General features: G+C 38.6%; 4 protein-coding genes across 6 annotated transcripts in view; all 4 read right to left on the reverse strand.

Moving 5' to 3' along the window:
• Window positions 1–13,560: 13,560 nt before the first annotated feature.
• LOC107679970 (E3 ubiquitin-protein ligase AMFR-like) lies at window positions 13,561–26,570 on the reverse strand. The gene is made up of 14 exons (XM_016475704.1): window positions 26,531–26,570; window positions 25,716–26,055; window positions 25,538–25,630; window positions 24,278–24,442; window positions 21,814–21,966; window positions 21,635–21,675; window positions 21,414–21,546; window positions 20,243–20,376; window positions 18,430–18,540; window positions 18,158–18,348; window positions 16,517–16,620; window positions 16,292–16,426; window positions 16,004–16,194; window positions 13,561–15,360 (listed from the first exon to the last, which is right to left on the reverse strand). The coding sequence occupies exons 2-14, from the start codon at window positions 25,950–25,952 to the stop codon at window positions 15,183–15,185; spliced, it is 1,866 nt and encodes a 621-aa protein (XP_016331190.1). The 5' UTR covers window positions 25,953–26,055; window positions 26,531–26,570; the 3' UTR covers window positions 13,561–15,182.
• Window positions 26,571–27,841: 1,271 nt separating this feature from the next.
• Window positions 27,842–47,306, reverse strand: LOC107679977 (nuclear factor of activated T-cells, cytoplasmic 3-like). The gene is made up of 10 exons (XM_016475711.1): window positions 46,891–47,306; window positions 39,055–40,195; window positions 38,524–38,686; window positions 37,375–37,574; window positions 35,704–35,876; window positions 35,388–35,528; window positions 35,174–35,229; window positions 34,900–35,026; window positions 31,316–32,137; window positions 27,842–28,385 (listed from the first exon to the last, which is right to left on the reverse strand). The coding sequence occupies exons 1-10, from the start codon at window positions 46,970–46,972 to the stop codon at window positions 28,318–28,320; spliced, it is 2,973 nt and encodes a 990-aa protein (XP_016331197.1). The 5' UTR covers window positions 46,973–47,306; the 3' UTR covers window positions 27,842–28,317.
• Window positions 47,307–51,041: 3,735 nt separating this feature from the next.
• Window positions 51,042–53,830, reverse strand: LOC107679963 (tRNA-dihydrouridine(20) synthase [NAD(P)+]-like). The gene is made up of 4 exons (XM_016475695.1): window positions 53,531–53,830; window positions 53,370–53,415; window positions 52,636–52,724; window positions 51,042–51,159 (listed from the first exon to the last, which is right to left on the reverse strand). Exons 1-4 carry the CDS (start codon window positions 53,660–53,662, stop codon window positions 51,112–51,114), a joined length of 315 nt encoding a protein of 104 aa, XP_016331181.1. The 5' UTR covers window positions 53,663–53,830; the 3' UTR covers window positions 51,042–51,111.
• Window positions 53,831–59,710: 5,880 nt separating this feature from the next.
• Window positions 59,711–72,089, reverse strand: part of LOC107679961 (asc-type amino acid transporter 1-like) — a 12,543-nt gene continuing 164 nt past the window's right edge. The window contains exons 2-12 of one of the 3 annotated variants that reach the window (XM_016475691.1): window positions 69,720–69,924; window positions 69,480–69,631; window positions 67,626–67,751; window positions 66,890–67,043; window positions 66,306–66,429; window positions 65,834–65,937; window positions 63,181–63,277; window positions 62,913–63,062; window positions 62,563–62,740; window positions 62,018–62,047; window positions 60,163–60,217 (exon numbers count right to left, since the gene is read on the reverse strand). In XM_016475691.1, the coding sequence (XP_016331177.1) occupies window positions 62,025–62,047; window positions 62,563–62,740; window positions 62,913–63,062; window positions 63,181–63,277; window positions 65,834–65,937; window positions 66,306–66,429; window positions 66,890–67,043; window positions 67,626–67,751; window positions 69,480–69,631; window positions 69,720–69,924 (1,313 nt within the window). In that variant the 3' untranslated portion in view covers window positions 60,163–60,217; window positions 62,018–62,024. Of the gene's footprint in view, window positions 60,218–62,017; window positions 62,048–62,562; window positions 62,741–62,912; window positions 63,063–63,180; window positions 63,278–65,833; window positions 65,938–66,305; window positions 66,430–66,889; window positions 67,044–67,625; window positions 67,752–69,479; window positions 69,632–69,719; window positions 69,925–72,089 lie in introns of all 3 variants that reach the window. The other 2 variants (XM_016475690.1, XM_016475692.1) reach the window with 2 other exon arrangements.

Below are 72,089 nucleotides of genomic sequence, written 5' to 3' on the forward strand. Positions count from 1 at the left end.
ATCTCACTCACTCACAAAAAAAAAACAACACAGATTCAGTATTCCTCAAAATTAATAAAAATTATGCAACTCAGAATATGATGCAAACCTGCAATAATTAAATGTTAAACAACACAAATATCCTTTATGTATTTCAGCAGGGTGGATGCACTCTACCGTGGACAAAACCTATGCTATAGAGTAGCAATATGGACATTTTGTTCAGCTAAAATATATAGAGAGGCGGCTCATTGCCAAAGAACTTTACTATGGCTGGTTTATCACCTTTGAGCATGACACCCTGAATTTAAGTTCAATTACCCAAATTGGCCCAAATTTATTTTTGATTTTGGGCCAAATGAACACTTTCGTTTTTTGGTGTTTCGGTTAAAAAAAAAAAAAACTTTGGTGCATCACTGTTCATCTCTATTTTGTAACTGCTCCACACAGAACTTTAAAACATTATGAAGTAATATTTTTTCCTGTCTGTTTGTGTGTAGGATAATATTTCCGCCTGTTGGCTGTTGTTGCGGTAGGCGTCTGTGGTCATGTCTGCGAGTATCTCCTGCTGAGAGAAGCTCGAGGACCAACAGCTGTCAGGATCTGTTCTTTGCCAGCCAGCCCTCCCATAATTCCATCTCGGAGTCATTTTTCACCCCAATAATCCATCTCCACTGCCCCTAATCTGTACCAACTGCATCCTAGTGATCTGATGTGTCACCTCCAGCAATCCACATACTAAACGCGGATTCAACCTGCAGTGAACATTTTCGGTGTTGGTTGGTGACATCACATCACAAACATACACTATTATCACAAACATACCCCCTATGATGCCCCTCCATCCAACGCTCTCCAGGATCTGGCAGTGACATATGTTATCACACCACTGTTTTTCCAGTAACCCGCTACTCGCTCATACACCAGAGATCTTGCCCTGCAGTCGCCTGAGCCACTGAGAAGATGCCAACATGCACTATAAATCACACATTATATACAGGTGCATCTCAATAAATTAGAATGTCGTGGAAAAGTTCATTTATTTCAGTAATTCAACTCAAATTGTGAAACTTGTGTATTAAATAAATTCAATGCACACAGACTGAAGTAGTTTAAGTCTTTGGTTCTTTGTTTCACAATTTGAGTTGAATTACTGAAATAAATGAACTTTTCCACGACATTCTAATTTATTGAGATGCACCTATAGATGGAACATCAAATATACACATAAAACATCTCGAAGAGATGACAATTCTTAGTGAAACACAAATAACGATAATAAATTTCTTTGCGTTCCCCAGAAGACACAAAGTCATGCAGGTTTGGAAAGACATAAAGATGAGTAAATGTGACAGGACTTTTTTTTTTTTTTTTTGCTGAATTATCCATTAATGGTTTTTTAAACCATCATCTTGGGAGAGACTACAAGGAAACAAAGGCTGCTGATAAAAGCAAACCAAATACCTGGCTAACTAGCAAGGACAATGAAATGTGTCAGAAGCAATGTTGGGCTCATTACTCAAACTTTTATTACTCGTTACTCCTTTCAAAAGTAATATTATTACTTTACTTATTACTTTCTGGCAACAATAATTAGTTACACTACTAGTTACATTACTTTTCCTTCAAGCCCCACAGTTGTAATTGCGTAAAATCCACATTGGATCGCAGTCAGAAGTTATTACAAACACTCGATGATGAGGTAACACTTTATTTTAAGGTGTCCCTGTTACACATGTTACATACAGTGGGTACGGAAAGTATTCAGACCCCCTTCAATTTTTCACTCTTTACCTTAAAATAAAGTGTAACCAATGATAATAGTGACTTTTAAGTGTTGTATTAACCTCATTAATTGTCATGTGTAGCTTGAAGCTAACTGTAGCTATAATTTCTGTTACCCGTATACGATTATATTTCATGATGCAGTTTATCAAAAGAAACAGCATAAGTTCATAAGAAAATGTTTCGCTTTCTAAATAGATTTTTTATTATAGTAACACAATGTATATCGGGATCAGAGGGATGAAGGCAAGCCATGTAATACCAGAGTAAAGTAATGCCACAACTTACAAATCGGCGTTCAGATCATCTTTTCTTCTCACAAAATCAATGTAATGGCAATATTTCCATCCTCTGAATGTAAGCTTTTCCATATTCCAAGCTTGCCTGCTGCTGTTCATGAGTCGTGACTGAGTTAGTTACACTACCAGTTGCTGCACAAAGTACTGTAATATTATTACTTGTAACTAGTTACTGCATAACACTGGTCAGGAGATGTATTTGAAAGCTGCTACCTGCATTGTTATCTAAGAGCGTGAATAAATGCAGACTTTGGCAGTTTACCATCTTCTTGAGTGGCGACTGATCACAATCTATTATACATTTGGCTTCCAACTGATTCCATCTGCATTGCTATACTGCCACGGGACGGACAGTTCGCAGCTCTTCCCCTTTTATTCCGCTTTTCACATCTGTCTGTTTTAAAAAATTTAAAGTGACAGCAAGAGCGTGTGGGTTTTACCTAGTAACAGCTCCCTCGACTCCTGGTATTTACATCTAAAAAGTGAATCCTTGATGAGATGAGGAATATCAAAGACAACCAAAGAAGTGTGGAGTTTTTAATAATGTACCACCTGTTCTAAGCAGAGGCGTCAGTATGTCATGGGAGTTTTTAAAGCTTATAAATTCAGAATGAGGCGAGGCAGACATCTATCATCATGAATATGCGGCTGCACTGTTCAAACCATCATGGTTTTAGGGCAAGGCAATTTGAAGGGTGCAAATATAACCAGAGAGACATTTCTTGAGACCGTCTGAAAGGCAGGCCTTTGAGAAATAATGACAGGTCACCGTTTATGTATGCCTCTGCGTCTTTTCAATTTGAGGCCCTCTTTTGAGTATTGTGTGTTGTATCTTCTAACCCTTGGCATTTTGAGCGTCTAGCTGTGCCGTGTTGCTAGTCTGTCAGTGCCATGGGCGGCAATGAGGGGGTCCACTATAAGGTACATGGCATTTGTGGTTTTTGCTACTCGCTGATGCTGGCTTCCCTGCTGATAGCTGCACCTTCTGCTGAACAGTACACCATTATCTAAAGGATGCTCAAAGAGTTTAAAATATAAGATAAAGAGAGAAATGGAAATAAGCATCTACTGCACATAAAACAAAGAACTGTACGTATGTGGTTCAAGTCTGAAAACTACGACACATATCCCCATATTTGAGATGTCCTAGATAAGAAACAATGACCAACGCTATGCCTCTCTGGGCTCAATTAATTTTGTCTGATGGGTTGATCTGTCCGGCAGTTCAGATGCAAATAGACTAGAGCAGACAAGCCCAGACCCGGCACAGGTGTTACTTAGCATGGGGTCTGTCATCTACATCAAAAGGACACCTTTGACACTCCACATAACTTACAGATCCTTCTGCTGCCACCAGAAAGGAAGAACAAAAGAATAGACTTGAAAGAGGAATCAATAGGCATATGGCAATTAATAAAACATTTTCCCACTGAATTCACTACAGAGGGGATTTCTTTGTTCTATTTTCACAAAAGAAGGAGACTAGACAGAGCTGATCACTAAATGTTGTTTAAAATATCGCTCTTCAGTCAAATTCTTGTCGGTGCCAAAAGGAGGGCTCACATGGACTTTCTTGTGCATTGAGCGTAGATTGTAACAATAATTCTCAGGAAGATTCTATGTAAATAGAACATCACTTAATTGATCAGTGAATGCAGGTGCTTTGGAGACCATAATGAGCATCGTATTACACTAAAGAATGGTGTAATTGTGTAAAGGGTATAAATCAAGTGCAATGTTTTTTCTACTGCAGTAGAATTAAGAGTCATATTCAGAGACATTGACTCACAAGAATCCAAGGCACAAAGCAGGGTCACAGTTATAGGAATGGCCAGAGCAAGTGTATGTATGACCATTAATGGTGATACACCTCTGGCATTAGGGAGGATTACAAACCTCACCATGTACAAGTGCCCTAACGTCCACCTCCTTGCTCTTAATGGTGGTTCAGCAGAAAGGCAATGCCGTGATTATAGTGGAAATCCAGTATTGTGAATGGATCTGTAATACCTAAACCTCTCAGGAACATTCCTGAGGACTGTAGCCCTTCAAGTCTACTAGGTAGAACATTTGACAATGTCTAGAATCCAGGATATCCTTGAGTAAATAAGGTTACTAGACATGGGCTAGTCTCTATGTCTAGAGGTTTATGAAATAAGTTCCATTTGGAGCCAGAGCTTCAGAAGATATTCTACAAAGAGATGTAACTGATATGAAACAATTACTTTTTCCAATGAAGATAAAAGGACCTACATATCTGGGACTGAATTTGTGGTTCCAGGGCAACCTCAGTTGTAGAGAGCTCTTGTATACAGCCAGATTTGTTGAACTGGGTGGAATGAGGGTGCTGGTCTGTGTCTACAATGTGCCTGGATTTACTGTTGATATATAAATCAACAAAGTCTTAAATGGTCTACTTTCCAAATAATTTAGCTTCATTGTCTCCGGTCATCTATTGCTGGGATATCCAATGGTTCAACCAACCAAAGAAAGGGATCATGTTTATGAACTAGAAAATATTGGAAAGACTCCAATCTTGGTTACTGAGATCTGGCATTTTTGGTTGAGTGAAAAAATCTTCTCCATTACCACTGAAACTGACAACAGTAAGAGAATAGAAATCTACCTCCTGGTTTAGTATACTCCTATAGACTAGGAAAGAACCAGGATATAGGACTAAGAAATAATGGTCACACTTTGTTTTAAGGTCCAGTTCTCGCTATTAACAAGCCTTTAACTATGACTTTTGCCTCAATAAACTCCTAATTTGCTGCTTATTAATAGTTAGTAAGTTTAGGTACTGGGTAGGATTAGATATGTAGAATATGGTCATGCAGAATATGTGCTTTATAAGTACTAATAAACAGCCAATATATTAATAATAGGCATGCTAATAAGCAACTAGTTAATAGTGAGAATTGGTCCCTATACTAAAGTGTTACCGAAATAATATTTATGAAATGATATCCACCATCAAGATATACACTATTTCTCTTAAACCCACCTCTGAACAGCACATACAAGTGGTTTGTTTACTTTACATGTTGGTCAGAAGTGACTGGTTCTAGGCTATAATAACATTTAAGGTAAACTACACTGTATTCAGTCTGGCTCTGCATCTCTAAATGTGTTCACATCAGAGTCAAACTGGAATGGAGTAGTGTTTCTGGATACTTGTGGAAATTCTGATATACTACCATCATATAACTTTCTCAGACCTGTCAAAACCAAATTAACATTCAAGAGCAATTAAACAAGCTTTAAACTACTTGTAATTCATATGCCACTCAACCCTTCTACAAGTACACAGACACATACACACATCGCTGCCCTGTCCTCTTATCCAGTGAGAGTCTTGACTGTGGGGAAACAGCTTAGGATAAAGTTAATCATGCATATAATTGGGTTTTGACTCTTGTGTCTGCAGGGGCCTGACCTGCCGGTATCAGGATGAGCAGCCCATCACCTAAATGATTAACACATGTAAATGAACACAGCCCATAATTATAAGCCACGTTTACCTCCTCTCGAGATGATGAGTTTGGACTCTCTGCAGATAGACATAACTCATGGATACATATCGAACCAGAGTTTGAAGAAGAAGAGGGATTAATTTAGGGTTGCCAGGGCATGCCCTCAGTGGGAGAGAGAGCCCACGCTAGCGGAACAAATAAAACTTGCAAAACAATGTGGGAAACGGCTGGAAAATGTCAAGGCCAAGTATCTCAGAGAAAGAGAAATCAATATAGCATGTGCTTTCTGGACAAGGCCACTCTGTCGCAGCTTTCATATTCGAACACAGGCCCCACAAACAGTTTAATTATGAATCACAAGCTTGAGCCATACAGGACCATGACAGGTTCAGGCGCCCAACACAATGCCTACTGCATAATTTAAGACCCCAACGATAGATGGGGAGAGCCTCCAATACATGGATTCAGGGCATCAGGTGTAGTATGGGATTGCTGTGTGGTGGCCCTCTTGTGTTTATTTGCCATTAAAATAATGTCCTCTTCTTTCCCAAGGAATGACGACTAGGATTAAGGATCATTTAATAATTTACTAAAAATGGTATCATTCTTTGAGTTTGATATTTTGATGCTTTAAAGGTGATGACTCAAAGAAGCTTTGAGGGTACTTGAAACATGCTGTGCATAACTGACAGTCTACATGGTGTACAACTCCCTCTGATATCCCTTTTACTGCTGATACAGCCAAAGCAACATCTTTGTAACAAACAGGTCTATGATTTTTGTGAGGACTAACAGTTTTCCACCATTTTACGCCACGAGCAAGATGTGTGCCAAGTTTAAAAATGGTTTAAATAACACATTTTAGTATGTGTCTACAAGCCATTTTAGAATGCAAAACGTGTCTGATCAATGTCTGGTGGACATGACCATGAACCAGTTCAATTACCATAAGAAGACTGACTCAAGAATTGGCATGACACAACAGAGCTGTTTACAGGTCTGGACACTTTTGAACTAAACAAGCGTCAGGCTATAAACTTGATTTGATCATATTGCAAACAAAAACCTATCAAAAACTTTTGCCACAAAAAAAGAAGAAGATCGTAATGCGGTTACAAACCGAGACAGAATTCTCGAATACACACATTAAGAGCCTTCATCTTGTAGTAATTGCCAACAGCATTGCCACAGCCTTTATGAGATGCTAATCCAGCCACCCTCTTGTCAGGGACAGAGCATGAAGAGCGGCAAAAGCAGTTTGTTGTCCTGTTCCCTTCTGGCAAGCTTGACATTTTCCCCTTCTGCTTTTGTCCCCTATGCTCTCGGAGGGCCTGGCTCCCCTGGCCCTCCTCGAGGCGTGTATTAAGTATGAGTCTTTCTCGGCACTCTCGGATAATCTCATCAGAGTGGGATGCTGGGGGTGTATGTAAATCCACATCTGTTATGTCCTCTGCAGGGAGAGAAAGCCGCTGGAATGCTCATTGAACCTGGTCTCCCAACCCTCTTCCATACAGCGAGTGGAGACCATGACCTCAGTTTAGATGCAAACACAAGAGTGCATGCTGCACCTGTCTCTTAAGACAGTACATATTACAGAGTGTCTGATGGGTAACATATTGAAAATCTCTAGCTAAGATCGCCTTGTGTACGTGGATGTGCGTAAAGGGATAGTGCACTCAAAAATGAAAAAAATAAATACATCTGTTATCATTTACTCACCCACATGTCAACACAAAAACGTATGATTATATTTATTCTGTGGAATGCAAAATAAGGTATTTGAAGAACCTCTGAGCTGTTTTTGTTAATGGATTCCAAAGGGTCCAAGCTCCAAAAAGGATATAACGGTAGCATATAAATTATCTATACTCCAGTGGTTTAATCTAGTCAATCTCATGAATAATCATGCTAAAATCCAGTATGGTGACACATCAGTAACATCAATCTTCACTGGTTCTTCCGTTAAGTCAATTATCATGGGAACCAGTAAGGTTTAATGTTATTGATATGTAACCATATTGGATGTTGAGGTGAAAATTCCTCTGCATCTCAAAGAACTTTCAATTTCAGTTGATCTCACAAAGCTCTCTCATTTAATAAGGTCCCAACAAACCAAACCAACATCAAAAAACTAGCTGATGAAAGTCGCACTCTGTGGTGTTGCCTCAAGTCGCTTGTGTATGGACCAAAATTTGTGCTTGAATACAGCACAAAGACTTCCACCAATGGCCAACTAGCAAAAATTTTCTGCACCTGCCTGTGGAAAAAAGCCCCAAAACTCATCCGACGGAAGCTCAACAATGGCTTGACACTGGCGACGACCAGCCATTGGCTTGGTGTGTCACAGCCTTCTCTCCTGGCTCTTACTGTGTTATGTAAATACAGAGTTCTGGCATGAAACTCTAGATGCCGCAGTCCAATAGGTCTTGCTCAATCTGACCTAGCAACATCATTGTCACATGGCAGCTGATTGGTTCTCTCCTGTATCGGTAGCCAATGAGCTTACTGCTCAATATTCAAATACCTGGCTTTTGTTTGCTGTAGCAGTTTGCAGCGCACTTCAGAAACCCTCCACCTTCCCCAGCTCCACCTGTATAGATCTGCTACGGGGTGATTCATGTATGCTATATAGGGGTTATTCATATGTGTTATATGTGCAGCAGCAGTATTTCTTACATGCTTACAGCAGCATGTTGTGGATGTATTGGCAGTGGCAAGTTTTGGTACTTGATCTGACGCAGCAGCAGCGTAGCAGATCTATTCCGCCAAAACCAAATACATTAAGATTGTCATGTACATTACCATGCTAATCCCTCCAAGAGTTGTCATGACAGAACACAATTTTTACAGTAAATTCTCAATTAACTTTTTCTTTCTTGCTGAATATCCTGTTGTGGGTTGCAAAAAAGGTTTCATTTAAAAAATAAAAAAAAAGTACAGTCTAACTTGCATTTTTATATTTCACATTTTTACATTTGCTTATATTGTTTCATCCAAAGGACTTTATCTGGGCCTAAACTGTACATTTTAGTTACAATATTAAGCAGACACGCACTAGTGTGACTAGAATTTCTCCATTTCTGACTTAAAAGAAGACTCTCTTTCACATTCACATCACTTTGATTTAAAGAATTCCACTGTTAGTATATGCCTATCATTCTACAGTGTTCGGCAAACACTCAACACTCTAGATTAAAACATTAAACCGCAATTAACATTTCAGAAAGGAGCAGCACAAAGACTACCTCTCCTTTGACTTCATTCTTTCCTCAAACATGAAATAATGATTTTCTGCCAGTCTAATTACAGAGGCAACATCTGATCTGTGCTGCATCCGAGGGGGATTAACTCCAGCACAGGCATTAGAGCTCATTACCAGCTTGAGTGCAGAAATATTACATCTTGTAATTGGATGGAGAGATTTATATACTGATCAGATGGGGTTTCTCTAATAATATTGTGATTAGAGGCTTAGTTTGGACTGGGGGGGTTATCAGTCAGAGCAGGGATGGGAAAAGGAGGATTTTATTAACCTTTGACCCATAGTGAAGATGCTCACCTCTAGTCAGTATAAGAAAAAAAAGATAATCGACCAAGTTAACCCAAATTGAATTGAATTGAATTGAACAAGTTAGCTCATGTCTAGCTTGATGATAACGTTATTCCCATTAATTGATTTCGTTGCTTTCTCAAAAAAAAAAAAAAAATCAAGTTCAAGTCAAAAGTTCAAAAAAATTTAAATAAAAACGGCTCAATTAAAAAAAAAAAAAAAAAAAGTTTTGTAAGTGTTTTCTGCCATTTTGCTAACTTCCACTATTTCAATATAGGCTCAACAACAAGTCCTCTATCCAAAACTTTGTCCTGCAAAGATGCACAAAATGACTGACAGCCAGAAGCATTTGTAACTGGCTAGTCCTCTGATTGGCTAAAAATGCTTGGGCTCCTCCCCTGACTCTTTTCCTATAGCTGTTTAAAGAGCTTGAAGTGATATCTCAAAGACACTGCTGTCAGTGATATTTGTCAGTTAGTAACAATATTTCACATCTGATATTCTAAAAAGAAAACAACTAGGCCTACATCACTTTGAAATGAATAGTTCTAATAATTTACTCACCCATGTGTTGCTCCAGTCTTATTTTCTTTCTTCGGAGGAATCACAAAATGAGCACTTTAAAAGTATCTTAACAGGAGTCAATACATTTTGTGTGCTATATATATATGTAGGTTTGGTAAACTCATAACTTCCCCTGAGCTGTAGTGACTCCTCATTTATTACATTTTCTGTTCTCCAGCCCTTTGTCCCAATAGTTGATCAAACATAGCAAAAATAAAGGACACATCTGCAAGGCGGTGAGAGCAAGAACTGAGAAGCCCTTGTTGTCTTTCAAATTCACACCCCTTTATAGGCATGAACATGATTAATACCAACAGGAATACTGACATGAGTCATCATGACCTTATGGGCCTTCCATCCACTTTTGTTTTATGAAAGAGATGCTTGGACATCATGTTTTACATTAGAAAGAAAATAATACTAGGTTTGAACAACATGAATAAATTATGACATTTTAATTTAGGGTGAACAAGCCAGTTTTTTTTTTTTTTTCATTTGACAAAACGAAGTCTTATAACGTCAATTATTTCTGAACTCTGATGTGTGGCTTGCTCTACAAAATGATGTTAACTGACTTCTTAAAACTTTAAAAACCCATAGAGAAAAAAGCTGCCTCTCAAAGTTATGCTTTCAGCTCAAAAAAGGTTAAATTGAGGTAATGGAAGCATTCAAAGTTGCGCGCTGGTACCTCAGATGGCGCGAAATCAAAGTTCCTATTGATTCACTCCCATCCGCGCTGCGCGGGAAAAGCGACAGAACAGCCGCGAAAATCAGAGAGAGAAACCTGACGTGATTTAGTGACGGCTCTCGCTAGTCCCCGTGAGAAGCGCTGAAGAGACACATCAAACCTGCTTGAAGAGCAGTCGCCGAGCTGAGAGGGTGACAGCAGAGCCGCTATTGATTTCTGCCGGTGTAAAAGCACTCAGGGGAAACATTTCAACCCGCCAGCGAGCTCAAACATCTCCCTGCGTTATGACAGAGGCGTCTGACGTCACACACACATGAATCTTTCAGTAGAGCTGCCTGATCTAAAAATCACGACAGTATTAAATGGACTTAAATGCAGATTTTTTCCTTTCCTTTTCTTTTTTAATATTCACTGTGTTTTAAATATGAACACATATCCCCCCTCCCCAATTAAAAATAGGCATTTGGAGAGAGCAAGATGACACGTTCTACTTCAGCGAGTAGCCTACTTTTAAGGGTAGGTTTATTTGTGAAAGTGAATCTATGTAAAGGAAAAGGATGTACAGTATTTTGATTTTTTCCTGACAGCATGCCACAAAGTTGTTAGAAGGAACCTGACATTAAACATTATTTTCAGCAAAATTTAAACAGTACAAACGAAAGTACAACAAAAAATAAAACCCATTGTTTCGGCCTGGGCAAACTGACTTCTCTATTATGTCTGATTTTTGAACTCTCACCTATGTTTTAAAGGGGTCATATGATGTTGCTAAAAAGAACATTATTTTGTGTATTTGGTGTAATGAAATGTGTTTATGCGGTTTAAGGTTCAAAACACATTATTTTCCACATACTGTACATTATTGTTTCTCCTCTATGCCCCGCCTTTCTGAAACGCGGCGATTTTTACAAAGCTCATCGTTCTGAATAATGTGCTGTGATTGGCCAGCTATCCAGTGTGTTGTGATTGGCTGAATACCTCAAGCGTGAGACGGAAATGTTACACCACTTACCATACTGTTGATGCCCTGTCCGGCTGGAGCGACGAGACAAAAACATTAAAACCCATTACAAACGAGGCATTTGTTGCATCCAGTGGGGACATAATTACGGATTATAATGATTTATGCTGTCTTTTTACGCGTTGCGTTGCATCGCGCCGCGTAAACATAAAACCATGTCTGCATTTGTGATCGGAGAAATGACAAACAACAAGCGCTATTCCACACTGCTCAAAACTCACGTTTGAATCGTCAGTGGCAAATCCTTTAAATATGAAAACGTACTTACAGTCTGTGTTTGCAACTTCACAGATCTTCTTTATGCACCAAGAGCTTGTAAAACTACAAAGAGAAAGGAACAATTGAAATCGCATCATATGACCCCTTTAATTAGCTATTCAGATACAGTTAATTTGAATAACCTCAATGTGAAAATGTGCATTTCAAAACATCTACATATTAACAAAAAATTTAACTGCAACTTCACAGAAGTGCAGTAAGCACTAAAAATGATTGAACTGACTATTTATTGATTAACTAAATTAAAATCCTCTTGAGATCTTCGCCGGAAATGAACAAACCCATTAATTACCACCACAATGTATGCAGACAAGAGCAAAAGCACTTAACCCATAAATGTATGCATTTGTTTGTCCTTGACTAGTCCTAGAAAGTGAACAATTACGAAATAGCACTCAAGGGACTGTACATGATATTCACTCAAGCTCATTAGGCCTATAAAGTGTAAATATAGATTTATCTGTGATAGAGTAATGCTAGTGTGTTTATACGGAAATAAAAGGTATGCACATGTGTATGAAAGATGTTGGTTGCTGCCTTAAACCTCTCAGCTTGTATAATAACCATTTAAGGCAGTTGATCCCAAAGTGAACTATTCCTTATGAAAGCAAATCGTTATTTACTCCCTCTCGTGTTGTTCCAAACTCATATGACTGTCTATTTCAAATGCACCACTGTATTTTGAGTTAGTGCTTAACTGATGTCAGTAACAAATATCAATGACCTCAAGCTAAAGCTCTTCTTTTATGAGCAGAGCTGATGGCTGCTAAAGCGTTAATCAATGAACTCTTCATTAGAGACTGAGCTCAGTCAATACATGAATACAGCTGAACACTTAATCAAATGAATTGATCATTGCAATTAGGTGTGCTCTTAGCTTTAGATTTGTAAATTGCATTTAATCGTATTTACTTTCAGAATATAAAATAACGCAATTAAGTCTAATTAAGTGTCTTTTTATTTTAAGTATAGGCCTATATTCTGGTGATTTGGTGCCCATCTGAAGTTTCCAGCAAACATTCGGTTCAGATTAAATGTCAGATTTTGTTCGCAGATGGATCTGTGGCGCCCTCTAGTGCCAATCAACACACATGGCACAGCTTCACACTGTTTACATGCCCTTAACTTTGAATGAATGATTGAATGAATGAAAGCAAAACAAAAATTGCATAATTTATTCACCTGGCATTGTTCTAAACCTGTATGAGTTTCTTTCTTCTATTTTCGGAAACCAAACATTTAAATTTTGCAACCAAAACAGATGTTAACTATTTTATGGTCACCAAGGTTAAAGCTATACAAGTAAAACGTATAAAGCTAATGTTTTGAAACGTTATTGCATTGCAAAGTTATTGTAATATATTAAATTGACATGTTTTCTATTTTCCTACAAATTAAAAAAAGACATTAAAAATAATATAATTTTTTGACTGCTAGTATATAAATTCACCTCAAAATGTAATTTATTCTGAAGTAAATCTGTTTTGTAGTGTTATGAATTTGAAACAGTCAAGCTGAATTAAAATTGAATTTTTTTTTCTAGACTTGACTCGTGAAAAATTGGAATATTGTATCTCAGGGTTGCCACCTGTAATGTTTTTACATGTTCCTTGTGTTTTTGTATATATTCAACAGAAAACACACCGGGACACTGGGGAATGTGGGTAAAAGCTTCTAAAGCAGCTGTGACTTTTATTTTGTACAGGGTAATTTCACATGTATTTTACAGTCTTTATTACAAAATTATTTACACAAATCAAACTATTATTGATTCACTGTAGATTTGAGGCACGGACGTATGAATTGTGTACATAAAGCAATCCAATGCTTCCCTCTGGTTTCCAGCAAACAGCTTGACCGGCCATCAAATTATGTATTATTATCTGAATCACTCCAGTGGACATTTCATTAATACGTGTTTTAAGAAATACTGCTGAAAGGTGCATCTGTGCAACCAAAACAAACATATTCTACATCCACCAGCGGTCATTACAATCACAACAACCAGCTTCATAAGAATCACTAGGATAGTCTATGGGAAAGTTGATCAGGACACAAATATGAACACAAAGAGTCAGTGATTTCATGCATAGAAAAAGACGGCCACATGAAAGATTAAAACAAAAAAGAGAGATCAAAACATCCATGTGACACTAAAAATATTTGATAGAATAGATTCACAGTGTAAAACATCAGACGATTCTGAAGATGTACTTCTTTTTCAAGGTCGACAAACAGGCTATCAAGCCAATAAGTTCTTGTATACGTGGCCATAGTTATGATGGTTGAACTTGAGATTACGGTTATTTAACAGAAGGCAAATGCAAATTAAAAGTCACGTTCTGTTACATGAAAAACTTGTTCACTTCAAACTCAACATGCAAGATTCTGAATTGTTTGCAGAGTCCAAATAATCCTGTGAAAATGCATTATGAATGCTATGGGCCAGTAAAAAACAAGCATTTATAGGCATTAGTACATTAGTACACTGAGTAATAAATGTCTTTAAAACCATTCAAATACAAACAGAATAAAACGCTGACGAAAAAGCTACAAAACTGACCTAATGACCATAACCGTGTGTTATGTGTGAATAAATCAAAAGGACATTAGTCAGCGTAGATGCTCCATTTAATTTGAACTTAATGAAAAAGTTTTGTGAAAATTACAATAGGACAACATTGAACAGACTTTCACTAAATTAAACGCAACATCTACCCTGACCGTAAGCTTCTCCTTTACTGCAGGACAAAACAGAGAGGAAATGAACAGTTCCTCACTATATAACCACCAGTACAAGCTCAGAATAAGAGATGAATTAAATATGTCTGTTTGGAATGACAACACTAGAGAAACAAGATCATGTCACTAAATGAACAACTTTTATGATGCACAGAGCAATTTGTTGTCGCAACAATGCGAGAACAGACAGGATCTATGCCACTTTCCTTTTAAACGGTAAAAAAGCGTAAGAGATGGCTCCAACTTGCAAGATTGTCTCTTTTCGAACGCATGAGCCAACCGACTTAAAGGCAGATTCTAATGTTAAACAGCAGCAAAATCGTGTGGATATTCGCTGGCAAAAGAAAGAAACTCAAAGTTCACCACACAGATCAACCCCAGCATGTTGTTTGTTGCTTAAGCAGCAGCTTAAGTCAAACTGTTAGTACGCAACATAATATTATTAAAATTGTCTGATTCGTACAAAGACGTTTAAGAAATGCAAACTCTTAACTTTTTTTTTTTTTACTTATATGAACAGCTGTCCAAACCATGCTCTTGTTTAGGTACTAACATTTAAAAAAATTTATCATATGGAAGACACATGAATGAAAGATGCATGTGTCTTTTTCTTTTATTTGATGCTTGCCAAAACTGTACTATAATTCACTGGTGCGGCAATGACACCATATATTATTTCAATGGACAATGAACTGAAATGTTTGATGGGTACATATATCTAGCACAAATGTGCATTGATCAGCCCAAAATTGAATGACGGCATGGCTGTACCATAGGCGCATCATGCATGTTTTTGCTCGATTTAAAATGGGGGAGGCTCCTGCCTCTGCATGCGTCTCTCGGCTGCGGCCGCCAGTCGTCTACGCCTCAAGGTCACTGAATCGGAGTCTTCATCCTCCATGGAGGGCATGGCATCATCAGTATCAATGGCAGGAGCATAGAACACATCTCCTTCATCAGACTTTTTGTGTAGATAACGTCTAACAAAGAGAGAACAGAGTGTTATATTAAAACTTAACTGGACCTAAAACAAAGCCTTGGGGCACTCCCACTGATCATTGAAGATACTGTAAAGCTTTTCACCATCTCTGACATATGACAGACCGGAAGTCATTTATTTTCAACAGAGCAGTACCAGTGCTGCGTGGATCAGAATTTTCTGACCCGATGTGAGCTTTGTTTGTGTTAAAATATTTGAACTTTTGCTGCTAGACCACCCAGCTGAATGTTACATAATCTAATCAGATAAAGATTTATTGGTGTTTTCCCACTAAAATGTTATTCTTCAAACACTATTTCTTTAAAAATGGGTGGTTATAAATAACTTTTTCCGAAACAATAATTAAATAATTTGTGACCTTTATTAGCACTAGAAAACCTGCTACTTCAAACGTATTGGTGGACATTTGTTTTGTGTGGATATACTGATAATTCATTCAACCACAGTGAATAAACAATGAAATTGAAATTTCTGTGCAAAGGCCACTAGGGGGTGAAATGCAGCAAAAAATGCGAATGACGATGGCAATTGTGAAAAGACGGCTTAACTGTTTCATGCAAAACAGAGCAAAGCAGTACAAGCTGTTCAGCTTACACTTGTTAAGAAGTTATAGTGAGACGCACCTGCGAGCTCTCTGGAGTAGCTCCTCCTTCCTCTGCATTAGCATCCTCTGTCTCTCATCTGCGGACTTGGAAAAGCGGCTCCCCCGCACCTCAAAGTCTTCCATCTCAGGGGCAGCGACCTCTGAACTGCTGCTGGCACCCGCTGAATCTTCAGGAGCAGTGTTTACCTGTATGGGTGTGCGCTCCACAGGCTAGAGGAGAGAAACATGCTTTTAAATTAGTTTCTATGCAAGCAATATATTATTTCAGCAGCTAATAAACACCTTTTGGTAGAGGTGTTAACCTCACCTGTGTTGGGAAAGGCACCTGAATCCGGCCCTCCAGGATGTTATCAGTGGTGACCTCAACAGAGCGAGTGAGCTGCAGATCCTGCAGGATCAGATGGTAAGGGACCTGTGGAAACATTTCCTGGATCTGATGGGCCTGTGAAATTCAAAGAAAGTCAGGTTTATAACATGTGGAGAACAGATGAGGCTGTTTGTAAACATGCTGGACGCCAGCAGAAGGACTCACCATGGCATTGAGCTGCGAGTTGTTGGCCTGTGCGATACTAAGGATGTTGGTGGTGTGCATGACCTCCACAGAGAAACTTGGTAGCCAACTGGCAATGCGCGACCCTGAGGGTGAACGAGTGGAGATTAATATGTCATATGATGCTTTAATCACCATAAGCCTATTTGTTTTAGAGGTTATTAAAAATAAGAATAATATATTTGGTGTATCCAATAATCGATGTTGTTATAATTTCTTTGATTTTCATATCCATGTATTAATTTATGATTTATTGATTTATTTACTCATTACTGTTACTCATTTGTGTTTATCTTTTATTTTTGTTTGATTTATGTTCATACTTAATATTTGTGGTATTCTCCAAAAATATGTGTGTTATACTGTACATATATATCTTCTTTACTGGTGTTTGTTAGATATTGGACATCATTCAACTACTGCCTGAGTAATAATGTTTCTCAGAATTAGTCATTAACACTTTTAGATGTTCTTTTCCAGAAACAGTGTTTTTGTAATATGTAAGATACGATATTTGAAAGTGCTAGTTTTGCTGTATTTGTTGTAAAGGTGTGAAATCCTTGTCTTGCCACACATCTATTTTTATCTGACTAGTCACGATGACTTAGCCTGACCTGACCTATGGTTGATACAACAACATATGACACAATAGATGAGTGACATAATGGATAAGTCTATTTGACCTTTTCTTATTAGATGTAAACACCACTTAAGGGGGAAGTAAGTTTCCTTCATATATTCCTTGTGCCCACTGTGATGGCTTACTTCTACTCTTTTTTTCTCCTTTCTTATGATTCTTTTGCTTTTCCCCTTTCCTTGCATTCTGCTTCCATCTTACTTCTTTTGGGCTTTTCTTCTGATATTCACTACTTCATCCCTTAAATATAACAATTTGGAATACTCTGCACTTTAGTATAAATTATTGAATAAAATTAGAATTAAACTTAAAACTTAAACTTACATCTTATTATAATTTTCATATTTACTTTATTATTTTATTATATTCATAAAATTGTATTTAATAAATTAGTTTGTCCTTATTTGAAAATTGATCTCTAACATAGCCAGATAGCCAGATAGCCGGATAGATGGATAGATGGATAGATAGATGGATAGATGGATAGATGGACGGATGGACGGATGGATAGATGGACGGATGGATGGATGGACGGATGGATGGATAGATAGATGGATAGACAGACGGATAGATAGACGGATGGATGGATGGACGGACGGATGAGATGGATGGATAGATAGATAGATGATAGATAGATAGACAGACGGATAGATAGATAGGTACTTTGTGCAGTCATGTAGTTTTGTATTTACTTTTTATTTTTTACCATCCATTTAAACAGGCTTTTTGCTACTGTACCAATAAGACTTCAGTAAGTAAATGTATGCTGCTATGATTGGCTAAACTTTGTTCAATGTTGTTTATCAGGGTGGATCAACTTGCTCAGCACTGAATGGGCATTATGTAAGTTAATGATAAGCATATGATAGTTGATAAGATTTTGGCAGTGACGTCTTAAACATGAAGATTTCTAAAGGAGCCACTGCTATAGCTAACTTTCAGTAAATGGTCTGGATTTTGTGTGAATATGTAAAGAAACGCCTCACCATCAAAGTGGAAGAAGTGGTTATGCTGGTTAAGGTGCGGTCGGGCCTCTGTTCCTGGTCCAGCAGCCAAGTTATCATCCAGCGGCTCCCTCTGGCCCTCCTCTCTCTCCCTCCCGCCTTCATTAATGTCCAGTGACATACGGCACGTGGGACAGGAGGTGTCCTGCTCCAGCCAAGAGCGCAGACAGGAACTGGACATAAACCATTAATGGTCAGATTAGCATTCAAATATTCCAGAACCAAAGTGCTGACAATAGCTGGTTATTGCTCACTTATGGAAAAGATGGCCACAGGGCAGCTTGCGTGCTGTAGTCATTGAATCCCAGCAGATGGCACAATCATCGTTATTAGCCAGCAGTTCATCAGGCGTTGCCACAGCAAACCTGCGCACAAGGAGAGGTGTTTATGTCAAGACACAAGGTCTGGTTTTTATCAGCCAATGGAGCAGTCTGCTCACTTCTGATTCATAATCTACATTAAATAACGCATTCAAACATATGATACACGTGAAGAATATGTTTAGAACTTTTTTGGCACTGTGGAAATTAAATATTTTCATGATAATTAAGTATATTTTAATAAATCAATAAGCCCCAAGAAGCCGTGGTTTACAGTGAATTTATAACAGCTAAGGGGGTTTACTCCGCTTCGCGTCGTACCTAACAACGCCTCTTAGCTTTTAAAAATTCACTGTAAACCACGGCTTCACGGGGCTTATTGCTTTTATTAAACGGTTATTCCATATACGTAGTAAGGTTTCACAAAATAAAACAGAGCAAATAAAGTGTAATGATATTAATAAAAACTGTATTCTTCCACCAAACAATGTAGTTCCTCAGAAACAGTTGTGGTTGCAACAAAGTGGTTGCCGAGCAACACAAAGTAAACAAAGGTGTGTGTTTGTAGAGTAATTTACAACAGCTTTGAACGCGGCTCAGCCAATCAGAATCAAGGACCGGAACTATCCGTTTTATAAACAATTATCTAATTTCAATATTAAAAAAAAAAAGTTCTCTAATATAGTAATGAAAATAATCCTGTCTGAACAATTTTTTTAAAATTAAAATCAGCATGAATTAAATATATTAAACAAATAGTAACATGATGTACAAGGGAACACACAAACAAACAAATACATTGTTCATCTGTTTTGGGAGTTGGTAAGATTTTTTTATATAAATTTCTTATGCTCACCAATGCTGTATTTATTTGATCAAAAATACAGGGAAAAACATGTGACTGAAATAAATTATATTCCAGTTTTAAATGTGCATCTGATTACAGATAGCCTGGGATTACACAAGGTTTGTATTTTAAAGAGAACCAGTTCGAAGGAAGAATAATTTTCTTTTAGGGTTAAAATAATTTCTCAATATGAAATTCGAATGGCATGACAATTAGAGATTAGACTGTACAGAAATTGAAATCTACATACACACTATATACACATAGTCATGCAATGCTGATGTTAACATTAACCATTTGAGAACAAAGTATAACAATAATAATAATGTACACGGTTTGATGTGATATGAGCTAACCGATCATTAGATTTAATCACCGTTGGAGCGTGATTTATTGTAATGCTTTTTTTCCTCAGTTGGTCAGAACAAACATGGCAGACTTGTTACTTGTTCAGATGACAATAACGCAATAGTACAAATTGCGCAAATAACTGCAATTGAAGGTTTTCAAACAGAGATGCAGCTTTAAAATTGAGTGTAATTAATTAATTCTAGTATGCTGATTTCAATATTTCTGTAGCAACCATGATACATTTGATTAAAAGAAAGAAAAAACAAATTCAGGAAAATACAACCTGGAGAATTAATCTCATTAAAACCAGTTAAACTCTGCGGACCCGGATACGGGTCCAAAATGACGTGTAGTCACACACATACAAAGCAGCTTATCAAAGGTAAAATCTCTTTTCAAAGTCCAGAGGTGATATCCTGTGCAAACTTCTGGTTTCTAGCCACAAGTTATCTACTTCAGCGACTTTACTTACCAGTTGTGCAATATAATTCACTGCCTGCAGGAATGCAGTTGTTTTATTAGTAAGTCTGAAAACATCAGGCTCCTCACCTGGACTCCATATTGTCAATAACACGCAAGTAGTTTTTATGGCGGCGAATTCTTCTCTGCACCTCGTGAAAGAGAAAGCGCAGCTGCATAAAGATCACAAGACTAGCCATGGACAACCAGATGTTCCCAAAGAGCTGCAAGGGAGTGAGAAACAACAATACATGATCATACAGATACTCTGAATTAGGGTTGTGCTGACAGACTTAAGTATCAGCGATATCACCTGCAGCTGATGCCTTTGACGATAGCAAGACGATTATTATTATTATCAGGCTAGTAATACTGTCTAATTTATATTATTAGGGCTTATTTGTTCCATTGTATTTCTTTTTCCGCGTTTTTACAGTGTCGTGCATTATAAGCAATCACACACGGTTCCGTTGAGTTTATGAATGCAGTGGCCAATCAGAGGCGTTCAGATGAGTCATCGATGAAACAGCAGAGTTTTGTTGTTTAGCTGTCGCGAATTCTCTCATCATAAACAACAAAGTGCAGATGCATGTGTGAGGCAAGTAGACAAGCCTTATTCATCATACAATGTAGACAGCTTCACTGATTATACGGGAGTGTTTTTTTAAATGCATAAACTCGCGCTAGACTGAAGTCAGCGATGTTCTTTGGTAATGTAAATGTTCTTTGCTCGCTTTCTGTTCGCTGCTGTTTGAATAACTGAGGACATGTAAGCTTTATAATTATAATAACTTACAGTGTTTCTATTACATTGCTATCATGTTAAATATAAATTAAGTCATTTTAAAAACATTAGGCTGATTTTAGCCTTACGCTGGAGTTGGTTCACTTTCCGGCAATGAGACTAAGCAGATCAATAATTAAACAAATCAGCACGATAATATCGTGTAACGCGATCTCATAGGCTGACGATTGAGCATATCGCCCAGCGCTACTCTGAATTATTCAAAAGCTCATCTAAAGGTCAAACACAGACGTGAGAAGAGAAAGAAATCACGGGTGACACTTGTATTTACTTGAGGATGTTTGAGACTGCCAAATCAAGGTCATAACTGTAAACAGCTGATCAGTGAATATTACGTCAGACTCAGGACTCTAATAAAAGTCGAATGAGTCCAATCAGGCCAGATTCATACATCGCTATGGGCCAGTCACACAGCCATGATAACCCTGTTTGTCCATTCTTGAGTATTTCTCTCACCAGCATATGGATGTGATGCATCAGGTCTAGGCAGAGGATGGCTAACTCCATGATGAAGTCTGTGTAGTAGATATGTGAGCTCTTGTTCTCCCAGGTTCCCTCATGGTTCAGGTCCCACAAGTGAATGGAATACCTGCAAATAACAGAACGAAACCTTCAGATTCATGCTTCTGCTCCCTCACGATGAAGAAATCTGACGGCGTTCTCAACAGAGCACGCACCGTATGATGACGTATCCTGTGCGCACTGTCACCAGCAAACACTGCAGGACAGGAGACAAGGTTTGGGGTTCATTCAGGATGCATTTGTCAAAAAGAGACGACCAAAATGCGGAAAAACAAATGAGAGAAACTATTCTTCTCTTTACGGTCACTTAAAAAGGTTTGCAAAGTGCTCTTACCTCGGCTGCCATGAAAGCGACAATGTGCATGCCGTGAAGATGCCCGACTAGAGCGCAGAGCACTGCTAGACCGCCACAGCACGCCAAAACAGACGCCAGCAGAGCCAACACTCGCACATGACTGCTCATCGGAGTAGTGGGAGAAAACGAGAGCTGCCACAGAGAATAACACAATATATACATACATGAATAAAGCACCAGGGAAAGGTGGAGGAAGGAGAGAAGGACGGAGGGAGCGAAGGTAAATAAGGTAGGGAGTAAATAAAAAAGTAGGGAAGCAAGGAAGTGAATAAGAAGGAAAGGGAAGGAAGAGTAGAGGAAGGAGAAAACGAAGGAAGAAGAGAAGGAAGCAAAAAAGAAAAGAAGAAGAGAAATGAGCAAGTAAGTAGAGAAGGTAGGAGCAAATGCAACATAAAGGAGGGAAGGAAGTAAGGAAGGAAACATGACAGAAGCAAGCAAGGAAGGAAGTAAATAAAAGCGAACAAAGGAGAGAAAGGAATGAAGAAAGGAAATAAGAGGGGAGGAAGGAGAGGAAGCAGGAAATAAAAACAGAAAATGCTGGGAGTAAATAAGAACGTAAAGGGAAGGAAGTAAAGAAGGAAACATGAAGGAAGTCAATAAAAAGGCAAGGAAAGGGGGAAGGAAGTTAGGGAAATTAAATAGGGAAAGTAAATAAGGATGTAAGATAGGAAGCATGAATGGAAAAGGGAAAGAAGAAATCTAGCAAGAAAGGCAGTAAATAAGAACGTAAGATAAAAGAGGGCAGGAAGTAAAGAAGGAAACATGAATGAAGCAAGGGGGAATAAATGAAAAAAGTAAAGGAGGAAAGAAAGGAAGGAAGGAAGGAAGAAGAAAAGGAAGTAGGAAGGAAGAAATGAAGGAAAGATCGAAAGGAAAGAGACAGCAAATAAGGGAAAAACATTAAGGAAGTAAACAAGGAAGCAAGAAAGGAAGCGTGAATGAGAGAAAGAGAGAGGGAAAAGATGCCAGTAAGATGTACCAGATGGAAATGAGGAAGTAAATAAGAAAGGAAGAAGACTAGCATGAACGGAGGAGAGAAAGAAGGAAATCAGGATGGAAGAGAGCAGATAAGGAAGTGAAGGACGGAAACATGAAGGAAGTAAGAAAGGAAGCCGGCAAGGAAAGAAGGAAGGTAGGTAATTAAATCAACTAATATTTTGAGCCATGAAAAACAAACATAAATGTCTTAAAGTCCCCCTGTAGTTAAAAATGTTATCCTTTAAAACTCATCTTTGATCATCAAAATTACATATTTAAATGTTTTTTCTTGTGAAAATAATTTTCTCATGCCTTAAAATAGCTTGAATGCAACTCTACACCCTTGCCTCATTTCCTATACATGGATCTATGAATATGCAAATTAGCCCCGCCTCCACTCGGTCACACACCAGCCAGCGCCTCCTGATCCACTGACTGAACTGTAGTAAACGCGATACAATGGCAAGAGTAAATATTGGTTTAATTAAGCCATATGAACCAGAAAGAAGCTGGTATGCTCAATGTAAGCAAGGAGACTGATGACTAGCTTCGTGAGGTAACATTATCTGTTTGCGCTGGTTCGTACACGGATAATGACTGATAAAACTGTTTTTACTAGCGGACAACTACAGTGGATACTGTAACATTCGTTAAAGTTACTTACTTGACAATGTTGTGTCCTCAAAATGCCTTGAAGACTCAAATGCAGCCAAGTTTGTGATTCCAAATGGCGCCGGCGATCATACGTGCGTGACGTGCGGAGGTGCGTCTGACTCCGGGCTACTTTTACACTGCTGCCGCGGGTTATTATTTAAGTCAGCGGTTCTAAATACAAATAAATAAGCGCTAACAGCACATGACATCGTGAAAATAGGCGGAAATATTAACAGTTAGCGAAATATCTACAGAAAAAATATAACTGTTACCAGATTAACCTGGCTGCCTTCTCACTAGACCCTCTGCTTTGCAGAACAGTTAATGATATGCTAAGGATAGGATCCCTTGACGCGATTGGTTATTGAGTTTTGTGACGTAGCAAAACAAAAAAGGCTGTTTCAAACCGCGTTTCTGTGACTGCCTTTGGGAAACTACAGTTTTAAGGAGAAAATACACAGCAATGGTGTTGATTAATAGATTGGCACATGGTTTGTCTAAAAGCATATTAAAAACACCACATAGACAAATTAACAACATAAAAAACTTGATTTTCACCACAGGGGGACTTTAACCGTACTCAGATTCTCCAAAAGATATCTTGCAATTTCAGAGTGAATTTTTTTTGTACTAATTTGGCAGTTAAAGCAAATGGTGATGTTTGTCAAAACAGGAAATTCTGAAAGTATGCCATGTAAAGCAGGCTAAACGGTTTCCTGAATTAATTTGTCTAATAGTACTGCTATAAATGAAAGCTTCCACTCGTCATGAACATTAGTGTTTATTGATGTGGTAAAGACGTTTTGCTCACATATTCAAAGCGGTCTTTGCAGAGCTGCACCATCAGATGAAGGAAGATGAGCACGGAGAACCACAGACACCACAGCACCACCTCCTCCACCCGCTGCACGTTCAGCACGCCGAAGATGAAGATGAACTTGTAGAAGACGAAGTTCCAGAACTTATCTTTCAGATGCTGTCAGACAGAGAAGAGTGCAAGAGCAGATTGACATCAACACATCAGTACAGTGGAAATCTTTAGTGCATGCAATATACCCTTTACATGTTGAACACTTGACATTTACAGGAACTTACAAAAGTTTTAATGTTTTTGAAAGAAGTCTCCTCTGCTCACCAAGGCTGCATTTATTTGATCAAAAATACAGTAAAAACATTAAAATTGTGAAATATTATTACAATTTAAAATAGCTGTGATCTATTTTAATATATTGTTAAAATGTAATGTATTCCTGTGATGCGCAGCTGTATTTTCAGCATCATTACTCCAGTCATCAGTGTCACATGATCTTCAGAAATCAGTTTAATATGCTGATTTGCTGCTCAAAAAACATTTATTATTTTTGTCAGTGTTGAAAAGTGATGATATTTTTGTGGAAACCATTATATATACTGTATATATATATTTACTTTATTTTTTTTTCTAGGAGTCCATGAAGAATGAAGATTGTCACAAAATTTATTTTATATTCAGTAAAAATTAATAAATATAAAGACATTTCAAAGGACTAAGCAACGGTAAAATACATATAGGAATTTTGTACTATCACTTTTGACCAACTTAATGCAACCTTGCCCAATAAAAGTATTAATTTCTTTAAAAAAATATTTTGATTATTTTTTGTCAGTATTTATTTATTTATTTTTAGATTATAGTCTTCTGTCAGTAACTACATCATTGATTTGAACGGTTATCTTCCCCCTTTCAATTTCTAAATCTAGCAAGACAATATATGAATAATAAACGTCTGTTTTAATATGTAAATCCTGGCATTATATTTGTTCAAATTGGCATTTCCATCGGCCACTAAAAACATATCCAACCATTAAAAACAACAAATTCAATTAAAAAAAACACCAACAGACTGACTATATGTCTCTATATGGAACTGACAAAGTAATTGAGGATGCTGTGATGTTATTATTATTATATATATATATTTTTTTTTATTATTTAAACCTGTTGCAGTAGAGAGACTGCACATTATTGCCTAATACAGTTGGATGCTTTATTGTCATTTGCAACAGTGTTGTCCTCATACACGACTCCTACCTGCTTCTCGCTGACTCTCAGCGGTCCAAACACGATGCACTGGATCACTTTAGCTATCAGCATGAGGATGCAGCACGCCGTGTTCACCATCACCTGCGGGAACATGACAGCTTCTTTAAAGAAGGTCACAGACCAAGCCTTGTGGGCTAGAAATCTACACCACAGGAGTCTCACGCACCCAGACGAAGAGACTGTCCGTGATGAGGTAGAGCAGCACATTAGTGGCCACACTCCCGGAGATGTCCAGCTTGATCTCCTCCTCAGATGTGCTGTGGGCGTCCTCTGGCAGTGCAGAGGAGTAGTCTCTGACTGTGCTGTAGGCACTTGACATGCTCCCGGCCAGCAGAACTGTGCTCAGGGCTGTGTATGTCTGCAAACTGGGCCAGGGGAAGCGCTCCAGAAACAGCAGAGGCATCCTGACAGCTTCTCAGCTTCGACTTTATCGGGGTAACTGGATCTTCTGGATGTTGAATCTGCTCTACCAGTCCCAGTGCAGAAGAAACCAGGTCACAGGTGTCCTTTTATAGATGACAACAAGTCCTTGGCAATCAAAGTTAAACTCAAATAAACCCTAGGATCTAAGAGCCCAACCAGAAAGGCTGGTTATATAAATACAGGCACTGCTCTGGAGTATCAACTCTTGTTGTAGCTACGTGTCCTTTTCTGTTTACATGCACGAGACTCTATAAACAAACTCAAAATACAATATATCGTTATGTATTACGTTTAAACCCTATTACGGCGAGTACAGTTTGATTCATAAAACCAATGTTTATATTTAAAGAGCATATGATTATTTTACATTAGCATGGACGCTAATCTGCTTTAGCTACGTAATGGTTAAAACACGACAAACAGTGTCATAGACTGATCAGACGGTCTTTAAATCCGTCCCGTGTTGCTCGACGATCAGTCTGATGTCTGCTTGGTTTAAATAAAACGGTGAAATATCATGTTTAGATCTGTTTCTCTGGCTGTTTCTGTCACTCATACCCGTTTCCGCTGCCTCTGACGTCACTCTGTGAACTTCCGGTGATCATGTGACAAAAGGCGGGCCTTCTCGTGTAAACAAATATGAAGCATTTAAATAGCACAAGCCATATTAGCCTTACAACACACAACCTCTATAACCAGTCAAGGTCTGTCAAAATAGCCTAGCTGTTATGTATTATTGTGTAGCTGTTTACACAACAGGTATTGAGACTAAAATAGCACTATGGTACTTCTCACACAAATAATGGACAATATTTGAACTAGAAGCTCATTGTAAGCTCACTATAGGGTTGAATTAAAATTTATAATTTTATGTATATATAAAAAAATGTGAAAGTATTTTATTTTTAAATACATTTTAAAACCATTGAAACTAATTTGTGTAGGCCTATATTCAAAAAATAAATAAATAAAATCATATACATATATATATTTTTTTTTCTTTCTTTTTTTTCTAGGAGTCCTTGAAGAATGAAGATGGTCACAAAATGTATTTAATGTTCAGAAAAAAAAATCATAAATACAAAGACATTTCAAAGGACTAAGCAAGAGTAAAAGTTTGAGAAACATATCTACTGAAATGCCAAACAGGTAACAGTTCTTTACAGTGAACACTCAGCAGATTCAAACATGGGACTGTGCTTTATATGCACAATGCTGTGTATTTCCGTCTTAATAATCCGTCTTAATAATCGTCTTATGATTATCATACATTTCAAGAATAGATTTTACATTTACAATCAAATTATTTCACAAGGATAATAAAAGGCATGTCTGGTTAAGGCACATATTGAATCAAAAACTATGACTGGTAAATATTTTACATTCACATTTGATTTGTTCAGTCAAAATAAAAAAAAATAAAAAATACAAATAATAATGATTGAATGCATCCTCTATTAGGCTGAAAATGTTATGTACATGGCATTGCTCATAGAAAATATTTTCTACATGTACAGTAATGCAAGATGCTGAGACCAAAACAGTTACAATGAGATGTCCAGTTCTCTGATCATCAGTTCTGTAGCAGTACTGACGTCCTATGCAAGATACACCATTTCCATCGATCTTCTAATCGGTGGGTCATTTTGTCCAGGAGTGAAGCTACGGCATACTGTTGGCATTCCCTGAATCTGGAGTCTCAAACAAGTCTCTTACAATGATTTCACTTACTGCAAAGGAAATAAAGCAAACAATTTAATACGAGATGCTTAGTGGCAAATCTCTCTTTCTCTCTCTCTCTCACACACACACACACACACACACACACACACACACACACTCACACACAAACGTATATAAAACACACTTATAACATCTAACTGTGCTTTATATGCACAATGCTGTGTATTTCCGTCTTAATAATCCATTCTATGCTTCTTATGATTATCATACATTTCAAGAATAGATTTTACATTTACAATCAAATTATTTCACAAGGATAATAAAAGGCATGTCTGGTTAAGGCACATATTGAATCAAAAACTATGACTGGTAAATATTTTACATTCACATTTGATTTGTTCAGTCAAAATAAAAAAAAATAAAAAATACAAATAATAATGATTGAATGCATCCTCTATTAGGCTGAAAATGTTATGTACATGGCATTGCTCATAGAAAATATTTTCTACATGTACAGTAATGCAAGATGCTGAGACCAAAACAGTTACAATGAGATGTCCAGTTCTCTGATCATCAGTTCTGTAGCAGTACTGACGTCCTATGCAAGATACACCATTTCCATCGATCTTCTAATCGGTGGGTCATTTTGTCCAGGAGTGAAGCTACGGCATACTGTTGGCATTCCCTGAATCTGGAGTCTCAAACAAGTCTCTTACAATGATTTCACTTACTGCAAAGGAAATAAAGCAAACAATTTAATACGAGATGCTTAGTGGCAAATCTCTCTTTCTCTCTCTCTCTCACACACACACACACACACACACACACACACTCACACACAAACGTATATAAAACACACTTATAACATCTAACTAATTTTAATAATGCATAATTCATTTTTGCCCATCAGCAGTATATTAAATCTATCTGAGGGCAGTGTTGTATATTGGGGTTTTCCTGCAGGTCTTATTCTAATTCAAAACACACTTAAGCATTCGCACAGAGGCGTTAAACCACAAAGACTGAAACTGAGTTTTAATTACCGGTAATACAGTCTGTTGTGCTGTTTTTAAGGTTTCTACTTAATAGCTCAAACCTAGCTTCAACTAGTTCCTGGAATCCCATTCGTTTCTTTGACTTTCCAATAACCAAGCAAATCTATTAATACACTTTAAACACACAAGAAAGCATATGAAATGGGAAACAGAGTATACAGTGTGGGCTATAAATATATCTAAGCCAGAAAAGGTAGCTGTGCATTTGGACAAGAATCAGTTTGAGCGAAGATGAAAGACAACACACACACACACGCACGCACGCACGCACGCACACACACACACACACTCTCTCTCACACACACTTGCACACGCACACACACACACACACACACACACTCTCTCTCACACACACTTGCACACGCACACACACACACACACACACACACTCTCTCTCACACACACTTGCACACGCACACACACACACACACACACACACTCTCTCTCACACACACTTGCACACGCACACACACACACACACACACACACTCTCTCTCACACACACACACTCACACACGCACACACACACACACCCTGGCAGTGAAGGGAGCATGTTACCGGACAACAGCACTCACTCAACAGGTGTTTTCCAGTCCACTGCACCTGTCCTCTCTAACACGAATAAGTGCTGAGTAAAAAAAATGAGTGCCGCAAACAAAAATAATACAGTAATAATACATAATAACACAAATTAACATAAATAGTTATGATTTAAATGTGCAATATATAATTTAATATTTAATCTAAACCCTGTTTCTATATTTAATTAAAAAAAAAACATTTAAAAAATGTATTAAAAACACTAAATGCAATTAATTTGATTGTATGTTATATATTTTTATTCATAAAATCTAAATTTAGCTATCTCAATCTGGTAAAAATTAATAACTTTTTAATAACTTTTTTTTTTTTAACTAAATTTATTCTATCCATAGAAAAATAAACACAAGGAATGGACAGCTTCATTAACAAAGATCAAGTTCAGTCAAGCCAATGTGCTTCTTCTACGTGTCTTCTTCCAGGTTAATGGCAGCAATATCTTATGTGAAGTATGTGAGACTGTCACAATACAGCTGTGTAAAACTAGCGGTGGATTAGCCTTTGAGGTATATTTAGCGCTTTCAGTGACTCCATGCAATGCCAGTATCCTCTTTCCCGCTGCACTGTGGGGACAGTGGACTATAATTAGGCCCAAACTAAACGGGCTTCCAGACACTAGGGGTGGCAGCTGCTAGTTTTTCTTGAGAGTAAACAAAAAGCTTGGTTAGCATATGCCACAAAGCTAGCGTATATTTTGGTATTGAAGCCTGGGGTGAGTTATTGACCCAGCATGAGACACAGTAAGTGTGTCTTACATGTAAACAGATAACATGGTCTGGAATAAACAGATACAATCACAGTAATATTTGGTGTTAAAGTGAAACTGTTAATGGTTTCCTTTATTTCTGGATCACTAAAGGAGGACTCAACATCTTTGGCATAATCTGGATTACCAAATTTAAAAGCAGAAATGTGAAGTTTGTATGTGTTGCTTGCTTCGGCAGTAAAATTGTCTAAATCTTGTTTTTAGCATTGGGATTACGGTTTCGGGTGGTTTAGAAGAAGACTTAAGGTCTCTGCACACTGAGTCCGAAATTTTTGTATGCGTTTTTTCGTATTCTAAATCCTAAAAATTCATCATGCACAGAAACCTTGCACACTGAGTCCAATGCGTATTAATTAATCCGTTGCGAAAAAATTCGCAAAACAGCACTAAATGGAGTCTTCAAGCAGTGAGGATGATTTTGTTGTCTTCTCGCTTCTTAAAAAGAGAAAAAAGAAAGGAAATATTGGGTCCATCCAATCCTGAGCTATAGAGAGGAAGGAGAGTTCCCCCTCAGGAGCAGCGGAATTATCCCGTGCGATTCAAAGTTTACTTCAGGATGTCAGTGGCTCAGTTTGATTCTTTGCTAGCGATACTAGAGCAACATATTAAAAAGAAGACCATCAATTTCCGTGAACTCAGTGTGCAAGGATCTTTACGGTACTTTGTGCTGCGAGACGAAGTGGATGAACTTGACAATCGCCATTCTGGATTTTAGCGTTCGCTTGTACGGTGGCTCTGAACTGTCAAAACACCTCTCAAAATGCTTGCAACGGATGCGAAAAACGGAAAAAATCAAACCTGATCCCAATTTTTTTGACGTACGAAAATGTCGGAGGCAGTGTCTAAACGTGATTGACATAACGTGAGGTCGTATTTATTTTTTAACATTGCACATTTTTCAGTGTGCAATGACCTTTACTGTTAGTTCTTATGGCTAGACCTTTGAAACAGTGTCATTTTATTTATTTTGGAGAATCCCTTGCCTCAAGATCCACTTTCCTGCAGAGGTTAGCTCCAACCTGCCTGCAAATTTGTAGTAATCCTGAAGATCTTGATTAGCTTGTTCAGGTGTGTTTGATTAGGGTTGGAGCTAAACTCTGCAGGACAGTGGATCTCGAGGTCCAGAGTTGAGGACCCCTGTTCTATAGACTAGTTTTGCTTGTCAAAGCACATTTCTGTGGTAATCAACATTGTCCAGTTATCTTCATTGCTTTAAAATGGTTCTCCTTGGAGTCTTACCATCATCAAGAGTGATATCCTGTAGGCCTATGGACCGAAAGGCTAGCTCTTTCTCTTCCTTTGGTTTCTGTTTAATGTTGACGCGTTCTCCACCTTGTGACATATTGTAACTTTTGATGGACTCCTGAAGAGATGCACCTAAAGGTTGAGGGTCCATCAAATTCTTTCTGACAGACGGTGAGTTAAAAGGCACTTTGGCAAGAGTAGGCTGATGGGAAAGAGGAAGCACCTGGGAAGACGAGGAGTGTGGGAATTGCACTGGATCCACTGCATACAGACCAGATGTATTCACATTTGGGCTAGTTATCATGGGTGTATTGGACACTGAGGCAGGCCCAAGGTTGTGGAGATTATGATTGTGCTTTGAAGGAATGCCTTGGTATCCTTTGCCTAGTTGAGACCTTGGTTGCTCTGCTAAGATTTGGAGTGACTTGCAGCCTTGCAGTGAACCACCAGCCACTGGAAGACTAGGTTGTCCTTTGTAAGACAGATCTTGTTTAGGTTTTTGGTACAAAGACTTGCTGAAATCCACCAATAAGGGGTGGAACATAGGGTAGAGGTCTGCTTCAGCATTGAGGCTTCTGTCTGCTGGATGAGAGTGGCTCAGATACAGAGGATCCTGAGGTGAGTAACTGAAATGGCTTGAAGATGGAGCACAGACTGTGCCTTCAGACAGCAGCCACTGCTCAAGAGGCTGGACTTCGTCCGAAGCAACTGGGTCTCCAATAGTGGTGAGACCTGCTGGGGAGGTGGTAGGATGCTGCCCTGCAAGGTCATTGGTGTTAAGGTCCGTCCTTATGCCAAACTCCTGCTTGACCTGCGCTGCTTGGAAGAAGGGCGTTCAGCACATTACAGATTAGCTTTATGAACATTTCTTCATTTCTGAAAACATTTGAAAACTGATATACTATCTTGACCAACTGAGACCTAAATCAGTCCAGTTCTACAGTATTCTCAGACCAGATGGTGTATTATACACATAAACAAATCCAAACTACTAGATAACAGATTGGTTAGCCCAGGAGTGTCCAATCCTGCTCCTGGAGAGCCAACGTCCTGCAGTGTTTAGCTACAACCAGCTTAAACACACTTGACTAAAAGTTTCTAGTGAGTCTGAAGACCTTGATTAGCTGCTTCAGGTGTGTTAAAGGGATAGCTCACCCAAAAATGAAAATTAATTACTTACCCTTATGTCGTTCCAAACCTGAAAGACCTTCGTTCATCTTCGGAACACAAATTACGATATTTTTGATGCAATCCGAGAGCTTTCCGACTCTGCATAGACCGCAACACAACTGAAATGTTCCCAGGCCCATAAACGTAGCAATGACATCAGTAAAATAGTCCAGGGGTTCAACCATAATTTTACGAAGCTATGAGAATACTTTTTGTGCTCAAAGAAAACAAAAATAATGACTATGAGTATCACGACGCATGTGCTTGCTTCCTCCATGTAAACAAGGAATGTGCGTGCCGACGATTACATTGGACACGCTCATGCGTCGTTTACATAAAGCGGAAGCAAGCGCATGCGTCGTGATACTCTCTCCACAATGGCTGCGCGCCACAGCAGATGGGATGAGGAGGAGAAGAATTGTTGAATAAAGTCATTATTTTAGTTTTCTTTGTGCACTGTGGAGGATCAGAGAACTCTCAAATTTCATCAAACATATCTTAATTTGTGTTCTGAACATGAACAAAGGTCTTATGGGTTTGGAACGACATGAGGGTGAGTAATTAATTACAGAATTTAAATTTTTGGGTGAACTATCCCTTTAAATTAGGGTTGGAGCTAAACTCTGCAGGACAGTGGGTCCCCAGGAACAAGTTTGGACAGCCCTGGGTTTGCCTCTACACTGGTAGCCACTAACTTACTGCAGATCTTCAGTTTCAACCCTGGTCCAACACATCTGCCCATTATTTATAAATCCTGAACACCTTGATTAGCTGCTTCAGGTGTGTTTGATTAGAGCTAAACCCTGCAGGGTGGCAGCCTTCCAGAAGCAGAGTTGGCTACTTCTGCTCTACGCAAATTCTGAAAGACACTTAACAGCTTGCCAAGTACTGGCCATTTCTACCAGTCACCTGGCTGATACAATAAATGCTTCAGAACATCTGCATATCCCTTAGATATTCAGTTTTGTCCAAAACACTTAGGCCTCTTGAACTCTTTACTATTTCCAACTGGTATTACCATGCATTTCAAATCTCCTGTGATCATTTGTTGTTAGATTATTTTTGAGACACTCATCTCTTACTTCATGACACTCTACATCACTTTCACATGAGTGTCGGGTACAGTGCACAAATACTACAGAATGAACAAAAGCATATTATGTGGCTTACAACTAAATGGGAAAGAAGGCAAATGAAAAGGGCCGAGTCCACCTCGTTGAGTCCAAGTCGAGTCCTAGTTTTTAACCAATTGAGTTGAAGTGGGAAACATTTATCTTTGTATCTTAATTTCATGATGATACTTGTTTTTTTTAATCTTTCTAAGTAACACATGACATGCATTTCTGTGCCCAAAATGTCCAAGTCCAAGTCCATTCACAATTGCAGTCCGAGTCCAAGTCCCAAGTCAAAGTACCCCAACTCTAGTGATTCCCAGTGTGTTTTGGTACAATGCAGCTAACTTTGAATTGCTTGCTTTGGTGTGCTTTCTCGCAACACGTCCCAGGATGAACACATTTTAGGTACTTCACTGTGGTCTGGGACGCATTAAGGACAGACAGCGTTTCTACTACAAATGCAATGTGATCATGTGCGTTTTTGACTCCCTCCATGTGTGGTTTCAGTGATCAGATAAAATGTTTTACACCTTTCTTTTACACCTTTTTGAGTACACCAGTTATGATTGGATCACCAAAGATGCATCTTAATACCAGGTGGAAACAGGATATCCTTCTTTACTTTGAGCTGTGTCAGTAACCATTATCAGTGCTTATTTCTTTAGGATATACACTCTACATATATTCTGCATCTACATACATTTTCGGTCCCACTTTATATTAAGTGGCTTTAACTGCCACTAATTTACTTACATTTAAATTAATAATGTGGTACAATGCACTTATTGTGTACATACATGGTTTTACATTGCACATACTTAAAAAAAATACCTGCATGTAATTACATCTTTAATTTCTGTAATTACATTTATAGTTACACTGTTGACCAATCCCTTACACCTTAACCCACTCTTAAACCTACCCATACCACTAAACCTGTCCCTAACCTTACCCATATCCCACCTCAATAGCAACAGAAGTGTTTTGCAACACAATATGAACACAATAAGTGCATTGTACTTATTTGTGGATGTAAGTACATAGTAGTTAACGCCACTTAAATATATAGTGGGACCAGATTTTCTATTAATTGCTTCTGGGCAGACTGTACAAACCTTCATAGAGACTGAATGAGCTACTGCCTTGATGAACCAGTTGGATATTGTTGCATCTTCAAAATGCATGTTTTTAACTGTAGTTGGTCTTTGATACATTATTGGACTTCCTCTTGCTGTCTAACTGGCAGTTCTTGCCACCAAAGTGGACCAGACATGCTGAAAGTGTGGCAATTACCTGAAAGATAGGTGAAGAACTGTGAGGCACTTCTCTTCTTCTTGCCATTGCTAACATAGAACTGCACCTGGGTGGAGGAAGCCGTGGTTTTCTTGTAGTACGGAGGAATCTTTACCACTATGCTTGTCTAAACAGGAATGGGAACACAAGAGAACTTCAGAGACACCTGTAATTACAGATCTCAATGGGAAGTGTATTTAACATAAGTTATGATGTTAAATAAATTGAGGAATTTCAGGGTTTCATTACAAAATCAATAACATACTGTGCTTACATTTTGACTCTTTTCTTGTAAAGCCCTCACATCGAACTCCCATTGTGTTTTACCATCTGGAATGAAAAAGAAGACAACAAAGGCTTTTTTGTTATTACATAACATAAACTGTCATCCAAAATGTATTGCAAGACTACTGATCTAAAAACTGTCCTTAATTACAGCAGAGGAACTAGCTGTGAGAACAGTTATTGTAATAGATGATTTCACTTACCAGAGCCCTTTTCTAGGAAGACAACTGTTGACTCTGGATTGATGTTTTGGCCTGTTATAAGCATCTCTTCTCCTCCAGTCACAGAACCACAGGCGGGACTAAAGCTCTCGATTTGGGGAAGTTCCTGAGCTAATCGTTGAGCTAGTCAACAGAGAAAGAAAATGGCTGTAAATTGCTGAGGAAATGTTCATCAATGTGGCTTGGTAACATTTTCAAAATCATGGCGACATATGCACTTTGTATCCAAAAAATGCTCCACCAAAATTGTTTACATCTTTTTTGATGTATTGATACATCACCACAGAAAACAACTCACAGCATTCTATAGGCATGGACGCCACCTGCAGTGACAGCACTTTTCCATTGTGTTGAGGGATATGAACACGGAACACAGCACGCACACGTGTGTTTTTACGCCCGATATCCGTCTCTCCTTTCCGCAGCTCGATGTCTGAATTCCGTAGCTTCAGGATCCCAGCACAGTCAATGCTTTCAAGGAAAGATGATAAAAGTCAGTTAAATGGTGTTTATTTAATAAAATTGCAGTAATCTATGGAAATGAAGCCAGAGTGACATAATTGGTGCTGTTTGCTGCCAGTGGCCCAGAGCAACTTTTAACTATAAGCTATAAATCCCATTTCAAATGAATTTCACTTTGTATATTCATTCATGAGACATGCATATACTGAATATCATCGAAATCTGGAAAAGTTTCTATTAAAAGCCTGGCCAGTATGGGTGTGGGTGAATGCATAATCATGCAAAAGCAGCCGTTTTTTTTATTACCAAAGCCATTGAAGTAATGTTCTGTTCTCAGCCATGTTTTTTTTTCTGTTAAATGGGTCATCAGAAGCAAAATTCACTTTTACAAGTTGTTTGAACTGAAATGTGTGTTGGCAGTGTGTGTACACAACCACCCTATAATGATAAAAATCCACCCAGTGATTTTTTTTTTTTTTATCCAGATAAATAATATCCCCTTTTTCAAATCAAGCTGTTCTCAGGTTCTTGGCTGTGTGATGTCACACGGACCCAGGCCCCTCCCACGATTGTTGATTGACACTAGCATTTTACCTTAGCTCCGCCCTGAGTGTGCTGTCATCAGTCCGCCACTGTTTCGACGCCAGAGCAGATGTAAATAAGAATGTCTCCTAAGTGATTGAGGTGTTCTGTTCGACATCTGAGCCACTGAAGACACAGTGGATTACATTTGTTTCTGAAGGGAATGCGCCCTCTGATCTACCTAAATGTGTCCAGTGTGATCCAGCTTCACCTCCAGAAGAAGTGAGTATAAGTTTTTTTTTATGAATTTTGGAAATCACCTTTCCTAATAATGTGCTAGTTAGCAAGTTTCACGGTGAATGCGGCTAAAGTTTACAGTCTCACAGAGAGCATCTCGGAAGAGAGGGGCGGTGTGAGCAGAGCTCATTAGCATTTAAAGGGACATGCACCGAAATGGCTTGCTGTTTTTGACAGGGTAAAAAGGGCGTTTTTTTACACTACCATTGAGAAATTTTAACCAAATTATGTTATAGACTGTTCATTAAGACCCTAAAGAATCATGGAAAATGGGCATCTGATGACCCCTTTAATGAAAATGCCAGATAATAAGGTGGGTACCAAGATAAAAAAAAAAGATTTATTCTATGTGATCTCAATATGTCAGCTTCCATGATGTAATCCACTCCATGTAAAATAAATCAACTTTAATTAGGGTACTGATATAACTAGATTTATAACATTGAGTGTAAATCAATATACAGTAACCATATTTATTAAAAGTAGTATTTGTTTCTTGAAAAGTAAAAACGGTAAAAGATTGCACCTTTAAAACTGTTCTGAATTTCACAATTTCCATTCAGCGCTGACATCTTGATATAAAGACAGAACTGTCAGCCATGTCAATACATAATTTATGCAAAAAAGCTCTGTCTACAATGCATGCAGGGCAGGGTGCATGTAAATCAGAGGTTTGTTCGACAGGTACCTGGCACACATATTGTTTTCAGGCAGGAGAGGAATTTCGAGAACTTTGGTGCAGGATATCACTGTCTCTTGACTCGGCGTCGCGACGGTTTTCCCAGTAATCCTGTGCACTTGATAGAATAGGTGTGGCCTGATGTAACGCTCATCCGCTGTCCCGATGAACATCTGCAGGCTGACCGGTTTTTCATTATACCCTGTTAGCTGCAGACGCAAGAAGAAACAATATGAGTAAACATGTAACCGGTAATTCCAAATGAATAGTTCCTAGATGTATCTGCCTAGCCATCATCCATCAAAACCTTAATGCTCTATAGCTCTTAAAGTATTCAAAGTAACCCATATCAGACTGAAATTTCAAACCAACATTCAAAGTTAGTTGACGATCTTGACGATCATGTGATTATCCCTGAAAAGCTCTCAACATCTGTTCCTTTAATGTCAGGAATGGTTGTGTCGTAGGTAACTAGGGTAAACAAACAGTCCAACACATGTAACATTAGCTTGTACCCTGTTAAAAATACCACAAGCTGACTGGATCAAAAGTTCTGTCCATAAGACTGGCTGATATTTATCACATGAATCACATATCTCTCCTTCTCTCATAGGTAAATTCTAGTATCATTAATCCAATAATATCTAAACTATCTAATACAGCTTTAAAAATATAATGTATAATAATGCTAATTAATATTATAATATTAATATAAATAATTAAATACACCCAAACAATAATCTGCTACTTTTGTCTTGTACTAGAGCAGATGTCAGATGAGCAACAAACCTTTAGGTATGGAACCCTTTCTCAATTTATCAGAACAATGAAAACCGCTGTGCAAGTTCAGTGAACTGTTCAAAATGCTCACAATAAAGTCTGTACGCTGTGTGACGAACAAAAACAACATAGAAAAGTAGGTAATGATGGATGAAATACTCCATCAATAATTAACCATAATCAATTAATCACATGTAAGAAATTCCATGTATAATTCACTAGTGACTGCAAATGGAATAGTAAAAACTGACTGTATTTCCAAACAGGTTTCCACTCCCATTTTTCAGAAAAACAGGTGGCCAGGGTCCAAACGTAAACCATTGTCAACTGTGGGGGAAATCATAAAAGGCTAATCTGAGATCTGGTGTAAAGTCTGACCTTTACAATGGGGTGCCTTCCACAGTCTGATTTAATGGCCCCTCGACTGCCCTCCGTCTCATAATGGGCTCTGTGGTGAGGCTTAGGTTGGATCTCAATTTTTAACTCACACTGGCCACACTGATTGGGCAGAGGCGAGTCCAGTGGAGGTAAAGATGTGGACCTGAGTAAGAAAAAGAAACAGCAGCGGCTGTAACAAGTGTGGCTGTTGTTTTTGAGCATTGGCCAATGAAACAGAACACCCGTTGTTATAGCCCCAACAGGTTCATAAATGATGGAACAACAAGGCCAAAATCTATTATGTAACTCAGGGGTCTTCAAACTCCTGCACATTTTAGCCCTGCCTGGAAGTTTCTAGCATGCCTAGTAAGACCTTGTTCAGCTGGTTCAGTTGTGTTTAATTAGGGTTGGAGCTAAACTCTGCAAGACATCGGCCCTCAAGGACAGAGTTTGGAGACCCCTGATGTAACCCTGGCACTTGTTCAAAACCAAAAGGTGAACAATTGAGTCCAATATGTACATGCAGTTTACCTGTATAAAGGAGTGCTGACTTGTTTGGATCTAACCCAAGAGTGTGTTGGGACGGCTAAGAAATGTTCCACTATATCCTCTTTCTTTAAACTGGGGAGGGACACGGCTATGCCTGAGTTTAGCGATGGATTTGCAAGACCTGGGTCTTGAAGACTTGAGTCCTCTGGTAACAGAGCCACTTGATGCCAGTTGTGGTTGGTCTGATACGTTCTTCTTGTTTTGGATGGGATGTCTACCTCCAGTGGAGGGGTCTGGTAGGGGGCAAATGTGGCACCTCCCATCCATGTCTCCTCAGTGACACTCCCCCGAGGAGAGTGAGACGGTGTTACGTTGGGGGAAAGGTGCGGCGATGCCAAACTGGGAATGACCTCTGCACTGGAATGTCGCCTTTTTCCACATGGCGAGGTTGGCCGAGAAGAAGGCCGCGAGGATGAGGATTGTGGACGGGGACTGAGCCACGTTTCCTCAGTGATGCTGGTGCGGGGTGACTGATATGGCGACAGCGATTGGGCGTAATGATATTGTAGAGGTTGCTGATGATGTTGTTGATAACGGTACCAAGGGTCATCTCCATATGCAGCCAGAGGAGAACCAAAGGGGGACACAAGAGGAGACACTTGAGGAGACGCCTGGGGAGAAGTTAGTGGGGACGGCAGAGGAGACGCCAGCGGCGACACTAGAGGAGAAGACAGCTGAACTTGAGCGGCTGCCTCATTCAGTTCTGCCTCCACATCATCGTAGATGTGCGAGAAGGATTCGCAGGACGAGGCGTCAGACAACCAGCTGCGGGAGGACAAACTACTGCAGGGGCTGGGACACAGTGAGGACGTGTCCCTGTAGGATGCATCCAATGGCAGAAAGAGCTGGTCCCTTGATAGAGACCCAGCACCGGCTTCCCCACATGCACCTGCCAACTCGTCCAACTGGTGTGCGCCCAGGTCCTGGTGGCAGTTGGCTGGGATTGAGGTGATTTGGATGCTAGGACAGTCAAATACCCTGCTGGGAGACTCCATAGGTTGGAGGGAACCAGGGTGAGGGGTGCCATAAGACTGGTTTGCATAGCTGTCCTGCTGTTCTGGGGGATGGTGAGGCCCAGGAGGAAAGAGAGGGTAGCAGTTGGCATCATCATCCGATCTGGATTCTAGAGTAACAGAGAAAAAGTTATTTTTAACACATGACCACCTAATATGCCTATCCTGGTTTATGCCATATGACATTTTACTTAAGGTGGGAATACACTACAGACTTTTACACAGATTTTTGCCTCGATTTACAGCTGGCGAAAGTCAGAACCAGTCTGCAGATTTTTTATGTAGCGTATGATGGGCATAGACTCTGATTACATAAAGTGATTTATATCCCCTCATTTTTGTAATGAAGTCGGGCTTTGTTTTGTTCATTGGGAATTGATCCTTCACAAAGAGCTTGACTGACAGGTGATCTGACCAATCATAACGTCAAATCCATCATTTTGTCCGACAAACATATCATACAGGAGAGTAGATAAACTTTGGTGGGCTTAAACGTGAAAAATTATGTATATTGAAATAACATACATTCTGATGTTCATTCATGTTTATTTCGCACTTTAAGTAAATATGAAAAGGTCGGTTCACGTGTGCTGCTTGAACTGAGGCAATACAGTGTTCTGTCACGACACATTAAAGAGCCACAAAACGGTATTTATTATTTTAATTTCTTACAAAATTACAAAATTTGAAAGCTGAGGCTATGCTTTATACCAGAAGTAACTGCTCTGTCTTGTCTGTCGGTGTGTTGTCAGTTTCCTCTGTGCTCCGTGATGTATTTTTCACTGCATGAGAACATGATGTGTAGTGTGAGAGCCACATTGCTTGTCGGACATAGCAACAGTAAAAAAGGAGGTCTGGTTTTTGTGAAGGGTCAATTACTTGTATTTATCAGATGGCTTATTATATTAGGACATGAGCCATAGTGATCTGTAGAGGAGATAAGACTAACTTATCCAAATACTCAGTGAAGTTTGTTTTTCTGTGCCAAATGATTGCCCCTCAAGCCGTGTCTACTTTGGTTAACATTATCCTGAAGCCTACTCTGACGTTGTGACTACTTATGAGATGAAGAGGTGGACTAAATTCTTATATTTTTATTGAAAGATTATGAAACAAACTTTATTACAATGTGCACTGATGAATTGTGTAAAATTTTTAAGGTCAGTACTGTTGATTGATTTCTGAAGGAAGGACAAAAAAACAATACAGTTACTTTATTAAGCTGTTAAGTCATTGATGTCCTGCTGCAAAATGTACTATGTATTTTTAAGTTGTTTTTTTTTTTTTTTTCCTAAATAATCCCTCAGACAAACGAAAACCAAAGAAATGATGTTCCCAAGAGCATGAAGAAATCTTCACCGTACCCCAACAAATCAAGGCCGCATAGGTTACGTACTCAGGGCTCTCAAGTCTCACGCATTCACCGTGAGACACACGCATTTTAACCTGTTCACACGGTCTCACGCCACACCTTGTATTTCTCACGTTGAGAAATAAGGGATAACTTGTCCTGCTATAATTAGTGGACGAATACGGAGGGAAGCTCTCTGCTGAGTTCACCTACCAGCCAATCAGAAATTAGAATGTTGTTGTTTCCGCATAAATTACGTGATCCCGCTGCAAGCGTGTTCGTTACTAAGCAACATGGATGCGCGCACACACGAAGTCTAATGCCGAGTTCACACTGCACGATTTTATCCCGATTTTTCACTCGTCGACAGGTTTTGCGAAATCACCGACAAATGCCCGAAATCGGAGGCAAATCAGTGCTCGTTCACGCGAGTGACAATCACGCAATGTGAATTATCAAAGACACGATCTGAGGGAATTCACAATCACACTGTGTGAAATGAGTTCTGACTGAAAAACACATCAGCGATGACCTACAGCCAATGAGAGACCAAAATACAGGGCAGCGGGAAGTTCGGGGAGGAGTTATATGAAACGTCTTTGAAAATCGCGCAGTGTGAACTCGGCATAAGTTCGGAGAGCAAGACCCAATGAATGCTGTAGCAGGTAACCTTTTTTTTTAGCATTTTGATTTTACGATTCCTGGACTAAATCACTTGCCTGTGATCAAAGATAGTGAGATCTGATGTTGGGGAATATAGTCAAATTCGTGCTAAATTATTATTGATGCAGTGAAAAACTCTCCAGCTGCTTTGCCACCAGAAGCTTTAACTTAGCTTTGGCTACCAGAAACTAAGGAAAGTACTAGAGATGTTATAACAATGGGTAAATATGATAAAAAACAGACAAATTCATCCAAATAAAATAAATTGTTTTATATATATATGTTTTTTTTTAAAGTGTCAACTGAACCTCAGTGCTCAATGTACATATTGTACACATACTGTAGGATTGCAGAACTTGCCCTGAGCATGTATGTCAAACTGTGTGTGTGTGTGTGTGAGAGAGAGAGATTATACACATTTCATCTTATGAATGTTTTCTGTTGTAAGTGTTTGTTGCACATTCTGATGCCTTGATGACAGGGGTAGGGGGCTCCCATTTAAAGCACTGTGGCTTCCCCACTCGAATGCAGATGACCATCTCAGGACGAAGCTGAAGGAGCTTATGAGCTGAGGGGAGTTGGTCTGCGTGTGTTGTGTGACACAATAGAGAGAACAAGGAGAGGAGGCTCACATTGTGAATGAGGTAGTGGAAGTGTGTGTGAGCATGAATCCGATCTCAAATGCCTGTTGCAACACAATAGCCCCACCATCAAGCTTTTAAAAGGTTAACTAAAGGACAGGATGGACAATGTCACAAACTTACACAAAGTTTTACAAGTACACAATGATCTGATTAAATGTAATGTTCTGCACAAAAGCGATGTTTTGAGAACTTGGCATACATTTACACTTTTGCACTTAGTAGCTTCTAACTTTTGCAGAAATTAAACTCTGTTGACATGCACAAACTTCCTCACATTCCCCTTCTCATGTCAGTATGTGTTCGATGTGTGTTATCTCTCTGAATCCCCTCACCCCACCCCTCACATGTTTGTGTAGCGACTCAGTGCTCATTCTCATACTTAAGTCAATCTGTTAAGTAGCTGTGGAGACAAACAGCTCAAGTTGAGCAACACAAGAGAGAGAGAGAAGTGAAGGAATACTGTTTTGAGAAAAGCCGAAGACTGTGATTAGACCTCATTAGGTCTAAAAGGCCCTGAGCCTCACGGATGAATGCGAGACTCTGTGTGCATTGATATGTGAATGTTTGTGTGAGCACTCACTTCCCTTCCCCCCATAAACTCAGCTCTGTACTGTGTTTTCTAAGCCTACCTGTAAGTAGACATGTTTAGACATGTTTGGATCACAGCTGTTTTTTGGGTTCTTACATATTTTTGTTATTTTTCTCCGTGTTTGATCTATTTTTAGCAGTGACATCCAAAATACACTACCATTTAAAGTTTGGGGTCGGTAGGATTTGTTTATTGTTATTAAAGTCATTTATGCTCCCCAAGGCTGCATTTATTTGATCAATAATATAGTAGAATAGTAATATTGTGAAATATTACAATTTAATATAAATTTGTTCAATTTTTATATATTTTAAAATGTAAGTTTTTCATTCTGAAATCATGCTCATGTGCTAATTTCTTATTATTATCAGTGTTGAAAACATAACTGCTTATTGTTTTTGGGGAAACTGATTTGTCAGGATTCTTTGATGAATAGAAAGAATATAATTTATTTGAAATAAATGTTTAACTGTAACTTTTGATGAATTTAATGGATCCTTGCTGAGTATTAATTTCTTTCAAAAAAGAAGAAACAATGGCCATATTAATTATGAATAAAGGCTATGATGATGTCAGACATTTTATAATCTATAAAGCATAATTTGTGTACTTTATTTATAAATATATTTATATTTTTAAATATAATATTTTTTTATCTTTGGTTTCTTATCAATAATAACTCTATTCTCTAAAACTCTAAAACTTTTTATTTATTTATATTTATGTGTGTGATTTTATTTTATTTTATTTTACTTTTAATATTTGTGGCTATACCCAGTAGGCTTCAAAAAAATTCAATGGGTACAACAATCAATGGTACTGATTTTGATGCAAGTTAAGACTCTTATAAAAACTTTTACATTTAACGAGGTAATACTTCAGATGTATACAAGATGCCCATGCTGTATTAAATGACAATAATTTTACTAGAATGCAAGCTTTACAGTCAAAGGAGCTGATCTATGAAGACAACGAGCTAATTGTTAAACAACGAATACTTTGGATAAAACATAAAATATTCACACTATATTAAAACATTTCTTTGTCAGTTAGTAATATTGTGAAATTTGAAGTTTGACCGCAAGACCTCTCACAACTACATGCAGAGATTTAAAGTCTAGCAAAGACTATAGAAATACAAATACGGTTCACTCCTATAGGCTACTTATGAATGGGAGAAACTGCAACTCGCAATATGGCATAATAGTCCCGCCTTCTAAATGAAAGAGCCAATCGCTGATTGGTAAAGTCATTGCGTTACTGCAGCGACCGTTAGAAGCTCTGGTTCCCATAGAAACCTGAGCGCGTTATGACTACGCATGCGCATTGGCTGGTCAAGCCTGAAAAATAAGCTTTTTTAATGTTATTTGAGCATAAGAAACAACATTCATGGGGCAGTTTATTTCAGATTTTATTGCTGATTTGAAATATGTAATTTATTTGTGAGTTCATAGGGCAGTTTTTGAGATTTCAGGATTCCCCCATTCATTTAGACTCTTGGATGAGCTGCCTGGAGGCGTTGCAAATATGGCCACTGAGTGAACAGACTTTCCATGAAAGGGACTTTGGTGTAAGTTGGAAGAGCAAGATTCGATAAATGCTGTAGGTAACCCCTTAATTGGATGAAATCACTTGCCTGTGATCAAAGATAGTGAGATCTGATGTTGGGGAATATAGCCAAATTCGTGCTAAATTATTATTGATGCAGTCAAAAACTCTCCAGCTGCTTTGCCACCAGAAGCTTTAACTTAGCTTTGGCTACCAGAAACTAAGGAAAGTACTAGAGATGTTATAACAATGGGTAAATATGATAAAAAACAGACAAATTCATCCAAATAAAATAAATTGTTTTATATATATATGTTTTTTTTTAAAGTGTCAACTGAACCTCAGTGCTCAATGTACATATTGTACACATACTGTAGGATTGCAGAACTTGCCCTGAGCATGTATGTCAAACTGTGTGTGTGTGTGTGTGAGAGAGAGAGAGAGAGAGAGAGAGAGAGAGAGAGAGAGAGAGTTGTTGTAAGACTGTTGTAAGTGTTTGATTCACATTTTGATGCCTGGATGACAGGGGTAGGGGGCTCCCACTTTAAGCACTGTGGCTTCCCCACTCAAATGCAGTTGCAGAGAGAGTGTTCTCCATGATGGGTCTGAACAAAACCAAAACTAGGAACAGTTTGGCTCTGGACAGAATGCTATCATCTATCATGACGGTGAAAATGGCTGGCCTTGAGCCACAGTGCTTTAAGTGGGAGCCCCCTACCCCTGTCATCCAGGCATCAAAATGTGAAACACTTACAACAGAAAAAAAAAAAAAAACATTCATAAGCTGAAATGTGCTCTCTCTCTCTCTCTCTCTCTCTCTCTCTCTCTCTCTCTCACACACACACACACACACGCACGCACGCACACACACAGCTTGACATACATGCCAAGTGCGCAGGGCTCTCAAGTTGTAGCAAAAGTTTTTAGTGAGATTAGGGGAGGGGCCACTTAAAGGGGAGGAGTCACAAAAGGGGAGGGGCCATTCAAATATTTGCAGCACCCAATTCTCTCTCAAGTTTTCACTAGCAGTTCAATTTTACCTATTGTTCATAATTGACCTGAACAAAATAGAAATGATAACAACTGGTAAATCTGATAAAAAGCAGACAAATTCATCCAAATAAAATAAATAGGTTTATGTACTTCAGGATTGCAGAACTTGCCCTGTGTACTTGGCATACTGTAGGTACTTGAGCAAATGCATTTCGAGAGATGCTCTTATGGCTCATTCAGACACATGAGCAAGCTGCCAGCTGCCAGAAGTGCAACAGTAGCTAACAATAAATATCACACACACACACACACACACACAGAGATCCACGAGCTAGGGATGCTGTCACACTGATAAGACTATCTGTCTAACATAATGTTATAGACCCTCTTTGCACTCAAGCTTCAACAGTCCAGCAATAAAACAAAAACTCGAAAGGTGATTTACTGTGAGTTTAACCATATCAGTTGAGTTTACCTACAGATAGAGGAAGATGGATTACAGTGGACAGAGTAACTTGCATTAATTATAACAGCAGCCTACAGTAGGGAAGTACAGTAACAAAGTTACAAAGTACAGTAAGTACAGCTTACAGTGCCAATAACAATAACAAATATAGGCCTATACAAAGCCAATCGTAGCAGTTTTAGTTCTACGTACTGTATACACGAAATTTGACACGAAAACAGCGAAATTATTCTCACACGTACAGTAAATGCACGCACGCATGTGTTTGTGAGAGATGTTTCGCGTGATTAGATTTTGACCTTCCTCTTTATGCGCGTCAACTACACGAACTTCTACATTTGATGCGGAAAGATAAGGAAGTGACTTTTAGTATTTAGAAACACACGGTTTCATGTATTCATAACACACAGATCCAAACATGGCCACTTCTGTAAGACATTCTTGACGCAAAGAGACACGCTCCCATGTTAACCGCGCACGCTTGCACACGCTTCATTGATTATGATCGTCGCATCGCGTCGCGTCGCGTACAGTGAAAGTATCGTACAAACCTGCGTGGCCCGGCGAAGACGGATAACTGCTCTCCCCAAACATCAGTCTGAAGTCCAGCTCCTCTCTGTAGTTAGTGGTCATTGCATTAGAGACCTGAAGCTCTACTTTCTTCTATTAAATGACAAAAAACAAACAAGTCCATGCGTGCGCAAACGCAACTATGACACTACAACTGTCTGCGAGCGTCACTTTGGTTGACAAAACAGAGATGGTGTCAAAACCCGGAACACACGGTCCAAAATGTCTTTTTTCCCCTCAGAAGTTGGTTAGATCGAGTCGTTGATGGCGTTTCTTCTCGGACTTTGTTGACTTCCCGCCGTGTTTAATAACCCCATGCTGGGTTTGCTGTTGATCTGGAGTCTCGCGCACATGTAGATGGCTAATAGTAAAGTTACATGTTACACTGCGACTGCAGACGTGACGTCACGACATCTGACAGACCGCAAACACTCGCAGAGCGCGCGCGCAAACACCAGCAATGTGTGCGAGACGACGTTATAAACAATCCATATGAATGCGCGCAGATTATATCGGTTAATACACACTTATTAGTTTGCAAGGTCAGAATATGGTTGTGGCTCAAAACATATGAAGTGCCTTTACACACCCACACACAAACCATGGTAACCACAGTTTCCGCTTAAATAATTGCCATTACAGTTCATGTTAATACTGCAAAATAAACAGCTAATAATGGTATCTCATTCACAACGGTGTAAGTCTCATCAAAACAACAAAGCATACTTTGTTAGAGTAGACGACATTTTCTGTTTGTCCCGTTTTAGACGGGGGACTAACTAGACGGAAACGTCTAGAACGTATTCGGTAACACTTTATTTTAAGGTGTCCTTGTTACACGTTACATGTACTTACTATTGTAATAACAATAAATTATGCATAATTGCATGCAAGTAACCCTAAACCAAACCCTAATCCTAACTCTAACCATATAGTAGGTAATTAATTATTATGACTCGGTACTTAAATGTATAATTACATGTAACAAGGGCACCTAAAATAAAGTGTAACCATTGTCATTATTATTATTATCATCACTGTAGTTACAATACAGTTATTATAGAACGCGGTTACCATTTGTTTTTGTTTTTTTTAAACAAAGGGCTACCTACACACACACACACACACACACACACACACATATATATATATATATATATATTTGTTTTTGTTTTTTTTAAACAAAGGGCTACCTACACACACACACACACACACACACACACACACACACACACATATATATATATATATATATTATTATTATTATTATATATTTTTTGACACATCATATGTGTATTATAATGCCCAAAATGCAGTCTAGTTATGCAGCTTACAAGGTTTCGACATTTGTGAGTCACTGTACAGTACATTGGGGGACAAAAATAAATAAAACGCATAGTTAAATGGTTTATTTCACAATAATGCTGAAAACAAAACAAAACAAATACTTCAAATAAATAAAGTTTTATGACATGTTATGGTACTTCTGGTACTGTAAGTACTTGCAGATACACTGCACCCTTCTGGTGAAGGGTGGAAATCTGTCGAAATAACTTTAAAAGTGTGTTTAATAAAAATCTCATTATTCCTCCAGGCAAAAATTGTGGCAGAACGCAAATAACAAACCAGCACTAGTATGCAATAAGACAGAGATGGCACTTGGAAGACTGAATTTAACAAAACTTAAAAGCAAATACAAAGTGCACCGTTATTTGTCAGATACAACTGCACTCTGCACTTTAATGAAAGGGAATGAATGTGTTTAAGAGTGAGTTCAGATGGTGTTTGGCCAATGTTAACGTGTGGTCTGACCACAGACACCATTCACAACTTTCGTCCTGCATATCATTTCCTCTTCCTCTTCCTGTGGGACTTCACTTATATGTCTCTTTCGCGCTGCTGACTCATTGGCATCTAATGCTGCACACTTTCTGTCGTCCCTCTAGCGTTTACGCTGTGCTCCTCTCCGATTCGGCCCCCTGGAAGCCCGAGAGTGTGCAAACACACTGTAGCCGCGGCCTGCTCTGCCAACTTCTTTGGTTTCTCCCTGAGGAGAGCAAAGCAGAGACAGAAGAGTGGTACAGTTGTCCCCTCTGCATTACTGCAGTGTGTACGTGTATCACAAACCAAACTCACCACAGAGTAGAGCGGTACTTCTTATCGTCCATGATAACCGCAGACTGGAAAGCTCGATCTTGAGTCCGCTGTTCCTGAGAAGTGAACAAACTGAGTTTAAAGAACCGCAGAAATTGATTAACAGATTCGAGAAGGTTGCCGATTCAGTTTCTATTTCACAAATACGTCAAGGGACTGTGGCATGAATGTAATGAAGACTGACTTGGCGATGACAGGTATGGACACACTCGCAGCCACGGCCTGGATATAATCACAGTGGACTGGATGCCGCGGACGCTCTTCTTTCATCCTCACAATGAAAACAACACAATATAAAGATGTTCTAAAATAGCAAGTCATTGCATTCAAGTCTCCAGTCAAGACAAGTCGAGTTGCAAGCTTCAAATCCTAAACAAGTCATTAGCGCTGTCTGCCCAAATTATTGTCTCTGTATGAATTACTACAATACACTTAAAGTCAATATTTGTCTATAGTAAGTATAATTATAAAGATGTAATAATTAGTGGCGTTTCATTGAGGAATGGATCATTGTTTGTGAACAAATATAGACCTAAGTGAATGAATGTTTCAGTTGTTAATGATTCAGTGATTTTAATGAATCAACTGAGTCAAATATTTAATAACTTGCTAATACGTCATACAGGTGCTCATTTATCGCCACCTACTGACGCACGTCTACAGAAATAGACATAGCTTTATTGACATGATGTTTTTTTTCCAAGTCACAGGCCTCAAGTCCAAGTCAAGTCTCGAGTCATTGTTGTCACAGTCTAAGTCTTCTTTGATTATGTCGAGTCGAGTCACAAGTCCTCAAATTTGGGACGAGTCCAAGTCAAGTCTTGAGTCATGTGACTCGAGTCCACAACTCCATCTATAACCAGACTTTTGAAGAAAGCGTCTCACCTGCCGTGCACTGCTATGGCCGCCACGGTCAGCAGATATACACGGGACACTGAGATAACGTGAAATATAAACAGTAGGTTTATTGAACACAGAGCAAGGAGCATCCAGGTAAGTGAGCGGGGAGTGGGATAAGTCTCTTGGGTCCTATCTGAGTGTTAATGTCCAATTCCTTTCCAGGGAATCCGAGGTGCTGAAGGAGTGGAGAGACGGTGGAGTTCTGGAATGGTGGCGATCGAGGAGCAGAGAGATCATGTAACTAGCAGGTGACTAAACACATGTTAGAGCAAGGTAAGTCCCACATACTATGTATGAGACCAGACAGTGAGTGTGCGGGAGGAGTGCGAGGATATAGTGCTGCTGATTAGTGCTGACAGGTGGCGGTGCTCAGTAATCAGGTGATTGTGATCTGGTTACCTGTGTCTTGATCCTTGCCTGTTATCTCGTTTTGTCTGATCGCTGCCTGCCCTGAAGTTTATAGCCTGTTTCGGAATTACCCTTTGCCTTGCTGTTTCGGACTGTGTTTGCACCTTGCCTGGACTCTAGCTCGTCTTGTGAATTCCCCATTTGCCTCGCCCTCAGGATTATGTTCGCAGGAGATCGACCACGCCCGTTTACTGGACTACTCTTGTGTCTTGCCCACGATGTAAAGCGTAAGGTGAATGCTGGAATGTCTTTATAGTGCATCTCCACTGTGTTGATGGATGGTACCCAGCATCTTACTCTTTTTCAAATTCAAAAAGCTTTTGTTTATTTCTAGTTTAAAATATGATTTTAAATGCCAGATTGTCCGCGTGGTCTCTTGTGTATGTTTGGCACAGACCCAAACCTGTACCTTTGTAGAGTATTCTTCGAGACAGCCCATATTCACATCCACAGCTGCCACATCATTTTCCCTGTTCAAGTTTCAATGTGCATTCATTTAGAGCTTATTTTTGATATCTAATACTTGGTCTAATTTCAAGTCAAGTCACATAGCAATTTATGCCATACAAGTTGCTTCAATGCAGTATGACAGTAAAACAAAACAATAATCTATAACTCTCTATAATGTCAGTGCAGTTAAATCCATACTATTACTGAATATTATTTGTCTTTTAAACCCCAACTAAAAGTAAGCCAGGTCACATGAATATATGATACTAACACAAATAAGAACATCCAACTCACACAAGTTTAGCCACAGCCAGCGCTCTCTCTGGATCGGCCGTTCCCTGAAACACAAGCACAAAATCGGGTTGTATTTTAAAACTAGATATGTACATTTTCTGAAGAAAATGTGAGTGGTGCTTGCCGTGGCAAAACTCGGCACTCGGTTGCTAGGGTGTGTTCTAGGTGGCTGCTAAGGAGTTGCTAGGGTCTTCTGGGTGGTTGCTTGGGCGTTGCTAGGCAGTTGCTGAGGTAATCTGAGTGGTTGCTAGGGCATTGCTAGGCGGTTGTTAGGGTATTCTGGGTGGTTGCTAAGGTGTTCCTTTATTTGACCCTCTAACTCTAGCACGTTCTATTCTATTTTAATTATACTTTATATTCTTCTTTGTTTTTATAAAAAAAAAAACACTAGCTTTCTATTTTTTCTATTCTATCTACTTGTTTTTCTTTGTGTGTGTGTGTGTATATGTGTGTAGTTTTGACTGCTTTTATTGTCCTCATTTGTAAGTCGCTTTGGATAAAAGCGTCTGCTAAATGACTAAATGTAAATGTAAATGTGTTCTAAGTGGCTGCTATGCGGTAGCTATGGTAACATGGGTGGTTGCTAGGGTGTTGCTATGAGGTTGATAGGGTACTGGTTGCTAGGGTACCTAGGATGGTTGGTAGGGCCGTTGCTAGGGTACCCAGGGTGTTTGCTAGGGTAATCGGGGTGGTTGCTAGGGTGTTGCAATGTGGTTGCTAGGGTACTTGGGGTGGTTGCTAGGGTGTTGCTATGCGGTTGCTAGGGTACTTGGGGTGGTTGCTAGGGCATTGCTAGGGTACTCAGGGTGATTGCTAGGGTAATCGGGGTGGTTGCTAGGATGTTACTATGCGGTTGCTAGGGCACTTGGGTGGTTGCTAGGGTGTTGCTATGCAGTTGCTAGGGTACTCGGGGTGGTTGCAAAGGTACTTGGGGTGGTTGCTAGGTTGTTCCTATGCAGTTGCTAGAGTACTAGGGGTGGTTGCTAGGGCGGTTGCTAAGGTACCTAGCATGGTTGCTTAGGGCCGTTGCTAGGGTACCCAGGGTGGTTGCTAGTGTAATTGGGGTGGTTGCTAGGGTGTTGCTATGTGGTTGCTAGGGTTACAATTAATAACACATTAATAACACAACTCAAACTATTTTTTTTTTATATATATTATATAAATTCAGCTGATAACATAGTATACACTCAATCTGAAATGCTCAAATGCATTCAACTTTAGCACATAACTCATCACACAGATATAAGTTTGTTAATAGTGTTCATCGTATGTTTTATTACGTCTTAAATTGATTTTTCTGTATATTTCTGCCATATGTACATTAACTGACAGTCACCACTGATAAGCTACCACTAAATATTGTAGAAACTTAATTTGCTGTAAAGTTGCTTTGCAATGATTTGTATCGTGAAAAGCTCTGTACAAATAAACTTGACTTGACTTGACTTGATATAAACCATAACATGCCCAATCTGAGACATGCTTTGAATAAATAAAAGTGAAGAAGTTCACATACTGACCATCTGAAAGACCACATGGCCCTTCTCTTTACTGCAGGTATGAAACATCACACACTCATCTGCAACAAAATCAGCCGTCTCCAAAACATCTGAAGACACATAAGAAGGTTTAGTAACCTCGTAAAGCCTGAGTTTTTTTTTTTTTTTTTGCTGTCATTCATATGGTAAAATGAACTTCTGGTGGCTTGTGATCAGTGAGAAATCAATGGGATCTTTATAACAGCACAGCAGATACTATACAATGATGATTGAGAGATGAACAAATAAACACTGCTCAAAAGCCTGATGATCATATTTGATACTCATATTTGAACAGAAAAAAAAAATTAAAGGATACTCAAGTAAAGCTGAGCTGCTTCAGTGCAATAAGCGTTTATTTTGAGATATTATTAACAATTAAACATTTATTTGTATGTTTACTTTTTTTTAAATCACAGCAAAAAGACATGTGAAGCACAAGCTGAAGGTGGACATTGGTACATTCACACTAAAAGAGTATAAACTATATCAACCAGATGACAGAAGGCATGTAGTAGGTTGTGTACAAAAGGTTTTTCACCAATATTTCATCATGTTGATCATTTAGAGGCCTTAGAAATGAAACAAAAATCAAAAATGATACAGTGGGCTTTATAGGGTTAATACATAAGTTGGTCTGATTTCTCACCACTTAGAGCAGCTAAAACATGTTAAATGTGCCTGAGTGACATACTGTATAATACAAAATAATGTACCGTTTACCACTCTCTCACACTGGGCCATTTTGATGTCAATCAGCTCCTGAAATACACAAGGGCTATGAGACCATGTGCACATTTAGCAGATTTCAAAGCAAGTGCATTAGCTTCAGATGGTGTGAAACGTGCCATGCTCTGGTGTAAATGTTCATCCTCACCTCACAGTACACAATATCTGCACCGTAGTCCAGAGCCAGCAGCCTCATGGGCAGAGAGCCCACCCGCACCATAGGGGCCAGAACAGTCTTTTGAGCAAAACACAACCTGCCCACACCGCTCGCCATGATCATCTTCACCACCCATCCACCAACAGCTGTTTATGAGGGCCAATGCAAATACTGAGATACGTCATGATCTTATAAAAACGGAAATTATCTGTGAAAGTTAAGTCTGTGAATCATTACTATCATACACAACAAGCATTTAAATGACACCCTCACATTTGTTACCCACTTATTTTCAGAAATATATTGCTAATAATACTAACCTTATGAAAATTTACTATGGTTGTACTACAAATAAAACAAAAACAAAAAAACATGGCTACTGTAGTTAAACCAAGGTAACCACAAATTAACCATGGTTCCCTTTCGATACTACACTCGTACTGCGTCTTGTCTTAAGGCCCCCTGGAAGAACTCCCGCTGGATGGAACAGGGCGTGGCCATGGGGATGGTTTTGCAGAAGGACAGTTGTCACGACAGATGCCTCCAACTCAGATTGGGGGGCGCTGTACGAGGGCATACCGACTTTCGGCCACTGGTCGAAAGCGGAAAAAGGCTTCCACATCAACTGCCTGGAAATGCTAGCAGTGTGTCGAGCCTGTCAGTTCTTCCTGCCAGTCCTAAAGGGGCACCATGTGCTAATCCGATCAGACAACATGTCTGTGGTGCCCTACATAAATCACCAGGGAGGCCTCTCCTCGAAGCATCTCTTCTCTCTGGTAGAGCACCTCCTGGAATGGGCTCAACTCAACCTGCGCTCGCTGAGCGCAGCGCATATACCGGGCAAATTGAACCAAGGAGCGGGCATCAACCCAACCTGCGCTCGCTGAGAGCTGCGCATATACCAGGCAAATTGAACCAAGGAGCGGACATGCTATCAAGGAGCAATGTCCCCTCAGGGGAGTGGACGCTCCATCTGCAGACGGTTCAGAGGATCTGGGAGATCTTCGGCGAGGCCGAGGTAGACCTCTCCACCTCAGAAGACAACTCTCACTGCCCAGTTTATTTCTCAAAGTCCAAGGACGCATTGGCCCACGATTGTCCCAACCTCCTTCTTTATGCTTTTCCCCGATCGCCCTTATCCCACAGGTAAGTAAGGGAACAAAGACACAAGGTTCTCCTTGTGGCCCCCCTTTGGATTAACCTAGCTGTGGCTATCAGAGCTAACTCAGCTGTTGGTAGCGGCCCTTTGGCCCGTTCCGCTGAGACGGGATCTCCTCTCTCAAGCGAACGGGACAATATGGGATCCTCGGCCCGACCTATGGGCCCTGCACCTCTGGCCGCTCGACGGGAGCCTTTGAGCCTCCCAGAGCGAGTCTTAAACACAATTTCAGAGGCTAGAGCCCCGTCTACGAGACGCCTCAACGCCTTTAAGTGGTCTTTTTTCTCCGCTTGATGTCCAAACTGCGGCAAAGACCCTCATACTTCCGATTTGGCAGAGGCGTTGTCATTTCTGCAAGAGCTGCTGGATAAGGGACGCTCCCCATCCACGCTCAAAGTCTATGTGGCGGCTATAGCGGCCTCTCATGCTCCTATTGCGGGCCAATCGGTGGGCAGAAACAGCGTGGTTATCCGTTTCTTAAGGAGGAGGAGGAGGCTGAATCCGCTTCGTCCCCCTACCGTCCCTTCATGGGATCTGCCCACTGTGCTGAGAGCCCTGAAGGGCCCAGCTTTCGAGCCGATACAGTCTGCCAACATTCGGTCGCTATTGCTGAAGACTGCTCTGCTTTTGGCACTGGCATCAGTAAAGCGAATAGGGGACCTGCAGGTGCTCTCCATTAGCCCTGCCTGCCTGGAATTTGGGCCTAACGACTCTAAAGTCGTCCTGAAACCAAGGCACGGTTACGTACATAAGGTGCATTCAGAGCACAGGTCATTACGCTCTCCGCACTTCCTCCCTATGAAGAGGACAGAGAGTTATCTTTGCTCTGCCCTGTCAGAGCTCTGAGAATCTACATTGAGCGTTCCGCCCCTTATAGGCGGTCCGAACAACTCTTTGTCAGCTTCGGTAACTGCACCAAAGGGCTTCCGGTCACGAAGCAAAGACTCTCTAGATGGATAGTAGACTCCATCTCGCTAGCGTACTCGGCCCACTCGACTAGAGGCATCGCCTCGTCATGGGCATGGTCCAGTGGTGTGTCCATCGCGGATAATTGTGAGGCGGCCGACTGGGCCTCGCCGTCCACATTCGCAAGGTTTTATAACCTGGAAGTCCCAGCCTTGCAGGCCAGGGTCCTTTCCGCTTGAAGAGACACGCGCTGTGTAAACAAATCTGGCAGAGAGCCCTTGGCCATATCACACTCAAGTTGTCTGGCATTAGTTCACCTGTTACTGTGACTGTACTATGTTCCCATAGCTTCTTAAGACAAGACGCAGTACGTGTGTAGTATCGAAAGGGAACGTACTCGGACCGAACTTCACTCTAACGCCTGTTTCACACATACTCCGTCTGCAGTGCGTATGCATTGCGTATTTTTTTACGCACCCATGTTAACGGATTACAGCGTTCACACTGCACGCGGTTGCGGTCCATCAGTGTGTTCCAGGAGTGGCGCGTCTGCAGCAGTGCAGCGATCGTTTACGCACAGAGTCTATTTTTGCTGTGCTGCACGCCCTGAATTAAAGTGACAGCTCTTTGTTCGCGGTAAAAATGAACATGGATTGACACGGAAATGTAGTAATTTCACAATAAATTGATACAATTAAAGTCTACTGTGTTTCACAGTCAACACGTGGCTTTTTGGCTAGGTTTAAAACAAGAAAAAGTGCACTTTTAGATAAACAAGGCAACATAATAAATGCACTTGTGGAGGTAGAAAAACAAAGTTCTTTAAGACCCCCGCGGGTCTTTTTATTGCTTGTAATAAAGATTTAAATGCAAAAGGCACGAGAGTCGACTGTTTCTGTCAGTGGTGAGTTTTAATTTTAAATGTTTGTGATAGCCTAACAAGAAAAGTAGGCTAAATGCTTTGTTTAAATGTGTTGCCGCTTGCTTGAGCAACTTAATATACAAACCTAGAAGTCAAATGCATGAATAATATGTTGTTTGGATTTATTGAGTTTAAACCATAGACTGTATAAAAACAGGTTTAAACGAATGTCTATGAAAGATTGTTACTGCACTGTGATAAGAGGATCACAATGCTGAAAAGGCATTTTCAGTAACTACGTTTGGATTTGAAATCAAAATAATGGATAAATGTTGTGTTTGAGGTAAGCAGCCGTGGATCAATAGCGGACTGCAAACACGTCCTGTTTGAAAGCACAATGAGTCTGTGCTGCTTCTGCACCGCATACGTAACGCACACGGACTGCATTAAGCTCAGTGTTGCCAACTGCTTTCAATTGAAAGTAGCTAAAACTGGTAGCTAAATGTCACTAGAAGACATCACAATGGCAAATTCACTGATCTATATAAAGATGAACGTAGATCAGTGGGCAAGATGAGAACTTAGATAAGGTTTGTCCAAGAAGTTGCTATATTTGTCCCTAAACTTTTGAAAAAACTCTCAAAAGGGGCGGGGAAGTCATTAAATCTAGCTACAAAGTAGCTAAATTGGCAACACTGATTAAGCTGCAGTGAACACGCATGCACAACACACACTTCCGGTTCTGACGCCATCGCCACGCAACGCGAGAATCATTCAATTAAATTCAAATCAATTCAAGTTTATTTGTATAGCGCTTTTCACGATACAAATCGTTTGCAAAGCAGCTTTCCAGAAAATCAAGTTTCTACAATATATTTAGTAGTAGCTTGTCAGTGGTGATTATGTCAAATGTTTTTTTTTTTTTAAATGCTTTATTAATTCAATGCCACGAGAACATGAGGTATTACATATTCACATTATCAAATTAACATTATTAGCTGCCAGAGAAAAAACAAAGAAAATAAAAAAGGAAGACAATTACATAAAGTTCAATGCTTTCAGAGCATTACATGTTTGCAATGCTTTTTTGTTTTTTGTTTGTTCTAAGAGATCTACATTAATTTAAAGTCATTTATAAAATGTGCAAAATTTGGTTTACATTGAGCCCACTTCTTCTTATGTATATGGAATTTTCCTAACACAATAAACAAATGTATAATATGCTGTTCTTTACCATTTAAATTGTTGTTTTCTGTATGAAAAAGTACATCAAATATACACATTTCTATCATACACTCCATTTTTCTGTTTTCGTTTTTCTGTCCAAATCCTTCCAAAATAATCTTGAGTAAATACAATGAAAAAAAAAAGAGTTTAAATATAAATAGTTTCTTTTTCTTGACCACAAAATTCACAGGTATACGAAATATTAAGCTTAAATCTTTCCAAAACATGCTTAGCAGGATAAATTCTGTGAAGTATTTTGTAAGTCACTTCCTTAATTTTGTTATTGATACAAAACTTATTTGGCAGTTTCCATGCTTTAACCCAAGAGATATTACCAAATAAAGAAGACCAAAAAAATCTTGCTGCAGGTAGGGACACAGAACAAAGAGCATTCCTTATAATCTTATTGCTATACTGTTGTTTTAAAACGGCAACATTTTCAATGAAAATGTTACCACAAGGATTAACCACGCTGATTTCTTCACCTTACATATACCTAAACCTACCCGTCTCCACCCCCTGATCCCTAAACCTACCATCTCCAACCCCTAGATGTGGATCCAACCACGCCCCCTGGATCTTGTGTTCTGCAGTGAGGGGCTACTGCCCGTAGTCCCATTTAACAACTTGATAGCAACCGTCTTTTTTAAGAAACATAACAGTTTAAAAAAAAATCACGAGTGGGGTGTAACTGGTGTGTTTTATGTTGTAGAATAAAACGTGACAGTATTTTGAGCTTGTGTGAACCACTGAGCTTATTTTAGGGGATTTAATCAAACTCCCATTCAAAAAACCCATTGACTCTGGGACGATGGAACCCAGTAGCCCCTCACTGCAGAACACAAGTGGAGACAGGTAGGTATATGAAAGGTGGGAGGAGTTGGACCTGGATCCAACCACGCCCCCTGGATCTTGTGTTCTGCAGTGAGGACCATCTCATGGAATCAGAAGTGCTAAAAGGCTAACTCGCTTCCAGGTTTTTGCCTACAAAGTGACGTCATAGTTCCGCCACTCTATTAACAGCAATGATTATATGTTGCAATCAAACTTGTAACCAAATTTGGTAGTTTATGTTGTTTCAGGGTTGGCATCATCAGAGGTGTTCTGAGGGGTTGGATAAAATAGGAATTTGGGAAATGTAAATCATGGGCTGAGTTTTACATTCGAACAGATATTTTACAATTTTACCACGTATTATATTATTCCTCACATATTAACCAAAGATTATAGTGGAATACTATAGTAGCCAAATTTGTGTTACGTAATAATATGAAGGTAAAATAATGCCAAACAGCCTTGTACACGCAGAGCAAGTTGTCTATGCTAAATGAATAAACGACCAAACAAGCAGGTATTATACAATCATTTAAAATAAGAATGCTGACAGTCTTCAAGAGTATTGCTTTTTGCGTTGGCGCCGTGGCTTAGTTGGTTAAAGCGCATGTTTAGTAAACAGGAGATCCAGCGGTGCCTTTTAACGCAATTTATTTACGTGATGTAACTGCTTTATCTCGTACAAAACTGGACTACTTGTACTCCTAAAGGTATGTGGTAACCAGTCTTGCTCATGCAACTCTTGGAGCTTTACAAATGGTAAAACTCATCCCCTTCAGAAAGTTAATTTAAAGAAAGAAAGAAAGAAAGAAAGAGAAAAAAAAAAACATTTTTCTGGCATTTTAAATCTAGCAGTTGTATCAGATATGTAAAGTTTTTTTTTTTCTACTTTTTTAATCAAAAAAGAGTTATGACAAGTTCTCTTTCAGTGTTTGCAGTAGTCTTTTACCTGCCAATGAATCATTAGAAGCCTCGAAGTGACTGGATCTCTAGGCATCTTCTAAATATAACAAATCACAGTACAGAGTACCGAACACTGACTTTGTTTTGTTATTAACAGCGAATAATCTATAAATATAAAGAATGGAAATTCCTTTCAATCCCTTGTAAATCATTTTAAGCAATTCATTTTGAAACCATAAGAAAATATGCTTGCACGTAACAATATCATTTGAGACTTAAGACCAAAACTGTGAAGCGTGAGCATTGTTAGAAGCACTTAAATGTATTTACATCAGTGAGGCGTGCAGTGCCTGTAGAAATTGTTATGTGGTTGGAAAGACATTGCAGCTGAAGTATCATACAAAAGAGATTCTGTACATGTATCAACAATTGAACCCCAGTAGCAAATTACAGGGTTTGAAATCAGTAGAAATAACACACCTAACCAAAAAGTGAGCAATACCCAGTGCAATATACAATCCATGATAGCTGAAACAGTACCATTTAAACCCACTGAAGCATACAAATATAGTCCCCATTTAACTATATATTTTTACTACTACTACTACAAGCCTGGAAATTGTGGATTTTAAGTGAAGAGCTGCCAAATTAAAGTAATACAAAATTCAGAGAGGTCCAGAAGCTTTGCTTGTAAAAGAAGATCTGTCAGTCCATTCTGCCACTTCAATAGGATCGATTTGCGGGAAAACTACAAAAAACACTCTTTGTCCCAGATATGTAGCCCACTCTGTAACAAAGATGACATACACATATTTATTTACTTCACAAACACATTATATAATTTCATGGTTATAAAATGTTCACCCAAAAATGAAAAATCCTGTCATCATTTACATTCCAAACCACACGACTCATGCAATGTGTATTCCAAGTATTCTGAATATGATAGCTTTGTATGAGAAACAGACATAAAACGAAGCTGCTATTCAGTTAAAACCTTTGCTTCCACAGTTGTGAAAAAATAAATGCACTTCATTGAATGTGTACATTAAGTGCTAGTGTACTTCAAATCCTAAAAGTATATATATATATTAAACTGTACTCATAGATATTATATTATACACATAGATTTAGATATTATATTACTGAAATTAAAAGCCATTTAGTAAGTGTACCCAAAGAGACACTTTCATGAAACTTAAGTAAAGGGGTCATATGACGTTGCTAAAAAAGAAAATTATTTGGTGTATTTGGTGTAATGAAATGTGTTTATACGGTTTAAGGTTCAAAAAACACATTATTTTCCACATACTGTACATACTGTACATTCCTCTATGTCCCGCCTTTCTGAAACTCGTCGATTTTTACAAAGCTCATCGGTCTGAAAAGCGAGGTGTGCTGTGATTGGCCAGCTATCCAGAGCATTGTGATTGGCCGATTACCTCAAGCGTGTGACGGAAATGTTACACCACTTACCATACTGTGATGCCCTGTCCAGCTGGAGCGACGAGACAAAAACATTAAAACCCATTATAAACGAGGCATTTGTTGCATCCAGTGGGGACATAATTACTGATTATAATGACTTATACTGTCTTTTTACACGTTGTGTTGCGTATCGCGCCGCGTAAACATAAAACCATGTCTGCATTTGTGATCGGAGAAATGACAAACAACAAACGCTACTCTACACTGCTCAAAACTCACGTTTGAATCGTCAGTAGCAAATCCTTTAAATATGAAAACGTACTTACAGGCCGTGAGTCAGAACAGCCGGCATTGTAGTCTACTCTACCAGGTTCAGGAAACAGGTTCCAGCGGCAACAATACTACAGCGAGAATCAAAGTTATGCCTTCTTTCTTTTCGTGAACATTTGGGCGGAGTTATGCAAATCTTCCCACACAGTGACGTAGACATGTGGGGGGGTGTGTTTAAACGAGGCGTTTTAGGAGGGTGTAGACGAGTCTTAACTTTTATAAAGAATATCTCTTTGGGTTTGAGACTTTAGTCTTTGCACCTTTAGGGATCTTATCTATTCACGAACAGCTTGTAACACTCCAAAGAGAAAAGAAAACTTGAAATCGCATCATATGAACCCTTTTAGTAAACTTTTAAAAAGTTCACTTTGTAATAATGTCAAAATAAAAATGTCACTTTAAAGTCCATTTTAAATCACTATGTTTCAATAACCTTTTGTCATGCTTTAAATAAATACACTTACAGTATATTGACTAAAATATTAAAGCGCATGTAAAAATTATAATTTGAACTATAGTGTGTTGTTTAATAGTACATTTAAAGTAAATGTATATTTCAAATGTATTAAATTGCAATTTCATCATTACAAATGTATTTACAAATATATTTAAATACGTGAAGTACAGGTTTCAGTAGAAATTACATTACATTTAGTTTAGTTTACCATAAATGCTTGTCGATACATTCGGTTGCACACTTTAACCATATTATTATGTAAAATATGGTTAATATAAAACAATTTACTAAGAAAATTGCATATATTCTTAAATGACTTTATCATATGACTTCAAAGGTCTTGGAACACAGTGCATGAGTCAAATGGACTACCTTATGTTTATTTGCCACTTGCTTGTACTTCTGCAGCTGAATGGAAAAGAGCAGCATGAACATTCTACATAATATCTCATTCTGTTTTCCACGTAAAGGGTTTGGACCAGAATGAATACATAATAAATAATAATTTAATGAATAATGAATAATGAATAAATAATTATTTTAATATGCATTTTTTTTACTGTACCTATAGAGAATATACAGGTGCATCTCAATAAATTAGAATGTCATGGAAAAGTTCATTTATTTCAGTAATTCAACTCAAATTGTGAAACTCGTGTATTAAATAAATTCTATGCACACAGACTGAAGTAGTTTAAGTCTTTGGTTCTTTTAATTGTGATGATTTTGGCTCACATTTAACAAAAACCCACCAATTCACTATCTCAACAAATTAGAATATGGTGACATGACAATCAGCTAATCAACTCAAAACACCTGCAAAGGTTTCCTGATCCTTCAAAATGGTCCGACATTCTAATTTATTGAGATGCACCTGTAAATTGCAAGAATATAAATTCCTCATCCAGTCTCCTTACCGGTGAAGTCATATATGCATTTTGGCTTGTCTTTCCAGTAAACTCCCAGGAAATAAACAGGCACTCCAGTGAGCATAATGACCAGCCCCACTCCACACACCAGTGGGTCCGAGTGCAAACTGAAGCCCAGCAGTAGAGCCCAGAAGAGCAGGTAACACACCGGCACTATGAGACTCACCTGACAAGAGAAAAAACCTAAAACTCTCTGCTGCATCTATGCAATATAAACATGATCTGGAAGTGACTGTCCTGCTGACTACTGCAGCAAACCACATGAACCTGCTGGATGCAGAATAAGTTCATGAACAGGCTGTTTGGAATATTTGTATTATTTGTATATAATTGAATACCTTGATGGGCCTGTATAAGCTTGGCTTCTTCCATCTGTAGTAGAGCAGGCTAGCAATAGTGACTCCATAAGAGAGGTAGTTGATGAAAGAGACATAGTTTATAAGGTTGTGAGTTTCTCCAATGCATAAGATCACAATTGTGGCAGTGCACTGAAATACAAGATAAAGAGGAAAAATACAGAAAGAATAAAGTTAAACAGAACAAGCTACACTCTGAGAAGCACACGAATGGCTTGTAGCTATAACAAAAAAACGGAAAATCACATACACAGACGAGCAGAGCTGGAATCGGTGTGCAGTGCTTGAAGTGGATCATAGCAAGAAGGCTGGGTAAATGTCCTTCTCGTGCCCCGGAGAAACACAACCTGTGTGTATTCAAACAAATGCACACATAAACAGTAAACGCATACCAAATAATCACTGCCATAATCGGTACTGCTATATTCTCCCTATACAAAAAGTATGCATGTTGCATAGGGCCCCTGAACCACTAGAAGGCCCCTTGCCCTCAAAGATGATTTAATGATTAGGGTGTATATAATTTGTTTATTTATTTATTTTGGCTTCCAACGATTATGAAAATATGATGCCACATTGCGCTTCCCTTCCTTTAAAGTGGTGTGACGTCGCCCTTCCTACATAACATCCAGTTTTCCATGCAAAGTTGGCAAGTTTTCACTTAATCACAGTCAGTTATGTCAATTAAATGAACATAAACAGTTAGGAAATTAATCAAATGCTTGTGAGTATATTACATCTGCATTTGGTCTTAAAGTGACAGCAGCCAATAAACCTGCTGCTGTCTCTGTCATTTAATGTTAATCAAACAACAAAAGAAAATGAGAGAATAATTTATTCTTTTCACTGAGTAACTTTAATAAGAATTGACTTCATATGGTGAAGACTATGCCGTGCACTAAATGTTCAGAAACATTTTCAATTTGACTGCACTGACATTATTGGACGAGAACAAAACTTCAACTGAATCAAGCTGCATAATGACATTATTGTCTTCTATAGAGCTACTTTATAGCTGAAACAGTTTGTTTCATAATTGATGAATTTTACAACATCGACACTTATTGTGACTCCTATTCTTAAGAAACCCTCACTTGACCCTGCGGTATACGAGAATTACGGACCTTTATCTAACTTGCCATTCTTATCTAAAATTCTCGAAAAATCTGTCTTTATAAAGCTGCAGAATTATCTACATACTCACTTGATCTCTGACATTTTTCAGTCTGGCTTCAACCCGCTTCACAGCACTGAGTCGACTCTTTTAAAAGTTGGTGACGCTGGTGACACTATAGCTTTAGTGCTTTTAGATCTGAACTCAGCTTTTGATTTCGTTGACCACAAGATTATCTTATCTTGACTGGAGCATATTTAAATGGTTCCAGTCCTTCCTATCCAATAGAAGTTTCTCATTTAGTTTAGGTGCCCATTCGTCTTCGGAGACTTCCCTTACCTATGGCGTACCCCACAGATCGATTCTGGCACCTCTGTTATTCTCTTTAAACATGTCACCTCTAGGATCTATTATGAATAGATTTGGTGTGTCTTACCACTGCTGTGCAGATGGCACCCAACTCTACATACCTATACAACACAAGAGACTAGAAGCATGTCTTCATGAACTCAATCTGTGACTCACTAACAAGTTCATGTTATTGAATGACGATAAAACCCAAATTATCCAATTTGGTCCAAAAGAGCTCTCTAATGGAACTTTTATCAATCGAGGTACCGTCTCACCATTCCTCAACTCCAACATTAAAAATGTTAGGATTTTATCTTGACAGCAGTCTTAAACTAGACAAACAAATCAAACAGTTATTCACGCTTTTATTTCCACATGACTCGACTACTGTTAATTCATTATATGTCGGGTTATCTCTCTCCTCAGTTTCTTGTCTCCAAATAGTCCAAAATGCAGTTGCCTGTTTACTCACGGGCAGCCGTAAACGTGATCATATCAATCAAATTCTACACTCTTTACATTGGCTGTAAAGCCCCTACAACACAGGGGGGATCAAGCTTTCACAGTGGCTGGCCCTAAGCTGTGGAACAACCTACGATTACATGTTAGAACTGCTTCTATATCTGAATTTAAATCCATGCTTAAAACTCATCTTTTCTCTTGTGCATTTAATCTTTTGTAAATTTATTTGTGTTTCCTGTTTTTATTTCTTGTTTTTTTACAGTAATGTACAGCACTTTGGCCAACCAAGGTTGATTTTTAATATGCTTTATAAATACAATTTTATTTTATTTTATTTTATTTTATTGAACTGAATTGAATCAATGTCAAATTGATTCAAGCTGAATATGACACTATTTTCTTCTGCTTAGCTGAACTGAAATTGTTTCATAATTGATTAACTTTACACAGTTATTGAACTGAATCTACTGATTGGAGCTGAATAATGACACTATTGTCTTATCAGGCCTGCTCTACAGCAGATCTTGGATTTGTCTCAAATTTGAAGTATTTTGCACCACTGATTCTCTTATTTTCCTGTGAAGCTGTTTTGAAACTATCTGTATTGTAAAAAACCCTATATAAATAAAGTTGACAAAATGCCAATAGAGTAGGAAAACCTAAATCTCAATCTTGACTTTAGGAATAATATAACTGACAGATCTAGAGACACTTTTAAAATAAAGTTGACAAAATGCCAATAGAGTAGGAAAAACTTGACTTTAGGAATAATATAACTGACAGATCTAGAGACACTTTTAAAATGACTGAAGTTACTGTTTCTTTGTTTCCTTCTTTTAGTGTGAACGTTCAAAGAAGTATTAGATTTGTACACATTTTGTCACAAGATATTATCACAAGGAGCCTCACTTGTTAAAAAGTGACCCATTTCCTCATGAGGTAAGCTAACAGTAAAATTAAATAGAAATACTCTCACCTGGAGGAGGTGAAGAGGTAACCATTGATGCCCCCAAAAGTGGAGAGTGCCACAGAGATCGGCATGAGGGTGGAAAACACCCCGAGAAGCTTTTCACCGAAAGTCTAAGGCAAATGAAACAGAACTGAACATTCAGGGGATAATGTCTTGCCCATTGATAAGCACAGTTTATTGCCATTTGTGTTGTTCTTGCACTGTATTTACTAAAGAAAGTCTCCAAAACAGGCAGAAATGCACCCACAAAATCAGTGTTGATCACAATTTACACAGTACAATTGCCAATCTTATGCATTGTTTGTGAAGGATGCAGCACACTACTACAATCATACTTTACTACGCCTGTACAATATCACTCCACTACTACAATCCAGATACCCGAATCAATAGATACACATTATCCCTGCTTATAAGTCTTGGTGCCTTTAATGAACAAAATGTTTTAAGACACGAAGAGTCAAAGGCTTGTACTTACAACAGCCACTGCGTTGGAGGACAGCAGTTCCTCAGGAGACATGGAGGAGAAATACGCAATGTTTGTGAGCGTGTACACACATGTGACCAGAGGAATGGAGATGTATATGGCTCGTGGCAGATTCCTGAGGAAAAAAAATTATAGAATATGTAAATGTATATATCCAGCCACAGAGCATGTGCGGATAAAAGTTCCTGGTTAAAAGGGTAATAACTATGCAGTAGATAATCATTGTAGGTTGTAAGTAAATGGCAGCAGTTTCCTCAGGAAATACACAATATAATCCAAAATAACTATTTATTTAACCCCGAAGAAGAACAAGAAGACAGGAATCGTAATCACATGCAACTCAACTACAATACTGGACAAGGAATGGGAGGAAACACAGGGCTTAAATAGACAGATAATGATAACCTGAAGAACAGGTGTGAACTAATTAGCAACCAAGGAAACTAACTAAGGCACAGAACACGAAACCAAACCAGAGCAAAACAGAATACACATGACACTCAGAATGAGCCAGTAAAATTGTTCCAGCAGATTTTGTCTGTCCAGCCGAGTTGCAAAAGTGGTATCAGACTAACCTCCTCGGATCCACCACTTCCTCCGTAACGTAGTTGAGGAAGTTCCAGCCGCTGAAGGCAAAGGAGGCATGTAGAAAAGCCAGAGCAATCTGCCCTATGGAGGGAGCTTTATTAAACATGAACGCCACCTGTGGAGTCAGGCTCTCATAGTTACCTGAGGAGACAGATGCGGCTTTGTTAACTGGACAATTAACAATATTTCAAGATTAGCATGTACTGGACTGACACAACTCAGGTTTACTTGACTATCCATTAATAATTAGAGTATCAGATATGACACAGCAGGCTTTTGAGGAATGTTTATTTGTTGTTAGGAGATATATAGTGACAACTAATATTCACATGCATTTTATGTTAGTCTGCTGTTGCAACCCGATCTCAAGGCAATTCATACGTATTTTAGGAGGTGGCTAATTTGTACGAATTCGTACGACCTCGCTCGTACAAATTTGTACGTTTCGTGAAAAATCGTACGTATTTTACGAGGTGACAAATTCATAGGAATTCGTACAAACAACCACCCCTAAACCTACCCCTCACAGAAAACGTACCAAATCGTTAAATTAGCCACCTCATAAAATACGTACAAATTGGTTGAGATAGCGTTGAAAGATCTCATTGGTTGCACCAACCGTCTGCTATAAATATGCTAAAAGTGCATATTTTTTCTCAGTTTGTTCCTCCGAATAAAACTGAGTTTCATAATAGGGAACAGGGTGTTTTTTCTTCCTTTTACCTCCAAAGATCTGCACTAAACCGACAGTAATGATGAGCCCCAGAGCCAGCAGCTTCCCCACGGTAAAGACGTCCTGGATCCGTGTGGCCAAACGCACACTATAGCAGTTCACCCATGTCAAAAACACTGCAAACATCCACACACACAAACATTAAAGATCGTATGAGGTCTTGATTGAATCTCTTTAACGTGTGACTTTAAATACAATGTTTTTATAACTGTTTCAAAGTTGAAAATATATGACTTGCTGGCATCAGGAAATACTGTTTTAGGATTAGTTTGTATGGGGTTCTTGACAGAAATGTGGGACTGCTAAAAAGGGGAGTGGATTTGTAATTCTATGGGCTCATCCATCAGTGTCAAAGAGAGAAGTTTAAGCCCAATTGAAACAAATAGATTTGAAAGAGAACAAAACACGGGAGCAAAGAGCAGGTCTGTGAGGAGATGGAAGGCCTTGCGTTTTCCTGGCGCTCTCTTGCTGCTGTTGTTTTGGTTTGTGTGAATGACTCCACATAACGGGCTTGAATAATGAGAGCTAATGCAGCAATCACATGCTATAGAGCCACGCCACTCCATCACTGAGCCGTCAAGTGCTACTGGCACGGTTCCAGAGCCGTAACTGTAACCGGGACATTCTCAGGGAAAAACATTTATGTACTGAAGTACTTTCAAAATAAAAAAGACAAGCATTAAACAAAACATGTTTCATACAACATAACCCCAAAATATAACCCCATAAATATATATATATTTTAATGATTTCTAAAGGATCATGTGACACTAAAGTCCAGTAAACTCAATATCACTGATTATACTGTATTTTTGATCAAATAAATGCAGCCTTAGTGAGCAGAAGAGACTTTGTTCAAAAACAGTAAAAATCCTTAATTATTCTACACTTTGGACCTTTATTATATAAATATTTTTTTGTAATTCAAGAAGTTTCAAGAAACAAATGTTCTTCAGGGTTCCTTATTCTTTATGACCAATGACTTTGAGTCATTTCTGATAACCAGATATTGTAAGTAATATATATATATAGCCATTTCTATTTGTGAGCTTAACATAACTACAAACATAACTACTTCCATGACTTTTTCAGAACTAGAAATCACACTCTTAAAATGATCATATATTCAAGTTTTCCAAGACCATGAAAAATACAAAAATATGATGCCATTTTTTTTTTATCTATCTTGACTTTTTTTATCTTGATTTTTAGCTGCTTTAGCTTATTTAAAACATATTTTGCCACAATATTAATTTGAATATATTTAATAATATATTTTATATATTTAAAGGAATCTTGTGGAGCCTTGAATATTTGCTGGGTCCCGGCCCACTAGTTTCACAAGTTTGACTTAAAGTGCAAAATATATTGAAATATATTGTTTTTAGACCTATGGGCTACTTTTATGATACATTTACAATAATTATGCACACTTGCTGCTTATATTTATTTTTGAAGTTTGACAACCCCAGTTCACATTCATTATATTGGAAAAGTGGAAGTATTCTTCAAAAATTCCTTTGTGTTCCAAAGTCATACAGGTTCGGATTGACGTGACATACTTTCTCCTATCTTATCGCAAGTATTCAGAAGTCAGGGTTTTGGGAAACCTGTTTGAAAACAGTCATTATATTTGCAGTTTCGCTTAGTTCAGCAGAAAACACACTTCAAATTTTACTTTTATCTTGAGGTTAAATTCTGCTGAATCCTCAGGTTCACTAAAACCATTTTATAATATATACATTTAGCACTATGCTATATAAATCCTGTCTAAACTTATGTTTAAATAGCAGGCTGAATACATTTATGCATTGAATACATACATAGAGAAGCCAAGCACTCACGTATGCAGATGGTGGACAGCATGCGTGTGGCTATGTATGGAGGAACGCAGTATGGGAAAACAGGCTGAAGCACATAGTTCGAGAAAGTGAGAGCGATGACTGCCAGTGTGGTGGGATACATGATCAGTACTGCACTCCACAACAGCAGAAACCTAGAGAGCAACACAACACATTCAGCATCTGTGACGGACGTTTGAGTTCCATTCCCTGTTTAGTAGATCATACATGGACCTGTCATACCCCACGAGACCGCCAAAGATCTCTGTGACGTAGGAATAGTCTCCTCCAGATTTGGGGATGGTGACCCCTAGTTCAGCGTAGCAAAGAGAGCCCAGAGCAGCGATGCCTCCTCCTAACACCCACACCACCAGCGCCAAGCCAACCGAACCCGAATGCTCCAGAACACCCTTAGGAGAGATGAAGATCCCTGAGCCAATAATGTTACCTGAGGAAAGAAAGAGACATGTGACTGTCATTTCCTGAACAGAAAAGAGCCCAATGATCCATAGAGCAAGCCTGTTTTTTTTTCTGTTCAGAATATTTTATATAGAAAGCTTCATATTTTGTTAACCAATAGATGATGATGATTATGATGATGATGGTTAAGTTTGCATAATCATCAGAATGTCACTTTATAAACATATGCACAAAATCTCTTTGGAGGACTTTTTTGTAACAGAAAATATACTTGTAAACACTCTTGGATAAACTAGTGAGCACAGTAAAAATGCACTGTTATTTATTTATTAAAAACTATTTTTAAAAAACTGATTGTCATATTTAAAATTTACAATATATATCTTCTGCGGTCACCGGATTCCTCATCTTACACTCAATATATAAATATATATATAGTAGTGCTGTCAAACGATTAATCGCATCCAAAATAAAAGTTATTGTTTACATAATATATGTGTGTGTACTGAGTATATTTATTATGTATATATAAATACACACACATACATGTATATATTTAAGAAAATATGTTGTTTATATATTAAATATATTTATATAGGCTATAATATAAATAATATGAACATAAATATATACATGTAAATATTTACAAAATGTATACATGCATGTGTGTGTATTTATATATACATAATAAATATACACAGCACACACATATATATTATGTAAACAAAAACCTTTATCTTGGATGTGATTAATCGCGATTAATCGTGTGACAGCACTAATATATATATAGCAACAATAACAATGGGTTTATCTTTACCAAATTAGTCCCAATGAACAAGGTTCACTTTGTGACAACTTACCCCATGTGCTGTGCCCTTTTAGTTTTTTATTATTATTTTTTTTATTATAGTCTCATTCCAGGCTGAATTTTGTGTTTGTGGCAACTTGCAAAAAAATTAATGTCTGACCTTTACTGCGAATTAGTTTACATGACCATTTCCACTAGTTTAGTTATTTAATTAGTGACCTCAACATAATGCAGAATCTTAAGTATTTAATTTTAATTTGGTCATAACATTATTTCAACGTTTAAATTAAAATCTCAAATTACCAGTATGGTCTCAGGTAGTCAAACTTCAAGATAAACAACAAACAAACAAATAAATACATAAACAAACAAACAAACAAACAAATAAATAAATAAATATTCACTGGAGTAAAGACTAGCTCTGCATGCATTTGCCTCCCAGTGATCCCTGAGCTGATGCAACAAAACTGATTTGAATCTTTCCACCTCTTTTATTTAGAATTCTACAGCACTTCATTATAAGTACTAACCCAACACCAAATACAAATATACAACAGCAAGCAACAGTACATGGCCGGTCAAAGTCAGCCGTGTGGCCTCGCTGTAGTACCTGTGAGAGTTTTCACAGGCAGACAATGATCAGCCCCCCTCACTAACCCACTTCCAGCAGCTCTTCCAGCTCTTCTCTCAAGCACCCAAGTGTCGTACAACGAGATTACGTAACAGCAGGCATAAATAATCTACTGCTGCCTGTCACAGAGCCGGCTGCCATCAGACGCGCAGGGAACAATCTTTAGCTTTCATTCGGCTCCTTTAAGAGGACAAACACATCTGAGAGCGCCCACACGGTGCATGTGAGTTTAGACCTAAACATATCAAATTAAACATATCTGCAAACTTAAGCTGTTTTTTAACACTTAGTGGTTCAGATGATTGTCGATAATTCAGTATCTTTTTCGTTTTCTGAACGACAATAAATAAGTAAATAAATAAATAAACAAACACGCAATACAGGAAAATAATATTATTAAAGTTACTAAGTTATTAATTACCTAAATATACTAAAGAGCTATATATATATATATATAAATATATATAATACTAATAATATGTAATATATACTAAACAATAATTAATTATTAGCCTATAATACAGGAGAAAAACAAAGCAATAGCAAGCTAATCTGACTAAGGTAAGAAATATTTAACATTCATTAAAAAGTATAAAGTCTATAATGTATGTTATAGTGTGCATAAAATCACCAAATATATATGTGGACTAACCAGATGGCGAATATCTGCGATGCATTTGTCTCTTTAAGTCTTGATCAGTTCACATGTTGGCAGAATGGCCCACAGTCAAGCAGAAAACAAGTTGTAAACTTT

Source organism: Sinocyclocheilus anshuiensis, unplaced genomic scaffold (genome assembly GCF_001515605.1).
Source record: "Sinocyclocheilus anshuiensis isolate Anshui unplaced genomic scaffold, SAMN03320099.WGS_v1.1 scaffold528, whole genome shotgun sequence".
Classification (NCBI taxonomy): domain Eukaryota; kingdom Metazoa; phylum Chordata; class Actinopteri; order Cypriniformes; family Cyprinidae; genus Sinocyclocheilus; species Sinocyclocheilus anshuiensis.

Coding starts and splice junctions, on each gene's coding strand:
- LOC107679970 (XM_016475704.1), bottom strand. CDS start 25,952: ATGCCTCTGCTGTTTCTGGAGCGCTTCCCCTGGCCCAGTTTGCAGACA. Junction 24,443..25,537: donor TGAGAGTCAGCGAGAAGCAG/GTAGGAGTCGTG, acceptor TCTGTCTGACAG/CATCTGAAAGATAAGTTCTG. Junction 15,361..16,003: donor CTACTCCAGAGAGCTCGCAG/GTGCGTCTCACT, acceptor TCTCTTTGTTAG/ACGTTATCTACACAAAAAGT.
- LOC107679963 (XM_016475695.1), bottom strand. CDS start 53,662: ATGATCATGGCGAGCGGTGTGGGCAGGTTGTGTTTTGCTCAAAAGACT. Junction 53,416..53,530: donor CAGATATTGTGTACTGTGAG/GTGAGGATGAAC, acceptor TGTGTATTTCAG/GAGCTGATTGACATCAAAAT. Junction 51,160..52,635: donor GCCATGTGGTCTTTCAGATG/GTCAGTATGTGA, acceptor CTTGTGTTTCAG/GGAACGGCCGATCCAGAGAG.
- LOC107679977 (XM_016475711.1), bottom strand. CDS start 46,972: ATGACCACTAACTACAGAGAGGAGCTGGACTTCAGACTGATGTTTGGG. Junction 38,687..39,054: donor GTCAGCACTCCTTTATACAG/GTAAACTGCATG, acceptor TTTCTTACTCAG/GTCCACATCTTTACCTCCAC. Junction 32,138..34,899: donor GTTCTTCACCTATCTTTCAG/GTAATTGCCACA, acceptor TCTTCCAAGCAG/CGCAGGTCAAGCAGGAGTTT.